Raw genomic sequence first — 60,860 nt, 5'->3', positions numbered from 1 at the left:
GCAAGCTATTCAATAGTGGTGGTGACATCTCATAATCATCTAGGTCATAAATTGAAATATTATGAGTTCAAATGTTGCTACCCAGGAAGATTGAATTAACGCTTCAGCGCAACGAACGATACTGTATTACGTTAAATGAAAGTGGATGTACATACTCGAATCAATGTCCACTCTGCCACTCGAGAAAGCTAAATAAACAATCACACTTGTTAAAGAGAAAATATGATGAGAGTAAACAAAAAACTAAACGTAAATACAGTTGCATGCATTATAGAAAGAAGAAGACTTAATGGTCTACGAATAGAATACTGAATATCGTTTGACCTTAAAGACGGCGTAGTAGTGACATTTTCCAGAGCATTGATGTGAATCACTGTGTATGCAATTGTATATCAATATTCCTTCAGTAAAATCTAAGCCATTAATTGCAAACACTTAATTGTTAGTACCATTGACTTGGATGACTCTACACAGTAGAAAAGAATTTCCGAGATATCAAACATTGGATATCATCTCTGCCTCTTTGAGTGTTACCTTTGAAACGTCGTATGAATTTTGGACTCAACGTTGTCAAACATCGAAGTTTTTTTAAAAAGAAAATGATACGCAAAAGATACAGTTCTAATGCAAGTGCCAGTGGTTGGTAAATGACTTTTTTTAGAGACGTGTTATCGATTGGAAGAGAGTGATATGGTTATTTCGTGTTAACATCCATGCAACATGATGCCATTTGAATGGCTGGATATAAAAGAAAATACTGCTTATACAGCTTCAAATAAGTGTACAATGCGTCATGATTTTGTTTTGAATTTTTCTTTAGCGACCCGCTTCTAACTAGTTCACCAAGCAAACCAAACAATTTTGGAACCTAACTCTTAGTAAATGCTGGCTTTGATTTCTTTACGAGCTTATGAACACAACGTTAATATTTAGTAGGCTTATATGGTACCTGGGCAGTGGATGGGTATATAGGTCTCAAATTATGAACAAGTAGATTTTTCTATTGATGCATCATGCAATTGTGTGATTGAGGAAATATTAGTTTATGTTGAACTACTGCATTGTCTATTTTTTAAAGATTTGGAAGATAATTTTTAATACCATCAGAGGGATGTGTTACTGCTGACACACTCATCTTGATTGCATATGAGATTACGTAGTTCGTTAACTAAATGGATCCGTGGTAATCATACAAAGTTGCATGTGCAGTATGTATCCAATAAAGTTATTGTTTTAATATAAAGTAATTCAGATGCTTATTCATACAAGTGACATATTTCAGGCTGTGACAATGCTAAACCATACAGTTTGAAGGATGCAATAAATTGGATGATTGGATATGATGTTCTGTAAGCCACTTGCAATGTGTGCACTATTTAAAACAAGTTTTTAAAATGTATTACGTATTGGTGAATATATGTCTTTCTTAAATCATATTCAGATTTTTCAAAATTGTATTTCGTATGCTATTATAATTGCCACTATAAAGTGCAGCTAGTCACATTTGTATAATGTTGAATGCTTATTGTGTGAGAAAAACCAGAATTGTATTGAGTTTTATTTTGTGATGGTTACGTAATCGGTTATTAATCCAAACTTGTATTTAATTAAAATAACAGGACTCTCAAAATCAGATTGTTGAGGGTATGCTAAATAATTGTATGAAATGCCTGGCAAACTACTTTCACCAACCCGTTTTTAACAACCTGGATAGTGTATTGTTAGTGATATTCAGTGATTTTAGTTTGCTTTTATCGGGCGAATTAATTCATTAATTCATTTTAGTTGGTCAAGTGCATTATATTTCCATTGTGTATTTACTTGCTGCTTTCTCTCAATATCTCTATTGTGACTTTTGATGTATTTTTTAGTAACAATCATCTTCCGATTAATATTTCATATGCACGTACGTGATTTGTGTTGTATATGTATTCGTTCTGTTAAAGCTTTTACGTTAACCTTTTAATACAAAAATAAACTATTCAAGACAAAATATCAAGAACGTTATAATGATAACCACTTTTAAGTTTATTTGATAATGTTTAAAGTATCTGGGCAGGTTTAAATGATATTTGAGGCAAACCATATTTTCCCGTTTCGTTCGGGAGTAGAAGAGGATTCCAGATTGTCAGGGTTAATAAATACAGTTTTGCTCATGAAAAGTGTTTGCCGAAACGGTTAACTCTCTAACCAATTAAATAAGGCAGCCTTTGTAAACAAGTTCAAACACTGTTAGAGCTAAAGTAATTTTGACGTTTTCATTGTTAAACAAGTTAGGTTTCACATTTTGAAGTTGAAGAGCTACACTTGTTGTGGTTTATGGGCTTTGTTAGCGAACCCCAATATCTGTCTGTCAGGGGTGATATTAAGATGTGAAAAAGTAGCGACTGTCGCAAGTTTCCTGATTTGGAATTTGTTACGAGACCTAAGTCTAGTTCGGTCAAGTAAATGTTTTAAAGGATGTATGTATGTATGTATGTATGTATGTATGTATGTATGTATGCATGTATGTATCCATCCATCCATCCATCCATCCATCCATCCATCTATCTATCTATCTATCTGTCTGTCTGTCTGTCTGTCTATCTATCTATCTATCTAATTATCTATCTGTCTATCTATCTTCAAGCGAATCGTTTTTTCTCCGTCATAACACAGGCTGCATATCAATTGATGTAATTTATTTATTACCCTTTAAATTCGTAGATGTATGTTTGAAATATGCTTTAATAAGATTCAAACGAACTGAGCAGAGACATCATGCCAAATTATTCGATCCTCATTTCGTTCCTAATGAAAATAGCTTGTGCTGTGCTCCAATCATTGATTGATCTTTTCGGAGGAAATTACTACTCAGTTGAGAGAGAGAGAGAGAGAGAGAGAGAGATAGAGACAGAGATAATTTATTTTACCTCGCCTAAACTGAGAATATTTGTGAAATCCTATTATAAGTTATAATTATCAAGCATATTATGAATTTGCGTAGCAAAGACGATAAAATAGATCATGTGCTGCATAACACATACACTCAAGCACGGATAACTAAGAGTCTTGTATTGTTGATGATATAATTGTGATGCTCCTGTCTGTCCTGTACTGACAAATTTAGCTGGGTGGAAAACTCTTACTCCTGAGATTGTATTGATCCCCGTAATTCAATGGATAACGTATGTTAAACTGAAATAACGTTTGAGATACTTATGATGTGAAACGATACCCATATGCACTGTCCAAAATATGAACAATACGTCATTATTATATGCTCATCTGTTTCTCCGTTAACCTTACATTATCAGAATCATTCAATATTTTACGATATTGCTCATCTTCATAATGCACCCACGCGTCGGACGTGTGTGACCAACAGTTTATTGGGAACTACTTTGTAAACAAATCATGTACGTTCTCATAGTAGGCGCAATACGTTTTTGTTGATTATATTTGTTTCTGAATGAACTAAAGCAGACGTTTCGTTGACTGTAACATACCAACTGTTTTTTCTACATTCCACGTTAACTATTTGATACCATGTTTCAGATTTTGCGATAGGCACCATATTTCATAAAAGTGCTTGGTACCTACAAATAACATGCAAGCTATAAAGGCATAAACTGTCTCCTTTAGCTGGTAATGCGAATGGCATAAAATATTCTTACAGTTTAACATCCAGAATTTCTTCAAAATGTACTTTCCTATTTCTGCAAATCCGAAGTACATGATCCATTTCATGAGTTCTCAAGCTTGATAACACATTTCGAAATTGTACTGTAATTTCGACTATATTCCAAGTGCAATTACATCTTCCTTACTATACACAAAATGAAATGAAAATTAAATTCAAAAACGTTTCTTTTTTGATAATTGCAATTGAAAAACTTCATATTTTCCCCACATTATGATTTCAAAATAGTAAATTACAGAACAAACACACTTGCAGATGTAAACACGCCTCTCCCGCGCCGCTTCAATCAGATATATTTCATGTACAATTTGCACAGATGAATCCAGTCCAAAATCAAAAACTTTCGTCGAATCGAAACAAAATACCAAAATAGATTCATTCCATATCGAATGGAAAAGTTGTTGCAATGCTCATTCATTCACAATAAATTTTAACAAGACACGAAATTTTCTTTTGAAAGTTAGTTCGAGCGCGCGACTAAGCTTAAATTTGTCTGTGCGGAGTTATGTGCGTTTTAATAATTTTTTTGTTGTTTAATGATATATCTGAGCTTCTGTATTTTGTTTGGAATACGGCATACATTAATTTATGTTGATTCTTGTAGTGCATTTTGTGTATTTTGTTTATATAATTAAGCCTTAGGTAGAATAATAAGATAAGCAGATAATATAAAGGTTACTACATTTGCTTCCAAGGCCGTGCAGTATTCCATCCAAAAAACTCGTTCATATTTTCCCATTCAAATGCAGTAACCTATAATTATTGAATGTTTCCGTATCACTAAAGAAATGAAAATCATGGGATGTGTCAAGCTGCCAAAGTGATATGAAACAACCCTGCATATACAAAGCAAATATAGTCACAATAACGATAAGTTAGTGCTCATGCATTGAAATAAATCAAGGTAATGTATTTGTTTATATACATATATATAAGGTGAACAATATATTTGTTCCAATGATACCTATGACTGGTTACAATTTCCTATGTTTCTGTATTTTGCATGATACTTGATAGAAAACACTTTATAGTAGATAAACTCTATACACAATTAAAAATACTATGACTGTCACAAATGTCAAGGAAACCTTAACAATGTTAGAAATGTGATGTAATAAACATGTTCATGCTCTATGCAAATAAGTGATGTTTCTTGCGATTGTCTAAAAGAGCAATCAGACTAGCATATGTCTATATTGGACTGTATTTATCATATGGATAGAGGACATATTTCTCTATAATTTCGTCTTTCTCGTACCTCAGGTTATAAAGTTATGTAATATATAACACGTTACAGAAGCACTGTCCATTTTAACTCATTGAGTGAGCGTAATTCGTGAAGAGGTGGTACGCGCACTTTTGAATTTTTTTTTATCATGACCAGCATTATGTACTTTATGTAACACGCTTAAAGGTTTAAATATTTCGAAGAGTAATACTATTTCAAACCATGTTTATGACTTCATTTTCGGAATAATTCCCTGTGATTAGAAATGATCTTATCATAATTAGTATGGTTACTGACAATTGCATTTATCCTGCTTAATTTAAATGTGTTTGCATATTGAGATTGGGTATTCTTGGTTTTTTGCTGTGTTGCTTATTTGGGGTTTAACGCCATTTTTCAGCACACGATAGGCTATACATGGCGCCAGTATTAATGACGGAGGAAGAACCATGGAAAACCCCGGAAAGAACCACTGACCTACGAGAAGCTTCTGGCAAGCGTTCTCACATACTCACATTGGCTGAATCCGAGACTAGAACCGTCGCAGACAGAGGTGAGATGGCAGTGATCCGGAACGGAGAGCACTTTAGATCACTCGGCCACTCGGGGCTCCATTCTTGGCTTTCGTACTATTGTACGTGTATGACATTAAAGCTGTTGAGTTTGTATAGTAACACGAATACGATCCCATCGAGTAACAGAACGAGTAATCAAAGTCTCAATACAGATATTAAATAATGTAATCTGCACGCTCAATGTCTGAACATACACCTGTATCGTGAATCCATTACTGTTTTTTTTAGACTTTACAAAATCAACCCAAGTATTAAATGTGCGTCGGAAACCATGCGCACCAGAAACGCAAATTGCACACACATAAACTGGACCCGTTTCGATGCAAGTTTGGAGCGTGTTTTAAGTAATTACAGTCATCTTACAGTGATGATTATGAGGAAAGCATCCAGCGTTAACATAAATTATTTATTGTCACAAATAAGTCGTGACAGGTGGGGAAATGCCAGGGTTACAAAATGTCACCGAACGATTACAAAGACAAAGACGATTATAACAATGCTTCGAAGTGCCAACATATACTGGATGGATTATCTTAGCTTACCAGCATCAGCAATTATTACAAACAATTATTATCCCACCAGCCTCAGTAATTATTACAAACAATGTTAAACCGTCTTAGTTAAAGCAAAACCTGTTTGTATACAATCCCGGTAATGGCGTAAGTTGATGACCATGGACATGGCTCACACATATGGTAAACAAAAGTTCACGGTAACATAATGTCAGTGAATGTTTGTAATGACCTATGTATATATAATGGTACTTTGATTACCACGTAGTCTCATGCATGTTATTGGTTATAAGGGCATATTCAGAACTAGGGCTTGGCAACAATCAATCCAAATTACATCATCTTGCGTCACTGGAGGTAAAATGCTATTCGCTTCATGGACTATAACAAATTCATGTCGTCGTGGATATAGATTTTAAATAATATAAAACTAACCATTTCACATTAGGATAATGGAGGTAAATGTATATATGTGCTATATAGCTTCTGACACAAGCTGCTGGCTCTGCATACTGGTGACACACAACGGAAAAAAAAGCAATTGTGGACCCCTCAAAAACTTAGACCGTTCTCCAGTTGGACAACTGTAAACAAATTTAATATGGACGAGAGTCTAAAACGACACAAACGTTATGTGAAGTAAACGAAATTTAGCGTGCTAGACGATTACATAATTACATTTTCATATTTCAAAAACCAAACCTTCACATTTGTTGTAGGTCAAAGACTTTGTTTACCCAGTGGAATATTACAATATCATAACAGAGATAGACTGCTTGTGGCTTATTCACAAAGTTTGCAGATTTTTGTCGATGACCACACATTCCCTGGTAATTAATGAGTTCTCTGGGATTGTATCGATCGATCCTTACATACAATCGAAGTTTACATCTTGCGTCAATATATGTATAAAATATCTGTCTGCAATATCGGTTTTCATTTAGGCAGTGTACCATGGGTATAACGCACATTGGTCGCAAAATTAGATTTTTAACTGTTGATTTATCATAAGATTTTAAATTATAGGAGCTGGTTAGTCATATTAAGCTACTTTTCCTTGCAGTTTCCATGACCTGGAGCTCATCCGGTTCATTAGAACAATAATATTTAAAGGAACTTGAGGCTGCTTCTACGTATTCTTTATACATTTATGAGCGGTCCGAATATGTCTTTGCATAACGTTATGTGATATTAACATTTTCAGTGCTCTACGTTTGAAATATCGCTATGGTCCATTCATTTCGGTTACATTAAACACATAAGTGGTGACCCTTTAAATTCTCATATATTGAAACTGGTTAAAAGCGTCCTTTGTTGGTGCAGAACTGCTCGCATATCCATAGAGTAGTAGTCATGAAACTGAAAGCGCCAATTTTTTAATATCTGCAAGGCCTTATAAAACAATTCGTACTATTTGGAAAGAAAAACAAACGAATAAACATATAAAAAACTGGAATTGATAGCTCGTCACAATCAATTTCAACTACTACTGGATATGGTGAAAAGTCATTGTCAGATGGTTGACGGCATATATTTGGTAAGTTCAGGCTAGATGAAGTGATCAGGTTCGTACTTATTTCGTGACATATATAGTGGGGTCCACAATTACTTTTGTATTCAACATACATGTCAGTTGTACGCAACGCTCCAATTTGTTTTATATTCGTTACCTGTACAAAAGTAACTATTCGTCATACTACTGTACTAATACTTGTAGCATAGTCCCAATTATAAATATACACATGTCCTAAATTCCATAACCTCCTGAATACTTGTCTTAACTTCCAGCGTACTTGTCATCAGTTTGGTACTACGCTGTACATTGTATTGTTTATCGGGAAATGTTTTTCTGTTCGCAATGACATTATGTATTTCAAAATGGCAAGCCGTGCTTTATGTGCTGTTTTAGCAACGGAACTAACGTAAGTCCAGTTAGCATGTATAATAGCTAACATGTAATGCAGAACAGAATAGCATACCTTAAATATTCCTTTAAAACTACTCTATATTGGTCTTTAGAGTTAGACCAACTGACATGACTCGCATACTGAGATTATCATCCAACAAATGCTAAACGTACAAATGTGTTAGTCATGAGCAACATAGTTTCTAGTAGGATTGCTACAGTTTATGTGGTACCTGTACTATCTATTTTATTTTATTGAATATGGGATTATATGATCATGGATGGGTATTTGTCGACGTGTACGTTTTACCAAATCACTCACAAAGTACATAAAGGCAGAAGGACACTACAATATACTATATAATGCCTAAGATATATCTTGGCGGTAACAACGTACATTGTGTTACTGCTACTGTCTTGAATGCTCTCATAGCACGTTCAGTTTTTGCGAAACGGTAAACTTTGTCATGTGTCATAAAAGTATCATTTCGCAACGTTGTCGAGCTTATAATAATTAATACATGAGCAGCCGGACACGGAGGTCGGACACCGAGGCCACATTCAGTAACTAGATTTAAGCAGTTTGCAGTGCGTGTGTGCACTCTGTTCGATAGTATGTTCAGTTTGCTCATGCATATTGATTCACCTAACTCATCAATGATTTAATATCATTATTTTTCGTTTTTGTAATTTAGCCGGCATGTTTACCTTGAATTTCTCTTAAGTTGTTGCTGTTGTTGTTATTGTTGTTGTTGTAGGATTTAACGGCATTTTTCAGCACAAGATAGGCTATACATGGCGGCCAGTATAATGGTAGAGGAAGAACCCTGGAAAATCCCGGGAAGAAACACCGACCCACGAGAGGCTGCTGGCAAGCTTTCTCACGTACCCATGTTAACCGAGTCTGAGACTCGAACCCACGCAGACAGAGGTGAGATGGCAGTGATCCGGAACGGTGAGCTCTTTAGACCACTCGGCCACACAAAATAAATGTAAACAATAGTTGAGGCTAAAAATATTTCCTTTTAATTTATTATTTTGCTATTCTTCCATGATTCCAGGTTTAAGTGGTACAATCCGTTCCAGTCTTGTTTACAACTATCTTATTTACCAAGTCTGTGCTCGCTGTGTAATTTAAACAGGTACACACGCCATGTACGGAAAATTGACTTTATCGTCTTTAGCGAAGTTATGTGTCATATTTCCAAGCTGAAGAGGTACACGTTTTGCGGTTGAATTGCTTTGGTTGGCCACCCATGGATGACAAATAGCGCAGTATGCAGGTAAGTCGTGGACATTTTAGTACCAGAGCGAAGAGTGGAAATATTATTTGCCATTTGTACCATTGTTTTACCTTATTTGCCTAATTTAAAACGTAATGTCAAATGATTTTGCATGTTATCGTGAATAAGAAATGATTGAATGTATGCAGCATAGACAATGCAGTATATCAAGTGCCGTAGAAACAAATGCACTCATCCACGTAACACTCTTTGTATGTTCGTGTGAATGGTATAAGGTAGGTGATAACGTTGTTATGTACAATATAAACGTCTGCTGTTATGTTAGTATTGCTTGATCATCGTTTAATTTCCACTGAATAAACGGCACGTGATAGGTATGTACAAGTTTCTCTAAGTTACAAAAGTTTCAACATTTACACATACCATTTTATGGACCATATTCCACAAAGGATTAAGTAGTTCGCACTGACATTACGTTGATTTATTTCTCATTTAAGTTGATACACCAATGCAATGTACAAAACATGAAGTATCAGCCATTATTGTATGTTATGTATCATTGTGGTTAAATATCGGGACAAATGATAGAAACATATCATTATGTATCTATAGCGTTACTAAGTTTATTTGGATGAGAATGGTTGGTAACCTCAATGAAAAACATATATATGAAGAGCTGTTGAAACAAAATAAATGAAATATCAGTTATGAGTCATACGTTTCAATTGTGACATTGGAAAACACTTACATGGCTTATGTAGCAGGGTGCATGGTGCGTCCTAGAACAATGCTGTTTTTGATTTGGGAAGTAGACAATTTTTCGTTTTAATGCAAATATTGATAACATTACATCCAGCGAAAATCATCGCGTACAGTACATCAAAGTATCAAGTAAGCGAGTGTCGTGTTTTGCTTATGAACTACTGTATATAGATAGAAGCGCAAAATGAAGAGGTTGATGCACTCCTTTCCATTTACATGTATAAAAATTTGGTATATGTTTTATTAATTATATTATTCTTTAGTTTATACAGGACAGGGGAACATGTTATTATTCATCAAAAACACCAGGAGTCGACATTGTTAATTTGTATCATTAAGACTTGCTTTCTTGAACTTAATAAATCTGTTCCAGAAACTTATATTTGTAATTTAGTCATTTTATCTTAGCTATTATTATGTTAGTTGAGCAGATTGAAGTTATTTAAAAAATAATCAAAATAATGTTCGTTCATATTTAAAATAACACGGTGAATTAAATTGATATAATTAATCTTCATTAAAACTGATCATGAATGTTTTCTCTATTGCTGGACATTACGGGCGATAATAAGTATGTATTTACAGTAACAAATTAGTGCATGTTTACATGTGCATGTATATATATGTGATGGAGATAGGTAGAGCAATATAGAGGCGGAAAATAGTTAATTTAGCTTATCAAATCCATCGTGATTTCTTGAGTTATTAACCATCTACTGCAACTTAAAGGATAGTGAATGAGTATATTCTACGTTATTCGTACAGAAGCCAATAACCGTCATTCGGACCACTTCTCTTATGGATATAGTAAGGCTTAAACATGAAGTTACGAACACATTAAACTATTTTATGCAGTTGCAGCTTATGTGTTAATCGTATAGTGAATCCAATCGTTAACAAAATAAGTATGGACCGAACAGATTGCGGTTTCTATTTCGAGAAAATATTTAAGGCGAATACAATGCATTATTTTCTGTCTTCAAATTACTACAAAGACATTTATCTGAGGCATATTTTGGTTTCACAGACAAAGTCGAGACGACCCAAATAAAGGTATAATGTTTAGAATATTTATGTATTTCAGAAAAGAAATGTTTAGAAGAAAACCTAAATAAATGTAATATCATTTGTTCTCTACAAAGCGCTTAAACATTGTCCTAATAAACAAAACCTTAATGTTTCCTGAATATACCTTTAAAACATAGATAAATTACTTTTTCTCACCGTTGCTCATTTCTTAAGTTGCACAAGAGACTAACTGCTATTTCCTCATGTTTAATACCAATTTTCCAAGGGTATGCATTAACAGTTTTTTTTTTCAAATATATAATTTTTCATATATCTGCTGTGCACTGTAAAGGAGATGGTCAGATTGACTGGGATAACTGACAGAGAAACGAATAGACAAATGAACAAATATTTTGATAGAGAAATAGGTTGAACTATGGATAATTGGATTGCAGCAAAGGCAGTGTTTCAGATAATTATATAACAATGATAAACCAATTGTAAGATATATTTGGTTTTAAAAGCTCGAATAAACAAAACATGGTTTGACTAATTCTGCACCCATTCGTTCATTTAGGAATGAAGGAACCCTGAAATGGCAATCAAGTTATTTTTTTAGAGGTCACTTCATGAACATATCAAATCAGGAACACATTCCCAAGCATACTCTTTTGCAATATTACCACATTTACGAAGTTGTAATGGCTTCGTTCAATTAAATGTCTATTTGTTTCTTTCTCCGTATCTATCCCCCTTCCTGTGTGTGCCCCTTACTTGTACCGCCACCGTTTGGGAATTTTACTTTGAAACTGCACTAGTTTTTCAGCATTGACGCATTCGTTACCAAAACCTTTTTCTGTGGAGCACATGCTGGCCAAAAGTTTTGAAATTAAGCAGAAAATACTTAGTCGCATTACGTATTATCATTATCACGTATTATGTCCAATTAGTGGGACCCGGGTGTTCGTTTGGTCTACGGTTCTCGCAGCTATATATCAACGACATCTCACATCTATCAGAGTCTCTAGTTCGGCCAACGAAGATATGTGCGAAAGCTTGCCAGTGGCTTTCAGTGAGTCAATATTTCTATCCCGGATTCGTCCTCTCCGGATGCATTGATCGCCGTGTATATAGCATGTCCTCAAAAATGGAATTAAACTCAAAAGGAGAAGAAAACTGTCTAAATAATAATAGTAATAATACAAAAATTCAACGGTTATATGCAGATAGCTTTCGCGAAAACACGTACTGAAGAATAGGTACACACGAAACATTAACGTACACTGGAGTCAAATATATCTATGTTACATTGTCTCAATCTTTACATTATATTAAACACTGAATTCCTACTATACTAAGAGAGTATCATTCATAACACATTCTGTCAGTCACATATTTAAAATACAGACATAGGTTAACACTTTCAACAAAATATATATGTACGATGAATTTGATTATAAACATAATATATTCATTACAAATAGGAATTCCTAATTGTGGTATTTACGCGGATATGATATTGAACGGAAAAAGAGCTATACAGATCTGGAACTGCATGACATAACGAGATGAACAGTTTTAAAGTTATGAGTATATATTAATATTTGTGAGATCATTCTTACTTATATCTTACTTTCTTATTTCATCAAAATACTTTTATCTACTAAAATCGTGACAGTCATGAACTAAGTCTTGTGAAGCACATATTTCACATTTTCTTTCAGATATACACAAACGAAATCGCCTATCCGTTTAAAAGTGTTATCTGTGAGTCGTTTTTACGGATCTGTGTTACAATGTTTGTCTACTTTTGTGGCAGCACTACGGAATTATATTGTCATGGCCATAAAGATGTTTTACCTATATTGTTAGATATACTCAACATAATCCTTATTTGGCGAACTGATTATGTGATAATATTTTAAAATATTATATAGTCCACGCAATGTTCTTGTTACGGTCACAAACACATGTTGATAATATAATCAAGCAAAAAGAGTTAATGAAATAGTATTTAGATTGTAAGTCTGTATAATCTGTCACTTCAATGCATGAAAGGAATCAAGAGAAATCCGCGTGACTGGTTGGGACATCAAGCTACATGTCTGCGGAATGATGCCACAGTGCTAGACATCACTATAAACTCTACACTGCAGACATCGTAGCGATATGACTGAAAAAATGTTAAAGATACGTTAAAAGTCCAAATCACACACAAATTATTTGTCTGGAGAAATGTGGCAATGCAGCTGTACCTAATGTTCGTCGAAAAATATGTTTGAAATATGTTGGATCGTTGTAGAGATAAATGTACTCGTACGACGAAGATATAAATCTGTATTTGTCAGTATGCTTGAAACTAATTTCTTTGGAAGAATACTTGGACATTTGCTGTATTTCCACAAAACGTTTAACTTTATGTATATTTTTTTTCCTTTTATTGTTTTCATATATTGCATGGTTGTAACATATTTTCGGATACTTTGCACAGCTGGATAATTCACATTTCGTTTATCCATTTTCTACATTATTTGACCGTACTTCTGTAGGTTACTTTAAATTAGAACTGAGTGTCAGAATTCCGAAAAGAAACATTATCTTGAAAATTAGTATGCTCATATATTGCGACAGGTGTGTTGTTTTTTACTCCAGCAAGTAATGATGAATCTTTGTGTACTTCAACCTCAATTATATACGTTCTTCTTTTCCCTAACACTTCCCGACAGATTGAATAGTATCACGGTAATGTGTCAGTGGATGTTTGTAATAAAACTGCAAGATATTTCGTAAGCAGAGGTAAAATGTGTATGTGTATGAGATTAAGTTACCGATCTTATTTATAAATGACATACAAAGGAAACGAGAAACTTTCAATTTATGATTATCGTGTTTATAAACAATTTGTTATCCAGGGGATCAACATTAAATAAATTCAACTGGGAGATCAGTGTAAATAGGTACAAACGCACATGAGGTAAACTATATCTGAGTTGCTGGCCTTTGATCATAAGGATAGAATGACTCTGCATGAGTTCAAAAAATTTGATATTATTTTGTCTAGATAAAAATATTCCCTGGTGTTCATGGGTTCGCAGCAGTGTCTCAATCAAACCTCGTAAATAATTAAAATGTAAAAGTTGCCCCAATAGATTAAAATATTATATATCCGCTTATTCCAGTTTAATATAGGTTGCTGTCAATGCATATAGCTCACATTCATTGAAAAATTAGATTTTTGACTATTGATTAATCATGCAGTTGCTTGTTTTAGGAGGTAGTTATTCATATTAAGCTACCTCATTTACTAGTTTTTACAGTGTTGGAAGACGTTTGTGATACCATCAGCGTGATGCATTTTTGTTATTTCATCTGAAAATATCCAGTTTGTATAAATTTTGAATACTTGGTAATCATACACGGTCGCATATATCAATATGAATGATAGTGGGTTCTTTAAAAAGTAAATTAATTTATACGTTTGTGTATGCCGTTAGACAAATATTCAAGCCTCTAAGAATTCAGAAGCTCTGTAATTATAGGTAGTAAAAATGGTATTGCATTTTAAGGTCTGTAGGCCACATCAAAAGGTGAATTGTATTTAAAATAAAATTAAAAAATACGAATATCTGGTCCATCGCTCTCCATTTCAGCTACTGTTTGATATGATGAAAACATTGTCAGATGGTTGATGCAATAGTTTATACATTGTCACTCTAAATGGAGTGATCAGGTTGGCACTTACTGGATAACATATATATTGTTTCCGCATTCGCTTTCATATATAAATATAGTGACACTTTTATTTTATTCTCATTTTTTATTCTACCTGGGGCTTAATTATAAAATAATACAATACAGGAAACAAATTAACTGAATTTATGCTGTATTAAAAAACACTTCTGCAGATTCATCAATACACAATAACACTATTAAAGTTCATACGTCACCACCCAGCGACCTTTGAAGTTGGTCGCTATTAATTTAAATAAGAAATGTAATTTTACATAAACGTAAAATTTCGATTCATATTGTTAATGAATGCACTGTCCAACAACCTTTTCAGTTAGTGTGGAAAGGATGGAGGTTTTGTTTGTTGATTCTACTTACTTCCGCTGCTTATGGATTGAATGTGTTATCTGTGACAATTCCACACGAATTTCAAGTGTTTTCTTTAGCAGGGAGGTACGCGTCTTGACTCACCAGCATTGGTTGTACTGTTCTGCAAGTGAATATTTGAAATCATAAAATGTGAGAAATAGTCTTTCAATTGAAATTATAAAACTATATGGAATGTCACGTTCATTTCATTTTGAGTGCAGTAAGGATAATATGATTGCAGTTGGAAATTTAGTAAAACTGCAATAAAATTTCGCGATTTGTAATCAAGATGTCGAACCCATGACATCATATGTAATTAACTAAGAAATAAATAAGAAAGTACATTTTAAGGAACTCCAAGATTAAAAAAGTCAAGTTTATTTTTTGTCGGTCTTATTACCAGCTAAAGAAGACATGTTTTCCCCTTGTCACTTGGATGCTTTTTGTAGGGATACCAGCTATGTTATAACCTGTATGGCGTCTATCACTAGCCTAACTCGTAGACATTGTATCAAACAATTTGACATGGAAACTTGCAAAACATCTGTTGAGTGACAGTCCATTCAGCCAGCAGAAATATGAATCCTTCCTAGTCTTGGCATATTAGATCTGAGGCCCTTACGTTTCTACCAAAATCTTGAGTTGCTTTCTTTTTTGTCTCGAACCTTGTACTTTGACTTATAAAATAGTACGTCTTTGATTGATATGACACGGCGATTGCTCTCGGTATGTTTTCTATACTAGTTTTATATAACCCAGATGTGATAGCGTAATCAATTCAGTTATAAAAAAACTTGTTTCACTGATCAGAATGCGATTACCAAAACTGCATCTCTCACATTTGTTGTGGACATTGCGAATATTACATTCATTCGGTTGTTTCTCTGAAAGTTTAATTTGTGACTCAGTAGAAGAATCGTCCACATGCTTCACTTGATCATCTCTACTTTCATATAGACGAAACTGTTAATTTAGTTCCTCCACAATTATAATAAACTAGAACCTAAAGCGTCTACTACAGCAGTGTACATGTTAAGTTTAAAAAGTGGTTCCTAATACACTTTACTATTTCGTGCAGGATTAAGGTGTTCGGTATCACAAAAGAATGAACTTTTCTGACAGTCCGGTACTACGGACTATTAAATGTGCATTTATGTCATTATTAAATCAAAGTAAGGGTTTCTAACAACCTATATAAAGTAAAGCAAGTTACATCTGTATGATATATAATGGTTAACGTGTAATATAGATTAGAATGGTATACCTCAAAGTTTTATCTATTTTCAGTTGATATTGATCGCATAGGTGGTTATGAAGCTAAGTTTATATTTAAATCAACGGTCGTGACTCTAAAACTGAGATTATAAGAAAATAAAAATCTCTCAGATATGAACTACGCGATTATTATTTGGAATGTCTCATTTGACATAGTACTTGCAATATATTGTATTATTGTATTCAGTGTCATTCATACAACTGAGTAACCTCAATTATGTACGCTGTCTCGGAAGTATCAATAATCAACTTCAACTCTTTGTCTAGTACGACCATACAATACTTAAAAGTATGAAGCTAATCAGTGTTAGAGAATTCACCAGTCAAGTGAACATGGTTAAACAATAACATTCACGATGAGCACGGTTGTTTAAAAAGAGCCATGTGGAGCTAACATCCTAGATAATTAATTATTTAATTCCATTGGTGCTAATTTAAGCAGGCAAAATTATACGGTTGATACAAGGATATATATGAAATTGCTACATGTTTCTAGATTAATATACACACCAGAATATGGTACAACTACGATTGCAAAAGGTGTGTGCTGTATTTTCAAAATGCGAAACAGTTAATTGGACAGTCGACCAGCTGAGATAAATAAATGGACAGTCAAATTGCTCTCGTAGCTACTTAGACGTCACGTAGCTCATATAGCTAATTTGATAGCTCACATATCGAATGTGACGGTCATGTAGTTCAGACAGTAAACCAGACAGTCACATAGATCACTAGATGGCTAATTAGACAGTCACGTAGTTCACATGGCAAATTGGACAGTCATATAGTTCACCTAGCTAAGTAGACAGTTCCTTAGCTGTATAGCTCGTATAGCTATTTGACAGCCAAATAATTCACATAGGAAAGTGATACCTTTTGAAAACTTATTTAATGTAAGACTGTTATTTATGTGGAACACACGCACACACATATGTAAAAACACACACATACATATGTATATATATATATATATATATATATATATATATATATATATATATATATATATATATATATATATATATATATATATATATATATATATATATATATATATGTATAACTTTCGGTTGGGGCCCCGAGTGGCCGAGTGTTCTAAAGCGCTCTCCGTTACGGATCACTGCCATCTCATCTCTGTCTGCGTGGGTTCGAGTCTTGTAATTGGCCAACGTGGGTATGTGAGAAAGCTTGCCAGTAGTTTCTCAGGGGTAGGTGGTTCTTTCTGGGGATTTCCCGGGTTCTTCATTCCACCATTAATATTGGACGCCTTGCATAGCCTACTGTGTGCTGAAAAATGGCGTTAAACCCTACAAGAACAACAACAATAACTTTCAGTTGATTTGATGTTACTCATTTCGTCCTATATATACATCGCCTAAGTTAATATTTTGGCGGTAACAAAAGCATGGTGTGTAAATGCGCCGTTCTTGAATGCTCTCATACCGTTTGCCTTTGTTGCCAAATTGGTAAACTGAAACATTTGTCGTAGAAGTATCATTGAACTACGTCGTAGAGCATCTGATAATTCCTTACGTGAATAGCCAGACACACATGCAACTTTCGCTGACCAGATTTAAACAATTGTCTGGGTGTATTTGTAGTCCTGTTCGACTTGACTTTCCTTTTTCTCATTGAACTTCAATCACTTCACTCCGTATTGATTCTTTTCATCTCTTCCAATCCATTATTATACTTTTGTGTATTCGTTTCTTTTCCGTGAATTTTCCTTTTTCGTAATTTTGCTGTATCTTTTATGCAAAATCGTTTGACGATTAACATTGTATGTGAATTCATGCTTTATTTGGGATATGGAGTCAGTTCTTGCAAGCCCAAGATCGCAAAATCTCGATAACATTATCATGTTTGTCATTTTGTATGTGTCCTTGAAAAGGTCTTACCGATATCTTCTATTCCAGATGGGTTTCAGCTGACATTATTGAATATGATAATACAGAAATTTTTCTGCAAAACTAACATTGCTAATTTCATACGTATAATTATCTGTGTATCAGTGACATACCTACTGAAGATATATTAGTCATCCTACTAACTGCGATTACATTAGGGTCTCAACCTAGGCACCATAGCAAAATAAGTGGAAAGGATATTTGAGGCTAAACATATTTATCCTTTTCATTTATGATTGGGATCGGCTTCCAGGTTTTTACGTTTAAGCGGTACAGACCCTACCTGTCGTGCTTATACATAGCTTATGAACCAAGGCGGGTCACGACATAATAATAAAAACGAGACTTTAGGTGTAAATAGATGCTAACGCTGTATACGGTAACGTAAAGTTGACTAGTTTATCGCTACGCAAGTTAGGTTTCATGTTTCCAAGTTGAAGATATAAAACTGTACGGTTGATGGGCCTTGTTTGGCTACCCATATATTGGTCTATCAGCACTAATATTAAGATCTGAAAATTAGAGTGAATGACTGTGATTTTCGAGTAGTGATTGTGCTGATTAGAGAGAGGTCTACTCAGCCAAATAACAAATTAAAAAGATATACATATATATATATGTGTGTACACCAGAAAACCCCATATATATATATATATATATATATATATATATATATATATATATATATATATATATATATATATATATATATGTATGTATATGGCTCAATTAGATATTATCCTTTGAAAAAGGTACATGAAATATGTTTTTCAAGCCCTTAAGACAGCTTCTCAGAGAATGAGTAATTATGTATGCATTTGAGTGGATCATCTTTTTTACTCTAGTTAAAAACATCCAGTATGCAGATGAATCATTGACATTTTAGTGCCCGAGTTATCGGTGGAAAGTATTACTCGCCTAGGAGTATACGATTAGCAGTGTTGTTTTACGTTGATTGACTAAACTAAGACTAACTGTCGAATGTTGTTAGAAGTTTTTATTAATAAGAAACGCTGAAAAAGTTCATTATAGACAATGCAGTTTATCATGTGCTGATACACACTTTCACTCACACATTTAAAACTCTTTGTATGTTCATCTAAATTAGATAAGGGAGGTGATCCCGTTTGTCATGTACAATGTAAACCTATGATGTTTTGGTCGTACTATATAAGCATTTTCGCTTGATCCATTTAACCCACACTGAATAAACAGCACGTGAAAATTATGTACACATTTCTTAGTGAAGTTGGTGAAATTTTAACTGGGTGGAAAAATGTTTATAGTTACCATTTGGTTGACAGCCTTCTCGGATGTATGAAGTAGTTTGCATTAACATAACGTTTGATTTGTTGCTGATTTGACTTGATAATTCAATGCACTGTACATAGTAGGAAGTAGGCGCCATTATACTAGGTTCTGGTTAAGTACCACTAGGTTTACAAATCGAGATGAATCGTAGGGACATAGCAGAATGCATTCGAACGTGCAAATACGGTTATTTTGGTGAGAAGATGTGTTATTCACATCAATAAGCTTGTATACGAAAAACTACTGAAACAAAAGAAAAGGATTATTAGTCAGGTGTCGTAACCACTACATGATTAGTTTTGAAAACACTTTGACACTAGATTATTAGATTTATGAAGAATTTACTAGCTGTAGATATTACATATAAATTAGTGATATTTTCGTTTTAATGTAAATGGTGATAAGGGTATATACAGCGAAATACATCACATAACGTATACCAACTTACCAAGAATGCGAGTGACGCATTTTTGTATGTGCAATAATGTACTACAGAAGCACAACAGGAAAAATGAAATGCCCTATTTTCCCTTCATTTGTATATCTTTTTATATATATATATATATATATATATATATATATATATATATATATATATATATATATATATATATATATATACAAATCTGGAATAGTTTTAATAATTAAATTGTTCTTAAAGTTTATGGAAAATGGAGAACATTTCACTCGTAGTCACAAACGTTTTCAGTTGTATCGTTAAGACTTACACTCTTGAAATTAATGAATCATTAGCATCAAGTTTAGTATGATAACGTAATATATTTGTCTAATATTGTATGAGAATTGCAGATTGACGTTAGTTTAAAAGTTAAAATATCAATAGTGTTTCTTCACATTCAGCGAAAAATTTATCACTTTAATTAAATAATTCATCTACATAATAATTGGTGCTGTATGTTAACTGTATTGGTGGACATGATGGGTGATTATAAATTTACAGTCAACACGCAGTAGAAGTGTATATGTACATGCATGTACGTGTGATATAAAGAGATGCGGGTACTAGATTATTTAGCATATTTGTTTACTAAATCCATTGTCGCTTTTGAAGTAATTGCAATTTGCGGTGACTTTACTGCTAGAGTACTAGCATTTGTTGAGTCGGTCATACGCATGCCAATAAATGCCCTTCGGAACAGTTTTGTTATTTACTTAAAGAAGGCTTGAGCATGAAGTTGCAAATACATCAAACTATTTTTGTTCCAACGCAGCGACTCTGTTAAACATGTAATCAATAAATCGTACAAATACCGAGATGGAGCTAACAGATTGCGGTTTCTCTTCCTGCGAAGATATTTCGGGCGAATGAAAATTATATTTCTTCTTCAAATGACTACAACGACATTCATCTGAGAGATCTATTTGTCTCACTTAAATAGCCGAGACAATCCGAATGATAGTAGGGGTGTTGTGAATCTTTAAATATTTCATGGAAGAAAATATTTAGAAAAAAATATGCCAGAAGCAATGTAATATGATTCCTTTTCGTTTGAGCGCTAAAATATTGCTCTAAAAAACAAGCATATACAAACAATCGCAAATGTCCTGTTGTATGAAGGTAATTTTCAAGGCACGATAATTTAGCTTTTTCTGACCTTTGCCACATTTCTTACGTTGCTTACGTGACTTCCTGCTATTTATCATTTTGTATTATTACTTTTCGAAGTGTATGAATTAACATTTATTTCCAAATATGTTATATATATATATATATATATATATATATATATATATATATATATATATATATATATATATATATATATATATATATATATATATATATATATATATATATATATATATATATATATATGTATAAGTAGTGAATAAGGCCACCTTACGTACAATGCAAAATAACATTACAGAGACCCCTGGGCCACTTTACGTACAATGGAAATTTAACATGGAGAAAAATCGTATACCACTTTACGTACAAGGGGAATTAACATGGGAATAAATTGTGGGTCATTTTACGTACAAGGGGAATTTAACATGGGATTTTTTAAAAAAAATTTTTTTTAAAAAAAAGGGTAGGCAATTGAAAAGTCATTCTCTTTTCGAGAAATATGGGGGCCCTGAAAAGGGCCTTTGGTTTTTCTTCTTCTTCTTCTTCTGCTTCTAATTTCTTCTTTTTCTCAACCAACTTCTTATTTTATCTCCTACATTCTTTCTCTTCTTTTCTTCCTTTTCTCCTCCTCTTCTTTCTTCTCCTCCTCTTCTTTCTTCCTCTTCTCATTTTCTTCTTCTTTTTCAATTTTTTCGTTCCATGCTCTCATCCTTATCCTTTCCTCTTCATCCTCCTTCTCCTCCTTTATTTCTTTCAACAGATCACTATGATTACCTTCATTTTTCCATCTTCACTCGATGGGGACTATAAGAATAGTGATCCTCGTTTAGGTTAACCAACATTTGCTCCATCATTCCTAAATTGTCCAGGACGTTTTGCAATTTTTCCATTTTGTCAAGGTGGTTCGAAGCCATCTTCTTTTTTATTCTTTGCAGAATGGTTTGAGCGACGAATACTGTGGGTTCTTATACGAAAAGCGCGGACGTGATGGAAAACATCCCCTAAGACATAAAATTGAGTTAGTTAGTTAGTTGGATTATAGTGGTTTTCGTTCGTTTGAACATGTACCACTTTTTTATTCACGCACTGCGTGATTTTTAATTACTGCTGGGGGAAGGAAAAGGAGCCTCATCCCCCAGGCTTTTATGTACTCAAAGAGTACTTTTTAATTTAGCCACTCAGGTGTAGGACTAACTAGTCCTTAACAACCTGACTGAAAGGCTAATAGACATGAGTGGGAATAGTCACACCACACACTCGTGTTTCTTAGTTGGATTGAAATGCCCCAGGTGTCAAACCAAGCAGTATGTGACTCCCGCCACGATTGGTCGGCAGCGATGAAGTCACATTAGGACACCCGGTCTTGTGGCATTGACGAAGTGGCCCGCTTTTTTGATATCATCAATTGCCTTTCCCGGTCCGATATTCCGGTAGACAGAGCCTTCCTTTTTTCCACTCTGTTTAGTTGGTGCAGGTTCATCAGCTTCATCGCCGTTGGATGATGATACTTCCAGGGCCGCTGCCAGCGTGGAAGTTTCAAATTCTTCAGTGTCGTCTGCCAACATTGCCTGGATTTGGCTGAGTATGTTAGTAGAAATAGCTGTGGAAGCTTGATTTAAAAGTTCAGCCAGATGTTGTTTAAGAGACAAGGAGACGGTTAGGAGTATTTTTTTTTTTTTTCTTTTTCTTTTTTTTTTATTCATGAATTCCTTATTTATTTTGATTCCCTATCTTATTGGTTTGGAATGAAAACTTGTTTTATGGTTGTTTGTATGTTATTATGGAGTCCTGTTTTAATTAATTCCTATTTTCCTATTTTAATTTTTTGTGGCCTTAATTGGTTTTTATTATTCGGGGTATGAACGGCTGTGTCAGTTTGTGAACTTACGAGACCTAGCAGGCCGTCATAATTCCCAAACAGTGATTTTGTAATATTCGTCCTTAACTGGTTTTTATTATTCGGGCTATGAACGGCTGTGTCAGTCTGTGAACCCACGAGACCGAGCCGGCCGTCATAATTCCCAAACAGTGATTTGTTATATTTTTAACTGGTCTTTGATTTACTTTCTTAGATTTTTTTGAGTAGATTGGATTCGTGTATAAAACTTATGATATTTTTGAATGTTAGATTAATATTGGGGTTTGTGTTCATCAAGAATTCTGGGTATGTTGTAGGGGATCCAATTTTTTGCTGTTTAACTTTAAACTTAGCCCTTTCTTTTTCAAGTGTATGGCAGTTGTTAAAAATATGCTCTATGTCTTCTGGGACCCTGCAGTGGTAGCAGTTAGGGTTATGTGGTTGTGGTCCTATGTACTGTCCGAAGCTGTTAGCCAGCTTGGTTTTGCCCGTGAGTATTCTATTTATGAATTTTTGTTCACTGCCTTTTGTTTTGGGTGGTTTCCTATTTCTACATACTTCTTTAATGATGGTTTTTAGTTTCCTGCCTTGAGTGCTTGTGTTCCATAATTCCTGCCATTTATTATCAATGAGGGTTTTAGATATGCTATTGAGTTCGCATATGCTATAATCTAGGTTGATGTGAGTGGTTTCGTTTAGTTTTTGTTTAGCTGTTATATCTGCCATATCGTTACCTGGTATGTTAATATGGGACGGTATCCACATAAATTTTACTTGTAAGTTATTATTGTTCAGTATTTTTAACAATAAATTGGTTTGCCTAAGATAGTTTTCTCTTGATTTGGTGTTGCTATTAAGTATTGAGTTTATGACGCTTAGCGAGTCACTTATTATTACCGCTTGGGGTATTTTGTTCTCTTTGATCCATTTGAGTGCTTCAAGTATGGCCCAGAATTCAGCTGTGTATATAGAGCAGAGGTTATGTAGTCTTCGTCCTACTTTAATGTTATGTTCGGGGATTACGTAAGCTGCTGCTGTTCTGGGTGGTTCTGTAATTTTGGATCCATCAGTGTAAATCTTAATGTAGTTGCAATATTTTGAGTTGATTTCTTCTGTACAGATTGTGTTTAGTTTGAGTTCCTGTTCGTTTTTATTGCCATATTTCGTAATGAGGGTGTTAACTGTGGGGTTGATATTTATCCATGGTTCTTTGTCATAGTGATTTGCAATTTCTGCTTGGAGTTTGTCTATAGGAAGTTGTTCAACTAATTGATGGACTAATTTCCCTGCTGGTATGTTTTGTGATAATTTAGTTCTAAAAGGTATGTTGCATTTATTTATAGTTAGCCGGGTGGGGTGTGTGTCGGGGTGTATTGTTAGCCTGGCTGCATATCTGATGGTGAGTTCTTGTCTTCTAAGGTGGAGCGGCAGTTCTCCAGTTAAGATTTGAAGTTCCACTAGTGATGTGGATGGTAGTGCACCAGTGCAAATAATTAGGGCCTTTCTTTGTATGCTATCTAGCTTTTTGAGGTTATTTTGCGGTGCCGAGTTGTAAATTTGGCATCCGTAATCTAGTTTAGATCTAATTAACGATTTATATAATGCTAGTAAGGTTTCTTGATTGGATCCCCAGGTGGTTCCTTTAAGGGTTGTAAGGAGGTTAAGGTCTTTTAAAATTGATATTACCTAGATCACAACCAAACAACGCGCGAACGTGAAGGAAAACATCCCCCTACTTTCTCATTTCGTATAATAAAACCCGAACTATACTATTCACATACGCTAAGAAACAATAAACAAACCCATAATCTACTATTCACACAAACTTACGTAAGCAGTTACAAACACGAACACAAACACAAACACACATACACTCACACTATGAAAAAAGAGTTAGTGTTTATATTCACACTACTCTACCTACACACATTGGCAAATTAATAGTTATTTGTTTTCTAGAGTATTGGGTAGCCCTGAAAAGGGCTGTTGGTTTTTTTTGAACTCCAAATGCACCTATCTAATGGTGGCACCTTCCTGGCCTGGCGCCACACACGCATCTTCTTCCCCAGTCTCCTTTCACCTTTCTTCTTGGGAGTGCAGAGGCAGGATATGTGGCTTCAGAATCCCAATTTTCGGTTTCTGGGATTCTGAAATTTCTTCTTCTCTCCTTTTCCTCCTCCTCCTCCTCCTCTTCTTTGTTTCTTCTCTCCTCATATTCTTTTCTTCTTCTTTCCTCCTCCTCTTTCATTCTTGCTTCTTCGACAATGGCCTCCGCGGCCAGTTCATTTAGTATGCGCCTGGCATATTCCAGGTGCATCTGGAGTTCTAACAGTTTCACAATTCTGGTGTTCATTCTTCTGGTGGTGTTGATCAATCAACAAGGGTAGCTAGACTGCCGAGCGAGTTTCAATTTATACTGAAAGCGCGGACGTGATGGAAAACATCCCCCTAAAAAACATAAAATTGATCTTACCTAGATCATGACAAAAAAATAACAACGCGCGGACCTAAAAGAAACACTCACTCACTTTTTTATGCTACCCATCACTATTTTAAATTTTTTTATAAATCACTTCAATAGACTATCCACATACGCAAAGCAATCCAATCTAACCCCAAATATACACCTCAAACACCAAAAAGACATCATTTTAATCTACTATCCATACCAACGTACTTAAGCACTTACAAACACAAACACACAAACACATACCCTCACATTTTTTAAAAAAGAGTTAGTGTTTATATTCAGACTACTCTACCTACACACACACATTGGCAAATTAATAGTTATTTCTTTTCTAGAGTATTGGGGTAGCCCTGAAAAGGGCTGTTTTTTTGTTTGCTATGGCAATCTTTTTAGTTTCTAAGAATGCGATGTCCTCTGAGGATAGACTTTCTGGCGATAGGTCTGCTTCTTCGGAAAGAGAAGAAGAACTCTTTGGTGTCGATACGACAATCGACAAAGCCTCTATCAGGTTCAGGTTGTTGCTGCTGTTGTTGTTGCTGCTGTTGCTGCTGTTGTTGCTGTCTCTGAAGTCTGTACTTCTCTGTCCATTCTTCTTTCTCCCTGTTCATTTCTTCTCTGAAGAGTTCTTCTATCAGGTCTTCAGTGACTTTTAGCATTCTCACATTCTCTATTTCTTCTGGCTTCGGTATCAGACTGTCTGACCCTATGCAAATTCACGTAGGCTTCGTTGAGCTTAGCTAGTTTGGAGCACATCTTCTTAGGAGGATGAGTCGACAATGGATGGTTAGACTGGAAACAACCCCCGGTTCTTAAAGTCAAAGCACGGAGGTGAAGGAAAACATCCCCCACACGGTTTTCGAGCCGCAACGTTCAATGAGTGACATGAGAGAGATAGTAAGAAGTGAAAGAGCATCAATCCAACATTCTTCTAGCTAAACAAAAGACAAAGGCATTTTGTCAAAACACAACATTTTTTATTCAAAAATCACTTAACACTAAACAACAACTCTAACATTTTTAACAATAATCCAACAATATAACATCAAACAATTGTTTCAAATCACTAACATTTTTTTTCAATTTACAGTCTACTTTAAACAGGGCTGACAACGTTGTGATTTCCACTGTTGGAAGTCATTAGGCCATTGATGGACACTACGTTTCCTAGCTTGAGACAAAAGATAAGCATAATGGTCACAAAACCATCGATCTACTTTCACATCGTTTCTAGAAGAAGAACGAGGATCAAAATGAGTCACTAAATGTTCTAAGGAATAGTCCAGGCTGCGATGATGCAGAAAATACACACAGTACTGTCCACACACCAAGGAATCTGTGCCTTGTAATTTCACATTATTGAATCGGGTGGTTTGAGCATTTCTTCTCATAAAGTCAATGATATCGTCTTCCAAAGGGGGCAATCCGTACGAATCGAAATATTCCACACATCCTTCTTGAGGAAAGTAGACGGCTACCCAGTGGGTTCCTGGGAGATGACTGTCGTCCGTGTTGATCACGTAAGCTTGATGGTCTTTAGGTTTGCGATGAGGGAGTTCATCTTTAGCACAGACGACAGGATTCCAAGAAGCCGTATACGAACTGTGGTTCAAAAGGTAATAAAGTTCCCAGGTATCCATTGATTTGTGTGTGCTTTTTTTCTTCTTCACAGGTAATAATAAGTCGTCAATTCGATCCTGACTTTTTGCTTGAAAATGTCTGACGAATAAACGGTTATTCGTTCTGTTTCCTCACTCTGATTCAGGAGAGCTTCGACACGATGGATCTCTTGAGTGGTTAATGGTGGACAAGAATGTTCACGCAAGTCTTTATACCACTGATGCAACACGTCTTTGTTCGAGATGAGACTCCAAGCTTCGTCCAGATACTCGTCCAATTTTTCTTCTTGACTCAGCATCAGGCATTTATCGTGTTGAATTTGACTGGGATGATCGTTTTGACATCCATAGCAATTTTTCTTGATCAATTCCGTCATTTTTTCGACCAAGTGTTTGGCAAAACAGGAGACTAAATGGGCTTCTTGTTCTGGCCATCTCGACTTCATCATGACAACTTCTTCGTCTTTGTCTTGAGATTCTTCTCCTTCCACGGGCTCCTCACATTTCATGTCCAAAGTTTCTCTACTAGGTAAAGAGGGATAACAGTCTTCCATGGCTTCTAATAATCTAGAATGACTTCTCTCAAACTGTTGATTTCTATGGTATTATCGAATTCTGCATACAGGATGACGTTCACTGTCGCTGGTAGTTCTTTTGCAAACTGAAGTTCCACACGAATCTGGCCGGATTTTATAGGGTGGAAATGTCCCTCGTCGCTGCCTTGGTCTGGAGTGAAATCGAAAGCCCACAAAGCATAGCCTCCTGCATACTCGTCGTACGTAATGCCGTGACAGGTGTTGGTTCCTAACTGGCCGGTGGCTTCGTACAGGGACAAGTACGATCTCAAGTAATTCATCTTCTTGTCACTAAAGTCAGGTTCGAAAGGTCGGGTACACAAGGTCTTGCCATCGCGACTGACTTCGATTTTCTTTACGTTGAAGTGTTGAAAGTTGAAAGGATTTTCAGCGAAGGCTCCGTTGAAGGCTGAATTCGAGACCATACCAAGGATTAAACGCTTGGGTAACTGTCCTTGAAACAGATGATCTTCGATCATAGAATGCTGTCCCTTGGGAATGGTGAACGTTTTCACTTCCACACGTCGTATGGGATACTTGGCGGTCGTTCTGCTCAACGTTTGACTGATTTCGTTTCCCACTTTGGGTAACACTTCCACGCGTCGTAAGTAGAGTTTGGCCTCTTCGATTTTGCTTTTAGGAGCCTTAGCAGGATCAGCCAAGAAATGGAAAGCGGTACTGCTGCGATTCAGTCTCAAGCGGACATTCACCCCGTTCAGCAAATATTTCTCTTGCAACCACATGTCCAAATGCAAACGATCCATCAGTTCTAAACTCTTCTTTTCTATGATTTTGCTTTCTCTTTGCTCAAAGCCGGAATTGCTTCCATCCAATGCGTCGAACTTGGTCGCTTCGTCAGGTTCCCACAGCACACAGGCATTGAGATGAGTATCCTTGGCATTTATTCCGTACGTCAAGAGATTTTCCAGGTAGGCACGGTAAGGGTAAGTATCCATGCTGCTGCTGACTAGTTTGTTATTCAAGTACAAATCCACTGAGCTGAACAAGGAATGCATGAAATTGTTGACGGGAGCTATATTCTCAGCGTCATCTACTCCACCATCATCCTTATCTAGAACTTGGACTTTCAAGTACAAGTAACTGCTATTCAGATCGATGTAATCTTCGGGTTGTCCTTTGATTTCAAACTCGATGGGAGCGGAATCGGTCAATGAGGAGACGGGGTGAAATTTCACCCACTGGGATTCTTGCATCGTCATCATCGTGGGGGTCATGGCAAACAGATCCAGTTCCGTCTTGGAACAGGCGCAAGACTCTCGGTGCATCATTTTTTTCTCTTTCTCAATAATCGAAAGCGTCTAAGTCTCGAACGGTTCTTCTTTTCTTGGCCTTTCTCGCTTGAAGTCTGGTGAAAGGGTGTTTTCTTCGTCGTCTCTTTCTGCCTTGTCCTTGCTGAATGCCTGACTCGGTAGCGTGCAGGGCATTTATAGGTGTGTCTCGGCGACCCAAAATGTCTTTGCCCGTTTGCAGCAAGATATTTTTGCCAGCCCTCATGAAGGCTTCTTTAGGGTTTTGTTTGTCGATGATGACATTTTGGAGAAATTCTTTGCCTTGCGTCAGTGCCGCATCTTTCAAGTCGTGCAATCCGCGTGTCATCATCGGTTTCAACACTGGGGCCACCGAACCAAAGGCCGATTTCAGCATATCTCCTAAACCGTGTCCTCGCTGTCGATCAACCCCTCGGTACACTGGATACATGACTTACGAGTCGTGAGAGAACCGTTTTCGAAAATGGAGTTTCACCGTGACTTTTCCTTTGGTGAATGGAATATTTTGTCCCAAATCTCCTTTTATAGTAATGTTGACCGTATCCAAATACGACTTGCTGACCGGCAAATAGTGAGGATGGACAAATTCGCGGTGGACGTGGTAAGTGTTTCCACCTTCCTCGTCAGCGTTCGTGGCAGAATCCACTTTGAAAGTAACGGTACGGAGGTGTGTCCCACCACGTTGTACTCCACCACATCGGAATACACAAAGATCAAATTCAGTCCTTGATTCAGTTCTACTGGGGTACGAAAATACTTGGCAAAAGACTCGTTGTCGTAAATGATTACTTGCTCACCTTTTTGATCAAATTTCTTTCTCATCTCCATGTCTCCGCCCAACATGTCAAACAATTCAGGACAAAATAAAATGGACATGATTTTACTCCGGTCAAATTTCATCGAGAAGCGACGAGCTACTTTGTGGTACTCCATGGTGACACTTTTGTTGTTGACACTCTCAAAAGCTTTCCCAAACACTCCATTAAACCTGGAGGCTATGGTGCTGACCAAATGATGACCACTAAAATAATAGCCTGGGAGAATGGACAAGTGGTAGGTCCACGTTTTAGTTTTTTCATTATAGGTTTTAATGTCAGACATGGCTCTCTTATTCAATTCCTGTTGCAATTGCTCGTCATTAACTTCCACCTTAAAAAAAATTTTGATTGGGAAGGACATTGAGGACTTGGGTCGGGTGAATCATTTCTACTAAAGCCACTTCCCAATGGGCTTCGTGATCTAAGGGGATGGCCTGAGGTAATTTGGCCGTGTAATAGCACAACGTGTTGTTGGGAAACACCTCCATGGAACTGTCACTGGGTAAGGTTAAGTAAAATTGGTTTTCGTGACTCATAATTCCAGAGTTCTGTGGCTGTCCGAGGGGTTACTGGACGTCAGAGGCGTGTCTCTGTCTAAAATGAGGTTCTGATTGTGGTTGGAGTGGTGACTGACACTGGACACAAGGTTCCCGTTCGAGGAGAATTTCAGGGAGGGATTGGGAAGCAGGTAACCGATGCAACTGCTCAAAAAAATGGTCCACAATTGCTTGTCTCCTTGTTGCAAACTTAAATTGGCGATGGCTGCCCCGATGACACAATACACCACGAAGATTTGGCAGAAAAAGACGATTTGCGTTTTAGGCACACGTTCTCCACACCACACCCACAAGGGTTGTTTTTGTAAATCTTGCACAGAAGAACTAGGTGAAGAAGGAGTGGTCGACGTAGCTGCGTCTGCTGTGTGAAAGGGCATGATGGTCACTTCTTTTTATAGTCGATGACTTGCGAAGCGTCGATCCAAGAATCAAAACTGGGCGGATATCCTTTCCAACGTACTTTGACTTCTTTGACACGTCGTTTGCCCACTTTACGGGTTCTGCGTTCGAGAATGCTTTCGATGTCGTACACGTCGTCTTCTTTTTTGGTGACACGTTGTAACTCGGGCAAATAAAACGTTCCTTTGAGTACTTCTCCGTTCATGTCTTCCAATTTATAGACGGCAGGATGACGGCCATGCACTCGTCCAGTGACGCGAAACAATTCGGTCGTCCAGTTAGGTAAGTAACCTTTGTCGAAAGTGCGTTTGGTTTTGCCAATGCGCACCCAATCTCCTACGGTCAACTCTCCACTTTTTTTGGGGACAGCCCTCGTCGGGGACGTACCAAACAGGCGCTCAAACACCAGCACTTGTCGGGAGTCACGTCTTGCGGGGCACGTCCGATGCTTCGATGGTAAGATTGGTTGTACGCTTGCACCAGGTGCGGTAAGATGTCGATGTACTTCAGAGTGTGGTGATGCGTAAAATATTTCCACATGCGTTCTTTCAAAGTGCGCTGAAAACGTTCCACGATGCTGGCTTTGGTTTCGGGATTCTCGGTGGTAAAAAAATGAATGTCACGTTTCTTTAATTCTTTTTGGAAAGCTTGGTTCAGAAATTCGGTGCCTTTGTCCGTTTGCCATCGAAGAGGGTGACGAGCGCTTTGTTTCAACACCCGTTGCAGGGCTCGCACTAACTCGCTGCTGGATTTGGAAGTCAAGGGCACGACCCAGGCAAATTTGGAAAAGACGTCAATGACACAAAACAAATATTTGTAGCCGCGATTGTAGCTGGCCAAATGAGAGACATCGGCTAAATCGGCTTGCCATTGATGATCGATGCCTTCCACTCGGGTGCGACTTCTGGCAAACTTGCGTCGAATGGGTTTGTGTAAAGTGTAGGTAGCTTGTTCTTGTAACCATCGTTGCACTTGAGGTAAACGGAGACTTTTCAGTCGCGTTTTGGCAGCACGTTACAATTTTTGAACTCCTGCGTAACCTGCAGGATGCGAGGGATCGTAGTAAATGCTAGCTAAGACTTTTTCCATTTTTTTGTGTTTGTGTGTTAATAAGACACCCACTCTTGGAGGATGGTACTCTTTTTCTCTTGGGGTATTTTCTTGGATTGCAATGCTTTGCGTGTGCGACCGGCAATAGGTGTCGAAGAGGAGGATGTCTGAGCGGGGGATATCGGTTCTTGCTTCACTTCTGTCTTCACTTTCTTTTTCTCTTGTGATGAAGAAGGGGTGGCCATCATCTTTTTAATCCATCCAATTCTGGAGGTAGGTGGTGTTGTTAACTTGCGTACTTTATCTAGTGGAGTTTGATACCCTTCTTCTTCTTCTCCTTTTTCTGTCTTGGTCACTGGTACTGGTACTGGTACTGGTGATGGTGCTGGACTTTTCATCAAGGTCTTAAAATCTTTCAGAGTGGGTAAAGCTGTTTCGTCTAAAGCTTTCTGGTGAAAGAGTTGCAGTCGTTGCAAGAGTTGACCGTACTTTTGCGATTTTTCTGTTTCGGACAAATCTTGGCGATCCATTAAGGACTGCAATTCGTGTTGTAACTGGGACATCTCGCTCAAATTGGGATTGGGAGGTAAATGCGAAGTGCGTTTTTCTTGCCACCGATGGTATTCCATCCATCGTTTGTAAGGCACTAAAGCTAGTTTTCGTCCTTCCATGGGGTTGTCAGCGGTCGATTCTGAGATCTTAGGACTTCCGAGGGCCTTTTTATCTTGCTCCCACCAGTCCTCCCAACATGGTTCCCAAGACTCCTTTCAGTATGGGGCCTAACAAGAGAGGCAAAATACCTCCACGTTGCACTAACATCTTCTTTTTTTGACGAATGGGAATTTTCTTTTGAACAATTTGGCGAAGAACGTGACGATGTTTGCCTAAGCATTGTTTCTGGTGTTTGGACAAAGGGATCGTGCCTTTCAAAACGTTCAAACAACATTCGCACACGGTATCGATGACCTCTTTGGAGGCTGTTTGAATGAGTTTTTTTCGTAGGGGTGGAGAAGCTTTGGACAGGACAGATAACATGTCCCCATGTTTGGCTAAACGTGGTGGCAGTCCTTTCCTTTTCTTTCCTTGGGGTTTTCTGGAGGGTGACATCTTTGAGTCTTCAGGAGCACCAAAAAAACACTGATACCCTACTTGGTCACAGGCCTTTTTTATACTGGAACGCATCGCCACTGATTGTCTTTACGTCGTATTAGTTTGAGGACAGGCATGACACGTCGTGCAGGGGTACGTAACGGACTAAATCGAGCCAGTTCTTGCTTGGACAAATCCAGTAAACTTTGTAACATGCACTATCTTTCTTGGACGTTTATTTTGGGAGAAGGTACTTTGTGAGCAGCAGCCACTGCCACTAAACTGGAGGGTCCTGCCACTGGGGAAGTTCTTTTGGGGGTCATCAACGGAGAAGTTCTTGGTGTGATCAACGTCTCCAAGTACTCTTCAGTTCTGGGTCTCATTAACGGAGAAGTGGATAAACGTGAGGCTGCCGGAGACGCAGTCACCGCTGTGGCAGGTCGTGGTTTGCGAGTGTAAGGTTGCGTCCTGGCCGAAGTACCTCTCTTGCGACTAGTTTTCTTCTGTGGACTTTTCTTTTTCTGGGGACTTTTTTCTGTTTCTTTTTCTGGGGGCTTCTTTTCTTTTTCCGGGGTGGTGTCTGGTCAGAGGAGGGTCCTGCCACTGGAGAAGTTCTCCTTGGGGACCTGGTCTTTTTCTTTTTCTTCTTGGGGCTTCGTTGGACTTTTTTCTTGGGTATAACTTTTGGGGCATTAGGATCCCATCTTAAGAGAGAGCGAATGATGACCCCTCCTAGAGTACCGCTCCCTCCAGGTTTCAAAATGATTTGTTTTTTGGTTTGAGTGTCGATACGGGGATCGGCCAGTTGGACCAAAGCGACTTTGTTTCGATCGAAAAAGCGTTTGGTTTGATGAGGAATCTGAATGATTCCTTGGAGTATTTGACGTGCCGTCACCGTGAACCATCGTAAGACTTCTTTGAGACTAGCTTCTAAGACACGGGCTCGTGTTTGTGGATTTTTTTCTCGACTGATGCCATACAAGGCACGAATCAATTTGACGGGAAGATGCGACTGAAGGGACGTCATGTTCACACTGTGTGAGACAGACGAAAAAGGGTCTGAGGTTTTTATAGATTTTTTTTATGGGGAGTGAAATGAAGTCGAGGACGGAGACGTGTACAGGACAGGCCCTCCGTCTTGGCACCAGTGGTGAAACAAGTGGGTACGAAATCGCAAATCCTCGGGAGTCGTAGTTTCAAATCGACGAGTAAATAGGCGTGTGGCGTTTGAGTGGCATCGTCGTACGCCTGAGTCAGCCAAGGCGTTCCTAACTGTTTGGCTAAGACTTGCACTTGCGATTTATCTCGAGGGCTTTGAAACAAGACCACGTAATGCGCATTGAGACTGATGGTGCGATGGGCTTTACTTTGTTAAAACAAATTTTGGGTGATGTAAACGACACTGGCATTACGGTGATGCCCTTTGCGCGTGAACCACAGTTTAATTTCTTCTTCGTCTTCTCCTAACATGTCGTCGAAAATGACCAAATGGGTTTGACGGGAGTCATAGACGATGCTGTCGTCTTCTTTAGGAATGCCTTCCACAAACACGATGGAATCGCCTTGACTTTCTCGCAAGAGGTTGTACGCCGATTGCCACTCTTTGTAACACCACACGATCCGTTGAGGTGGCCGATCGATCAAATGATGTTTATGTTCGATCAAACGTTTGACGAATTCGGTTTTACCTGAACCGCTAGGTCCAGCAATGAGCATGTTAAAGGGATGGCGAAGATACAAAGCCTCCCAACTGGCACGATCTAAGTGTTCGTCGATGACTTTGACAGTAGAGGAAGAGAGAGCAGAGACAGCAGAGGTAGCCATTGTGTGAGAAATGTGACTTGTGACACGAAAAACAAACAAGACAAGAGTTTATATACTTTTTCAGAACACGTTTATTGAATGTTTTTTTCAAACATGAATACGAAAGACAAAAATACATAAAAGCCAAAGGCTTAAGTACAAGAATAAAAGGCACATGATAACCATTAACGTGGAATAAAAACAAGTGTCTGTACAACAACATGTTTTGGGTAATGTTCTAACCAGTTCTATAGTAGGGGGTAAGGTCACACAAGTGTCCTCCCGAAAGGGTCTTTCAGGCCTGTCCACGACAGTCCTGTCCTGGGTGACGGGTTCTTCTGGCACCGTCACTAACACGGGTTGAAAAGTAACTTTTTTCCTTGAACAACTCTCGTGCATACTGGGCCACTTCTTGGGTCCAAGCCTCAAAATCCCATTCTTTCCAGGCATTGACATATGTCCAATGGGGATGTAAGTCACAAGCTACACACACATCGTCATACACGTCTTGGGTAGTAAAAGTTGACGAATCTTTTTTTCCTGTTGAGGTCGAGAAGTATCCAGATGAAAACGCAAGGCTTTGAGCAAAAGGAGTGTTTCGTGACCATTTAAGGCCATTGAGGTGGTAAGTACTGATCGTAAAGAGTCCACAAAGAATCGACTGGTAAACGAAATCCCAGAAAACAAGTCACTAAGACACACACCACTTGTCGTCCCAAATTGAATGGATACAGTTCTTGTAATAATCGATGGTAATGATCCACGGTTTGAATATGGTCATTGAGTTCCTTCCACGGAATCTGTTCAATAATATGTGACATAATCCGTGGCATGGCAACTTGATTTTATAGTGTCTTTGTTTCGGAAGCAATAAAGGTAATTTCTAACCAAACATGTTCGTTCTCCAGTAGGGAATTTAAATGTTACATACTGTAACTGAAACGTCAGAGTTTGTCTAGATGTTTCGTCTTTTTCTAAGCAGATTCCATGTAACAAATGTTGGTAATCCTTTCACTCGTCTTCCTCAATACGTTGCAGCAAGTGAATCTCGAAGTAACCAAAATTACGAACGTCTAGTCCATCATCATCCCCAAACTGAAAGTGTTCAACAAGGTCTGACCACTGAAAAAATTTCTGACGAATCAGTCCTCTTATACCATTCAGGTACCAGTGGTTAAAGATCTGGTGACGTAACGGATGCAATTGTTCTTTACGTTTCACTTGTATTTTCACCAGCTCTCGGTAAATCCTTTCTCTCACCTCCTCAGGCAAGCCCAAAATGTTCTCTTGTAAAGTATCCATAAGTATATACACTGTTTTTGGAATCGTTGGGTGGTGGCCAATAGCCTCGTTTAACTTTGTGCCTAATGTAATATCCACTCATAATCAGTCTTCTTGTACTTTGGAACAGAGCATAATTTAAAAACGGATGAATCACTTTGAGTTTGCGTTTCACTTGTATTTTGATCAGTTCTCGGTAAATGCGTTCTCTCAACTCCACAGGCAAAGCACGAATGTTCTCTAGCAAAGTATCCATGAATAGGTCATACTAAATCCTCTTTGGTCTGACACAAGACATGTACTGTTTGCACAAACATGGTTTTACTTCAGTGTCGAATTTAAATCCTTTAGTTACTAATTTGCACATTACAATTCGTTCAGAAGATTCCTCTTTCACTAAGTTGACATTGTGTTCAAGATGTTGGTAATTCGTTAACTCTTCCTCTGGAATTCGATGCAGAAAGTTTACAATGATGTAGGTAGAATCGTCCATAACAAACCAATCCTTTTTAAAACTAGAGGATCGTTCATCAATGTCTGTCCGATGGAACAATTTCAATTGAATCAATCCTTGTATAGCCTTCAGGTACCAGTGGTTCAAACACCGGTGACGTAACGGATGCAATTGTTCTTTACGTTTCACTTGTATTTTGACCAGCTCTCGGTAAATGCGTTATCTCAACTCCACAGGCAAAGCACGAATGTTCTCTTGTAAAGTATCCATGAACAGATTATGGTAAGTTGCTTCAATGTCTCGGTCCCACTAAGGGTAAGTAATGACAATTCGGTGATCATCGAGCATGTTCAACGTAGGCCGAATCTTGCGGTTCCCAGTGGTGAAGTGACACACCGCAACTGAAGCACTTGACTTTATCTCCTTCGCCCAAGTAGAAAAATCCGGCTCTGGCTAATTCTTCGGGGGTCGGTCCTCCCAGATACTTAGGCCATTTTCCTTTGAACGATTGAAGACGATTTTCAAAGTCGCAGTATTTAGACAAACGCACAGGGAACGATTATTCGTCTTTCACAGGTTCGTTTCGATGAGGGTTGAGTGACATTGGCAGGAGTTTGCTCAGGGCTGGATGACATCCGTAGGGGGGTAGACGTGAAGGTGAACATTCCCCTTTAAACCCAGTAAAGTGTCCAAGAGGACGAGCGGCATCACTTTCGCATCCCACAGGTTTGACAAGCACAGCATCCCTTTCCATGATAGGGGTAGACACTAAAGTTCCCATGATGCTTTACGGCATCGCTAAGGTCACAGCGTACAGCATCGTACCCATCGCAAGGCTCACAATCGCATTCCACTTCCGAAGCCTCACACTTGAATTGTGCCTTTCTAAACAACTTGTTCTGTGTTTCTCTGAAAGTATTCATCTTGTTCGCTCGGTCTTGGTAGTCACAATGAACTATCGATCTTGACCATAGCCCCTTTTTATACTAGTCGCAATGCAGTCTCCAGCTTGTACATCTTTCCTTTTTTATGTTTTTTATGTCTTGTTCTGGAAGGTACCGTCTCTAAGGTACCGTCAACATTGTACCGTAGTGTGATGGGCGGAAAGGCCATATAAAGGTAAGGGCAGTGCGGAGACCATCGAGTATGTTCCAGAATAGCTGAATCTTTATAGATACATAGATCCATTCGTAACTTCAGTCCGCAAGCGAAACACTGTACCTCGTATCCCAATCCTGACTCAGGTCCCAAGTAGACAAATCCTGTTCTAGCTAAAACATGCGAAGAAGGTATAATCCTTCCCTATCCGTAGGCCATTTCTGAAACGTGTCCAATCGACGGGCACAATCACAATAGTCAGGTAAGAAGACTGGAAAATGGTAGGGTTTGAACTTGGAGTTCTCATCGGGTTTCTCACTAGATTCTTGCTGTGGCGAAGTCATCTTTCGGTGGGTGACTATCCTCTTACAACCAATGTTTTATACCAACGTGTCCATACGGTAAGGTGAAATGATTGGGAAGTCGAACTCGCTTCTGGTACACGATTTGATAGACTTTTTCCAAGGGTCGACTGACGATGTGGTGAGTGGGTAAACGTACAATCTTGTTCGGTTGATAGGTGGTCACTTTAAAGTTTCCATCCTCTCCCGATTGCAAGGCTTCTTTCAATACCCCAAAGTTGACCACTCGACTGGTACGATAATTCAGAGTCAGTCCTTTCACTTTGCACGTCGTGTGCACTTCTCCTTGTTTGTCCCGGTATTCGTAGCCATAATTTTTGGGGCCGCCACTGACGAAACTTAGAATCTTGTCGTCGGGATGCTCGTCTGTCCAGGCTCCTAAACGGTCTCCTTCGATGTTAGGGTGCTGTTGACTCGGGTGATGGATGTAAATGCAACTGTCCGTGTCAAAGTACAGGACGCGTTCTTCTAACAGTTCTAAAGCTTCGTACAATTTTAAGCGAGCATGAGCTGTCACGTAAGCCGCAATGATGACATTTCCAAAAGGATCGTCTTGTACAAAGTCCAGATCTTCTTCGTAATTGACCAAGATCAAATTCTCTCGAACGACGTCCACGTGTTTCATGTATTTGGTTTTGTCGTGAATCATCTGGAAGTAGCGGGAAGGTTCTGTCAAATATTCCGTCTTGGGTAAACACTGTCGTTGTGCCATTTTACCCCACAAGCAATTTAACATCACTTTGGCAAACGATCGCCTGCCTTCGTTTTTCTCGATGTGGTCTAAAGTGATGCCTTCTTGTTCGCAGTATTTCTCTTTGAATTGTATTTGGTCTTCGGGAGAGTGACACCAGGAAGGATAGCCGCTGACTTCTTGCTTCAGTTTCAAAAAGGCATCCACGTAGTCAGCGAAAATGCCTTTCTGACTGGGGTCACCCTTGTGGTATTGTTGTGTCTTGGGAAAGTGGTAAATTTCGTACACTTCTAACAGTTGGTATCCCATGTCCAGAGCTTTGAACAATTCTACGCTGACCCAGGTTCCCGTCAAGACACGTTCTTCCTGGGTGTGCTGGCAAGGCTGGTCCTGGTTGCACGTTTCGGCACAAGTACGGCACAAGGGAAACATCAGTTTGCGTTGACAATGGTGAGGTAAGACGGGATGGTATAGGTTCGTGGGAGGCAAAACTTTACACTTGATCAAGCCTTCGTATTGTCGAATGTTTTTCAGGTCGATGTGTTCCGTCAGCAATTGCGATTGCCCTACAGGAAAGCGACAATATTTGCACACGTAGGGATACAACGAACACACGTCCAAGTATTTGATTTTTTCTCCTTTCTCTTCGTCGGCTTGGTACAGCAAACAGGTGGCATTGGTCCTTCCTCCGTACAAACTATCCCTCGGGTCCAGCGGGTCCATGAACTGGTAACTTTCCACGAGGCGTTTAAACTCGGGATCGGTTTTCATACGGTGATCGTACTCGTGTTCCCACATTTCCACCACTTGGTATCCTTCCTGTTCTAACTTTAGGCGTCGCTGACAAGTGTCCTGGTACAAGTCTTCCATGGTTCGTTGCAAAAACTGATTTCTAGTGCTACGGTCACGGTATCAGACGGGACATCCGTGAAATAAGCAGCCGTTAAACTCGTACACGATCTTAGGGTTTTCTAAGTCCCAGCCATCGACCGAATACGTTCCGATGGTCTTTTCACCCCCTCCGTTGCGGGCATGCTGAATCCATTTGTCTTCCTTGTCGCACAAGTAATGTAACCAGCGTAGGGCTTTGACCGAGTATTGACGCTTGACATAGTGGGTCGTTTGTGGGCTGATGACAGCTACGGTGTTTTCAGGCATGAATCGTTGTCGGTACACTAAGGAACACGCTTTGGCAATGGTGCAAGCTTCTTTCAAAGGATCGACCCCTCCGTGTTCCATGAACAGTTCTCGAAATTTTCCACAGCAACGTCGTAAAATGTCCACGTCGGAACGACAATACTTTAGCATTTCTTCCTGAAAGTCGAAAGGGTCCGAGGCGTGAGCCTGGTACCAAGCGTAGAAAGGTTCTCGTTGTTCGGTACGCATGTTGTCGGGGTCGTAATAGTGAGCCTCAGGTAAATGGGGTAGAACGGCGTGTTGATTGGCTTCCGTATTGAAAAAGTGTGGAAAGTACCCTTTAGCCATTTCTGTCATTCCAAACGTTTTAGGCATTCGACCATTCGACTCAAAGGCATGGCCAAATAGCTCATCGAATCTTTAAACTGTACTTGTCCCATTTGCATGAAAATGATTTTGGCTCCGTTCAAAGTCACTTTAGGACGTTCGGTGCCATGTTCCGTATAGTATCTGAGAAGAAACTGTCCATCGTATCCGGAAAAATTGTGAGCCATCACCGTGGCATGACGATGACAATCTCCGTAACGTTCGATGTCCTCTTGGCTCCACGTCTTGTCGATGGGGTCTAAGACCCATTGGGCAAAATCGGCTAACGTGTTCGGTCCCCGAAAGATTTTTTCATGTCCTCCAGGAATCTTGCTGCAGTGAGGGCAATGACTGAAGATAGGTTCTTGAATGCACTTCTCGCACGCTCGATGAGCCACGCAGAAATTAGGGATGTGAATGCCGGTCTCTTGCATGCATTCGAAATCGAAAAAGATGAAATTGCCTTTCTTCTTGTGACCGTCCTCTTTCTCTGGTGGGGGTTGGTATTTTTGCACGTAGCATTGGTGTTCCAAGTCCACGATGTGGTGACAAATGTGACATTTTTTCTTTCCTCGACATACGTGTGCCTTGGCAGTATTGGTACATATGCTTTGTCCACAGGTAGGGTACAATCTCAGGAGTTGACAAGCACATTTCTTCTGTGAACCTTGCGTTTTCAAATGTTGTTGGTAACAGGTAGGGCTGACAAACGTGCGCAGACAAGTTGAACAAGGCACTGGTTCTTCGCTCAGACAGGGTGGAGAGGCCAAACATCCTGGACATTTCATTCCACAATGCTTGTGTTGCTCTCGATTGTTATAACCATAATCACATTTCTCACAGTAATATCTGTATCCCAGGAATCCAGTGATGGTGGTAATGGTATCGAAATGGTCATCGTGATAATAAACATGAATGTATTTTCCGTCCTTAAAATCTTGGCCTCCAAACAACAGAGGCCCGCGCATTTCTTGAGGGTGCACTTTCAAGGTGTAGCGTGGAGCTAGGACATCTTGCAATTTTTGCATCTCAGGAATGCCACAGGGTGTGTCTTTGGACAGGCCAGCTTGTTGCAACAGGAGTTCTGCTTCGTTTCGTTGTTTGGCTCGATAGGAACGTTGAATAGTGTTCCAGGTTCTTTTCCATTCTATCGTGTCGTTCTTGTTGGCATAGGTTCATCCCATTCCGATGGCACGAGCTAAACACATCTGGTCATGAGTGTTGTTAATTCGGACGAGACTCTTTTTGGTGTTGCGAAGGTCGTCCACCAATAACATCTTTTCGCGTCCAGTTCCTTGAGGAGGAGAGACGTGGGTCATGTCCAGTGTGGCTTTTCCATCGGTGATGTCAAACTGATCATTAGATTGTTGTACGTGTTGAATCTTGTCCATGACTTTGGAAGCAGTCAATTCTGCAGGGGTGCTAATCTCGATCCAAACAGGGGATTTCAAACCGTCGTGTTGTATGGAAAGTCTCAAGCGATCGTCTTCTTTGGGTTGACATTGTCGCTTGAGTGCAGTGAGCAAAGAATCCCACACCCCAGTGATGAACACTTCTGCTTTCTCTAACGGCACTTCAGCCTTGAAATCTTTAAACTTCACCGTGTATTTGTAAGCCGTGGTTCTAAATTTTCTAGAGGAGAGCTTTTCCGTCTCTCGAATGGAATAGTACTTTTCATGGTTGACTAAGGGTGGTGAACTTGGTTTAGAGGTTTCAAATTCTGGTTCACTCATGTCCTCTTCAAAATCACTGGCATGAATTTGTGCCAAGATTTCAGCCCTGGTACGAGGCGATAGATCACGTTTCTGCCTCTTACTTTCTTCTTCTTCTTTCTTCTCGAATGAATAGGATCGTTTCATCTTGAGTGCAAAACGTCAAATGACTCAAGTTTAAACACCACAGACTAATTTATAGTCATGGCAGACCAGCGTATATAAAAGGGTGTGTGTCTTGTCCTTTCACTATTCATTTCACTCTCAAGCCGAGTACAACGATGGAAGAAACTAACCAAATCGAACGTTTCGTCAGAGCTTTGCGAGGGGTCATTAGAAAATTCTCTTCAGACCAGCCCACGGACTACTCTCCTTCCTTTCGAGATAAAAGTCAAGATACTTGCTATATCTGTCAGAAGAAAGGGCATTGGTCTTCAGAGTGTCCAGACCGTCAAAAAAGAACAAAAACAGGGGCTAAAAAAGACAAAAGTCAAGATACCTGTTATTATTGTAAAGAAAAAGGACATTGGTCTCCAGATTGCCCAAAAAAGAAACAAGAGGAATCAGAAGAAAAGAGGAATTCTTCAGAAGAAGAGAGGGATTCTTCAGAGGAAGAGAGGGATTATTCAGAGGAAGAGAGGGATTCTTCTGAGGAAGAAAGATTACAGGTGAAGAAAAAGAAACAGGAGAAGAAAAGAAGAAGGGAAGAAAGCGAGGAGGAAGAAGAGGAAAAGAGTGTGAAGGTGAAGAATTTCAAAAAACAGAGAGACTAAACAAGGAGAAAGAAGAAGTCAATGAACTTTTAATTAAAGTGTTCTGTTGTGAATTGTGAATTGGATTGTAAAAAAATGGAGAAAAGAATAAATTAATGATACAAGGTAAGTGTCTTTGAGTTTTGATTTTAAAATAAGAAGCTACACTCACGCACTCATAGACAGACACGTACTATAAGGGTAAAATGGGTGGGTTTTTTGAGTTATTGGCAAATTGAAATTGTATTTCTTTTCGATAAATGTGGGTGGCCCTGAAAAGGGCCTTTTTATTTTGGTGTAGGGGTGAGTTTAACCAATCAACTTTAACTGCCTTAAGCCTTTGCCACGACCAAGGCCTACTTCTGGACTGCGTAATGTTGATGATGATGATGATTGGGTTGAAATCACTAAGGGTGGTACGGTAGGCTTAGTCACAGGGTTAACGTGTTTAGCTCGGGAAGGTCGTATTCTCTTCGGTCGTGATAAAGAAGTCTGATACATTTGTTTCAGACTTCATAACTCCGCTAAAATGTCCAACAGTACCGTGGCGGTTTGATTTTCACCCTCTTGTTTCTTTGCTGCTACTTCTTCTTGCTGTTGTTGGTGTTGTTTTTTTCTTACCTCTTCTTCTTGCTGCTGTTGCTGTGGGAGAAAAGCTTGTTCCGATTCCTTTTGTCGTTGTATAAATTTCTCCAATTCTTCTTTCTGTCTCTGTCTAAAATTCTCCACTTGCTGTAATGAAGAAGGTAACGAAGGTTCCGGAACAAATTCTTGCGAGGTAAGAAAATCCACAAAATCCCAATTCACCTCTTCTGAAAGTAAGTCCGGGTTCCTTTGGGCAGTCTCCCCTGCTGGTGCACCCCAATGGATCGTTTTCTGAGTTTCCGTCATGTTGAATCACTGTCGCATAGATTGACTGCACACAAGCGCTAACGAATCTATATAGACCACGTGACGTCACAGACTGTTCTCTTCGGATTGGATGCGAGCTGACTGAATTTTGTAACGCGTGTTTGGATTGGTGAATGAACTCAATCCGTTTCAATCCTACCTCTACCTATAAATAAGCGCAGTTCACTGCATTGATTGACCTGTTCTCGTCGCTTCAAGATGTGGACCACAGTTGAGTCATCCACCCTTGTGTCTTCCATGATGTTTAGGACGGACATGCTCATGTATGTCCGATCCAAGTGGACCGTTGTCCACAGGACAAACACCAGTCTGTGGATACGTAGGATCTACGTTGAAAGACAAGGATGCCTGTAAAGAGTGCTGATTTACGGGCCAACAGTGAGACGCAGCCTAAGAACAAGAAGAAGACCAATGCGGTACCATTTATGTTAATGAATACATTAACATAAACCCAAAGGCCCTTTTCAGGGCCCCCATATTTCTCGAAAAGAGAATGACTTTTCAATTGCCTACCCTTTTTTAAAACTTTTTTTTTAAAAAAAAATCCCATGTTAAATTCACCTTGTACGTAAAATGACCCACAATTTATTCCCATGTTAATTCCCCTTGTACGTAAAGTGGTATACGATTTTTCTCCATGTTAAATTTCCATTGTACGTAAAGAGGCCCAGGGGTCTCTGTAATGTTATTTTGCATTGTACGTAAGGTGGCCCTATTCACTACTTATATATATATATATATATATATATATATATATATATATATATATATATATATATATATATATATATATATATATATATATATATATATATATATATATATATATATATATATATATATATATATATATATATGGATCTAATGAAGTTGGCCAACGAATAATTTGATTGAAGCACGGGCGGGTTTTTCCAATATATGTGTGACATTAATTAACAAATTGACACATCAGTCAGACAACAACCACACGAATAAATGAAATATGTTGTGACTAATTATGTTCCTTTTCGTTCATTTTGCAATAGGACAGCTTGAAATGCCCATCAAATGATTGTTTGGAAGTCGTTTCATGAAGATATTACATCAGAAATACATATCCAAGGTACATTGAACGTAATTATGCCAGTTTTAGGAAGCTGTAATGGCTTCATTTATATCAATGCCTGTTTTTTTTTTTTTCTCCATATCGATCCCACCTTGTTTGTGCCCCTTTACCCCTACTTCCCCTTTATATATATATATATATATATATATATATATATATATATATATATATATATATATATATAATAATAAAATCGTGAAAGTCATCACCTATGTATTGTAAGGCACATATTTGACATTTTCTTTCACATGCACACAACTGCAGTTATATCTCCGTTCTACTGTGAAATATATGAGTCCCTTTTACGAACTTCGTAAACATTTTTTTCTCCTTATGTGGTAGCACTGCGAAACAATATAACCACGACGAGAACTATGTTTACATACATTGTTAGATATATTCAAGAAATACATTCAATGCGAACTCATTATGTCATGATATCCGAAAATATATCCCATGTAATGTTCTTCTTATGGTAAAAAACATGCAAATAATATAATCAGGCAAGACGAACAGATGCAGTAGTAATTAGATTGTAAGTCTGTATACTTTGTCAGTGAAGTGCAAGAAGGGAATTATGATAGATCGGAATAGATATTTGGTCAAAAAGCGTAAACATATCAATCTAAATCGTTAAGTGGTAATTGAATGATTACACATAATTTTGGTATAGACGGAATGTTTTCATTTCTTTCCCTTTCAAATAAATGCTATTGTTAATTTATTTTTTGAACATAGAAAACTTGATATATCTCTCAACAGGTCAGTCGTTGATATATACATATGTCTATACTTGTATAGTTTGGTCGAACGTGCAGATCTGATCAAAGGTTGAGTTTTGTATATGCTTCGATTTCATGGCATATTATTTGATTATTAAATGGTAGACACTTGGCATCTTTTGTACACTTTGCTGCATTATTATTTTAAATATATCTAATATTTCTCTATAAACAAAAAATTGCCTTTCTCAATTTTTACACACGCCAATAGTTGGTTAGGATGCAAAGGTAATCACATATAGCTGTAGACAGGTTTGGATGCATGATCTTCCTTGATATGAGCTTATATTGCCTTGTCATGGGAAATTAATTAATTTTCTCATATTGTGATTTTTATAGATATACTAAAATGGACCTTTCAACCTCACCATTTTATAATATTCCTTTATTCATTATTATATTAGGCATGCCTCAGATTTGTGCAAAACATCTATACTTTCAACCCTTAAGGAAAACTGCTATTTTGTATTGCTGCTGTCACGTATACTGCAGTCGATTGGTATTGTAACCCATAGTTAACAGAGTTACTCTATCAAACGTTTAACAAAAGGAAAGACATTTTCACTATCATTGACATTCCACTTATTTCACTTTGCTGGCATGAGGAAGTTAATGGTTTGGTAATCTCAATTCCCATGGTATAATATATGGATTTGTTAATCTGTCATACTGATTAAGCTTCCAACTTGGACCTAATCTAGATGGTTATTATGTTGCACAAGAACACGGTATTGGCTTTCAGGGGTCAGATTTAACTTTCCGAATGAGTTGTTATTTCTGGTATGTACTGCTTATAATAGAAGAAGTTGGAATGTTCACTTTCTTCAACATATTTCCTTATTTATATTTGTTTTTAATAGTTTTATTATTTATTAAAATGCATGTAAATTCTAACTTTCATTCAAGTCAGTTGTTAGCGAATTGGTGTCTGAGAAGTTATTGTCTGTTTATGAATATATATATATATATATATATATATATATATATATATATATATATATATATTTCTTTCTCTCTCTCTCTATATATATATATATATGTGTGTGTGGGTGTGGGGGTGGGTGGGTGGGTGTATGTGCTTGTTTATATAAATTATGTTTTGATCTATATTTCATAACTAGATTTCGTTGATGATCCCATGCTATTGTAAGTTGCAGTACAATAATAATCGTGAAATTCTAGGAGCTTGTTTCAGTTATGTTGGGCTAAAATATTACTTTTTAAGAATAATATAGACAACCGTGTAATGGCTGTTTGCTAATAAGTTTGTATACTACACATTTTCTCAAAAAGCATTGACTTCAGAACTGAACACCTTGATAATTTCTGAACTAACGCAATGTGGAGGATTTCTTCAACGTTTATAACTCAAACGTCCTTTATTTGTCATTGTAATGGCCTTGAAAACACGTTTTTGGTAAGTTCACGATACTGATTATTCAATGATTAGACTCTATAGTCATAAACTAAGTAACAGAAAAAGCAACACCATCACGTATAGTACAATGCAACAAATGACGTATTTCCCTTGACTATACAGTAAACTTTTAAAAGAAACTTACATCCATGTGATTTAAATCCCAAATAATCCTCAAAGGTTACGTGTCCAACATCAGAGCATCATCTAATTTCACAGCATGTCTTTAAAGTATTCATGCACCAAAAAAGGTTATGTGCTGATGTTCCCAAACGTCTTGATGAATCAAAATTGTTTGATGCAACCTATCATAGCATACATTCACTATAACCTTAAATATTGTTTTAGGCATAACAGTAAATCAGTACTTTGTAATTCCAACCATAAATGTAAAGTAAATGGTTCTTATCAAATTAAATCCAAACATTTCAGCAAACAATACCGGATTGAAATCAAAAGGAAGGATTAATACTCTTGCTGATCGCAAACTTAATACATATCCCCACTTGACCTCTGGAGATATTATGTATGGAACAAACTCAGTCATGTTAATGGGACATTACCATATACCGTAGAAAGGAATCCTTTTCGAGAACCTTGTATCGTCATAATCAAAGCTGGACGTTGAAGTCAAGGACATTTAAACGACCTATTTATAACTTGCAATAAAGAAAAAGGGTACACACGCACCAAACGTGTATTTTTATTCCTGGACAGAGGTCAAGTCGAACACAGTATAATTATACATAAAAAGAAAATGGCAAGTAACATCTTAGTCTACACATAATTTTAAATCCTTGAAATAAAACAGGTTTCTAATATACAAACTTCTATGTATCTGTTACATAAGGTAGTCAATTTTCTAAAAGGGTATAACATTATCAGATTTTTATGCAAAACAGTAAGAAGTTCCATTCTAACTCATAACGACAAATACTGAATAAGTAACAAAACAGAAATGGAAAAAACACGCTTTTGATAGAAACTTATCGTAATAAAATATTTAAAGTTGCGTTGTATAGTTTCCTCGATTGTATCGTATAGAGTTGCGTATATATATATATATATATATATATATATATATATATATATATATATATATATATATATATATATATATATATATATATATATAAATATATATATATATATTGAATTTTATATAGTTGTATATAGTTAGGTTATATAGTTTCCTCGATTGATACATGTCAAATGTATTACCTTAAGGTTATTAATGTCTAATAATTAAATAAATTTATATATTTGTGAATGAAGATTTTCTAGTTTCTCTCGTTCTCGAAAGTTGTGTGATACATGTGCAACTCCCATATTTGCCTCACTGTACCTCGACAGCAAAGTACTGATAGTTGCCTAGGAAGAAGTACTAGTCACCTATAGCAGTAGATATGTTGGGTTTAAAGCATGTACATTTTAAAACGCATGGATTGCTACTAATTTGAATCACTTCAAGATGACTGACGCACACTGCCTTTCAAAATTATCACATATTTGTTGCATTTCTCTGTCAGCATCTATTTTGTGCATAACAAGCATCCCTTGTTTACTCCTATAGCATTATGAAAATGCAAGAGTTGTCTTCCTTCGACCTTAATATAATCAATCAGTTAAATTGTTGATTTTGACTGCCCTTTTAACAGATCATCTAATACATTGAATCTTTCATTACATAAACCATTTTATCACGTGATCAGTATTATTTAATAGATTTGATGCTGACTTGTTTTGCAAACATCAGCTTGTATTTCCTTTTCTTAATTAACTCATGTAAGCATGACTGGGAAAGTATCTCGGGCAATTGATTTGTTATTTAAACCCATCTTTCACGTTTTCTATGCATCATGCATATCTAAATTGACGTTTCGCATGATGTAAATTTGAACAATATCATAGGGTGACCCTATTAAGGATGGGCCATTGTTTGTTCGTGGTATTAGAGTTTGTATGTCTGTGCGGGTAGGGGCTGAATTCATAGTCAGTGGTTTTTCTTCTTATACAACGACTAGATTAATAGGTTCTGTTGATCCATTCCCTGTGGTAATGATTGGATTTTGTGGCCAAAGAGGTGATGAGTTCCAGCTAGCTGATGGCAATGATGTTACGAGGTTAAATTTTGAAATAGCTGTCTGCCCATTCAACTCATGTACGTGTCAGGCTAAACTGATAGAGAAAGAAACAAAAAAATGAAGGTGATTGTATAGCAAGTTCCATCATATATTTCCTTTAAGATAAATAAATCAGTCTTATCATGGAATGTTAACATTTTGTTTCTGTGCGTTCCTTTTTGGGGCTTCTATTCTAAGAAAACTCAAGGAATAAGAATAAAGATAAATAAATCAGTCTTATCATGGAATGTTAACATTTTGTTTCTGTGCGTTCCTTTTTGGGGCTTCTATTCTAAGAAAACTCAAGGAATAAGAATAAAGCTCATGCCTATCATCCGTTGATAATGAAATAACTTGAGTATCTGGCATTAGTAAGGTAAATCAAATACAGTAATTGTGTATATTCGGGAAGTCAATGTATTAGTTTTGACACTATGTTCATCCAGTAATATGAACTCATAATCTTCATTTTATGTTAGATACACCACATTTAGTTCGATTTGAAAGGTTTCTACACAATGTAATATCATTCTTAAATCCGTCATTTGTAATGATGTTTTACAGATATGTCTTGCATTGTATCCACTTTTAGGACATCGTTCTTGGGTTAAGCTCACCGAAACTTTTTTGATAAGTTATATGTTGTTGAAGGCATCTGAATGTGACGGCGTTTCCAATATGACGGTGGGGATATTTTCCTTGTTTACGCAAGACATCATACCCCTTTTCATTTTGAAATTGAAAAACGATAGGAAAGAAATGCACAAATCAATTGAACTGTGATATATTGAGTGCCAAACTTACAGCATTTTCCTAAAGCAAAATTCATCACTGTATGTCAAAACTAGATTTAAGTAAAATCAAACACCTTTAGATGAGATATCTATTTTTTGTCTTTATGTATTTTATTAAATTCAGCAAGTTTAAAGTAGCAACCCATTTGCTTTTCATTACACTGATATTGTAATCGTATTATTAACTTATTGCATGTTGATGAGTATATTTATATCTTGCAAAAGGCAAATTAACTTCAGCAGCTTACTTGATTTAAAAAGGGTATCATAGATTCTCTAGGGTATCCTACCTTTATATTTCTTTTCAGTTTTTTACATTCCTCTTCTTGGAGACACTGCGATAATTCATTCTTTAAAAGTATTCAATTTGTATATTTTCTTACAATATTACCTGGTAAAGGACGAGATCATCAAGTATCTCTTGCATAAGTTAAATAAATACTAAGTAAAACTGGGCTGTTACAGGTTGTTAGTGATGTTTGTTATTGTTGTCTGTCTGTGGTAAGACCCTAATGCAGTTTATTAAGTGCTATCAGTTATGGGGAAACCAAATAAGTGCATCCATACATTTGACCTATTGTGTTAGTGACAAGATCTTGCTGGACGCAAATATGTGGTGCTAGACGTTGACGTATCAATCGTTCAATGTTTGCAAACTATCTATATTTTCAGTTTGACTTGTATACAGTATTCCATTGCTTTTATCTCTAAAGCCTCTATGCTGCCATTATTACATTGACCCCCTCCCATTTTTCATGCTTTCTTCATTTTACCAATCTACAAAACATCCTTTCCATTTGTTTCAGATATCACAATTCAGCCCTTGCATATTTGGAAAATAAATTACTGCCCGAATACGTATGCATTTTCCGCTATAAGCATATTATTCCAGTCAAAGTCAAAACCAAATGCATATATCTTTTGGTACCAAATGACCCGTTTTGTTAAATTTCATGAACGGAATATTCCTGTTTTATATTTATAAAACCATTCCGTCTTACTACTTGCACATAATATAAGATAATGTAATTAATGTGACATTGATAGCATTGTTTTGTTTATTTGTAGACACAAATCTGGAACCAGTAACCACCATTGCACGAAAATTTGAATATGAAAGAATTCTTATGATATGCGAGCAATATATTATGCAAATGTTCAAAGAGGTGAGGACCACTAGAGACAGAATGTACCCAAAGTTTTTCTTCCATCTCAGAGTTGCAGACAAATGTGGACTACAAAAGGCAGTTGAGTTTGGAATAACATCCAAACAAGTTGAGCTGGCGTATTTTAGCGAAAAATTAAGAGACCCGAATGCTCAAAATTCAAAATTGAACCCGTCAAATGTTATTGGGACTGGGTATGAAAATGATATTGACTTCTCACAAATATCATTGGAAACAAAATTCAAAATTATTAGCAGACGTCTGAAGGTAGCAGAGAAGATGATTCCCGTGAATAATCCGTATTAGTTTTTCGTTTAGTTTGATCACATATTTCCAAAAACCATTTTACCATGACAAGAACTGTTGATGTTTTTTAAACGTGATACAATATATAACCAATAAGTGAGTTTGTTAGGCTGCATACATTTGATCGAATCAAGTGCATAAGTCTGTCCTCGCTGTAGACATAACAACGATAAATGTTATTTAGCTCTGGTGAGCATTTACATTATAAAATAAATTAGCTCAAAATAGCTTCCATTTGCAGTTGTCTATTTCCATATCGTCCTGGTTAATAAATAGCTCCTTAAATAGTCTTATAGTGCCATAATACACCCCAGGTTGTTAATTAATAGTACACATACATTTTGATTTTCAGGAACTTTACTATTTTATTACATATACCGCATCATATTGTTATACAACCATTGACTTTATAAAAGAAAAGGGCAAACATACCCTGAAGAAGAATAATAAAAAATCCCGCCTCCAGAGTTCTGCCATCAGTAAGATGAATATAAAACAAATACCGCACATTCCCTTTTTAACATAATTCTGCTATCAGGCAAACACAGATATATATATTATCACATAATTCCTATTTAAAATAAATTTGCTACCAGGCAGACCAAAATAGCATGTCATAAAGTTCCTCCGTAAATTAATTACGATTACAGGCAAAACCAGAGAAAATATTATTATAACATCCCTCTTTAACATAACTATGTTATCCGGCTAAGCCAGATAAATAATATCACACGTTCGCTATTAGTATTACATTGTTGGACACACCAAGGGAAAAGGATTATCATAGGACATAATCTTTACATACTTTTGCATAATACTGTACAAACGAAAATGATAGTATTTGGTATCATTAGTTACAACATTCTTACTAATAATTTTTAAAAATATACAAATCATCTTCCTGTATTAAGCAGAAAGGTTTATTATAGCATTACTTCCTTACATATGTACGCAATTCAACAAAACAAAAATTAAAGTAAATTGTTTATTTCTCGTATATTTTAAATACATCTTTCTACGGAACGCAATCACGTAATCAGATGCATTAAACGAGCTAATAAATATACAAAATGAAACATATATAAATAAATAGAGACAGAAATATACACATGTACATTTTGCTGCCACTAGCTAAGGAGCTGCACTTTAGAAATGTGAACAACTACAAAGGATCTGCTGACCTATATGTAGTACGTGCATTTGATCATGATAATGAAATAGGTTGAAATGAACACACCAAATGTGTGTAATTGAAATAAAGTCTTATAATTAATTGTACAGAATGCTTATAATATAAGCTGTGCATAAGTCTGTTAATAACATTTCTAAAGGAATATAATGTTGGGGCAACGGTGGTACCAAGAGAGATACAGAATAAAGATAAAGAAGGTGAGCGAGTACATAAAAGACTTCCTAGGGCTCGGCGTGATCATCCGATTTGTCGAGACCGGGGTCATCCCGACTACCCGTCAAAGAGAAGTAGAGGCCAAATTATTGTATTGCATCGGAAATCCTCTGCTCAGCTATCAGGATCCTTTCCTCCTCCTACACGTGAAGCTACCGAAGACAAAATGTTTGCCTCTACTTAGTCGCCTTCCCCTTACACGTAGTGAGGCACGTTGGGCCAATTCTACAACCCCGGACCCGCTCAGTACGGTCGGGTTGGCCGAAGAGGGTCTTACTTATTGTGGAGCGCAATTCTCGTTAGATCTCATGGCACAAATTAGTTGGTTGTTTTCCCTTAAACAGTTGCGCTCAACATCCTATCACCCTATGTGCGATGGTTTGGTAGAGAAACTCAAAGGGAACGTTGAAGCGAATGTTGCGATGGATGTATGCGGAAAGACCCACGAATTGAGATATATACCTCATCGCAAATCTGTTCTCGTACCATGATTTTTCTCACCAAAGCTTAGCCTTTTCCCCGTGTAAACTATTGTACAGTAGGACAGTTCGTGGCCCAGTGCGTATTCTACGCGAACTATGGTCATACGAGGTCGCGAACTAAGAAGAAAAGACCACTTACCAATACGTGGTAGATTTGCGCGAAAGGATAGAGAGTACATGTCGAATGGCGCAAGACGAACTCGCGAAGTCTAGTCGTAAGTACTTGAGGTACTACAACCGAGGAAAGCGGAGCAAGAAGTTTGATGTAGGCGATCAAGTGTTGGTGCTTCTCCCTTCGAATAAATACAAGCTGCTAGTCCAATTGAAGGGGCCATTCAAAGTCAAACAGACGAAAGTCGAAATGATTTACATCATTGACATGGAAGTCCAAGATATTTCACGCTAATATGCCGAGAATCTACTTAGAAAGACCTAGTCTAACAATTGATAAAGGAGTCTTGAATGTAGCAGTTGTAGCGGTGATAACGGATAGGTCGAGTGACGAATCGGAATTCGTCTCCATTACATAAATGACCCTTGAAAACCCCACTGATGTAGGGAAAGAAGGTATAGACCAGATCAATATATGCCCGGATTTATCTGAGCATCAGCGTGCGCATTTCTTGGAGATTCCGTCCCTATAGCCAGGCGTGTTTACGAACAAACCAAGCTGTACTGGATTGATTCAACACGATATCAAGTTAAATACCTGGGAGCCTATCAGGATTAACCGATATCCAATACTCTTTAATCCGCGGGAGACAATCAACAAAGAAGAGAGGAAAATGCTAGCCCAGGAAGTTGTGGAACCTTCCACTTCCCCGTGCACGTCTCCCGTTATGTTAGTCAGAAAGAAAGACGGGACGAACCGTTTATCGATTGCTTTACGGCAACTAAACAAAATCACCGTGTTCGACGCAAAACCAATGCCAGACACAGAAAGTTTATTTTTAAAGTTTGTAGGTCACAAATACATTTCCAAATTAGACCTTACTAAGGGATATTGGCAGATACCAATCGCTTATAATGCTCGCGAGTTATCGTCAATAGCGATTCCAATAGGTCTTTTCAATGTAAGGTCATGTCTTAGGGTTTAAGGTCAGTGCGTCATGCGTTCGTCTCATGCGCAAAATGTTAAACGGTATGGGAAACTTTGATAATTGTTTAGATGTTATCTTTGTTTATACACATATCTGGGATAAACATGTTAAAAAATTAAGGGATATGTTCGAGATACTTCACACTGCCAATCTTACAGCTAGGTACATCAAATGTAGTATAGGGTATTTTAACCTAGAATGTGTGGGGCATCTTGTCAGTGGACTAGGGCAGTTGAAACTTAACCCATACAAAATAGGAACACCTAGGTCAGAAACAAATAAAGTAAGATGTTTCCTATGTTTGATTTATGTATATTTACAAAGCTTTTGAAATTATGAGTTCTTTTCATCGTATGCTGCACGTGTGAAATGATTTCGAAGAGAAGAACAGAATACTTCCAGCGCACATACAAATTTTGCGACAATGTCTGTGTATACATGCTTCAACGCAAGACAGACTATTTACATTACGGAACGTCTTGTTAGTGAGCGATGTACTTAAGGACCTGCACATCTTCAGCTGTAGAGGTATGCGGATTATTAATTTATTGTGTATAAGTTTTAACTATTGTAGTACCTCGTTTTATTTTTGTATATGATCTAAGTAGCTTTGGCTTACGTAGTATCATGCCCATATTTTATATTCTTTTGTGTGTCTTAGCAAGAGTTTGATATTAGCACTATGTAAAGTTGCATTTTTAAGAAACGTTTAGTACTGTATGATTCTTGTCAGGCACGTTTGGATTAATTTCTGAGCTTGTGTGTTATTTTTAAATTATTGTGAAGATAATGTAATCTGTATATTTTGTCGTATACAACGTTTAATCGTATATTCCCGTGTCATTTACAGTAGACGGTATTAGATGTTTTTTTAGCTGACCAGAGTGATCTTAGTGGTCGGAATGGTCGGAGTGACCAGAGTGACCAGGGTGATGAGAGTAATCATAATTATCGGAGTGATCGGAGTCGTCGTGGTACAAGCTGTAGAGCTAACCATAAGAATCGACCTTAGCAGACGTGAAGCTGAACCACATTTCTTTAAGTGATGAAACCTTGAAACGCTAGCTTTGGACCGTTCAGAGTGCAAACACTCCTGGTCGAATAGCTATTGTTGGAGAGTTGGACCGTTTAGGGTGGAGGGTCTACGTTTGTTTATGATTCTCATTGTTACAGTGTCACAATTTATTTGATGGCGATATCCTATTTTGTTGCTGACTTTCGCTGCTGCAGTGCTCATGTTTTTTTTCTTTCTCACGAGTCTCATCTTTACAGCGCTAATATTCTTATTCTACAGCGCACACTGTCTATGAGATGCCACATAGTTAACTGTTCTTTCTTACTCTCATCGTTGCAGTGCTACAGTTTTCCTTATGACCCTGATTTGTACATTACTACTATTATTTTGTTTTTTTACAGCAGCGCATACTATGTGTATAAGATGCCATATAGCTAACTTTACTTACTTACTCTCGTCGTTGCAGTGCTACTGTTTTCTTCATGACCCTCTTCTTTGCAGACATACTGTTCTTATTCAACAGTGCTACTGTTCTCTTTACGACCCACTATGATTTTTTACAGCTCTACTGTTCTTATACAACAGCGCATACTATGTGTATAAGATGCTTATTTACTATGTTGCTGTTTATATGAGAGGTGATGCCATTTTTATTTGATGACCCTCATCTTTACAGCGCTATGGTTCTCTTACAACACCGCATACTGTGTATATGAGATGCATTTTATTTATCTAACAGTGATACAGCTTCTATGAGTGATGATATGTCATTTAAGAGTGATTACTGTTTTTTCAAGACTGAAAAGTATTCTTATCAATATCGAGATTCGAACACACACACACACACACACACACACACACACACACACACACACACACACACACACACATATATATATATATATATATATATATATATATATATATATATATATATATATATATATATATATATAACTATAAAAGGAGGCGTGGATGATAAATCAGTAACACAACTCGTTATTCTGATTGATAAAATCATTTTAAACCCGAAGACACACAAAGCTGTGCATGCGCAAATGTTTTTATTTTCCCTAGAATTTAACTTCCTTATAGATCTCAAAAAGCGAACGAATCTTATTGGATTATAATGTAGACAGTGAACTGCCCAACCCCCTTTTATTTTGGTTTGTTGAAACTACAAGGACACACACACATACACACACACAGACACACACACAAACGAAATCAGTCTCCCACTGAATATTTTCCTCCGCGCGAATACACATCATAATAAATTAAACGGGAAATCTACACCGCCATACGGTTAAAAGAACAATGGAAACTCGGTTTCCCAAGTAGCTTATCGGGAGTTGTGGTTATTTTCCGTTATGTTCAGTAACAAAGGAGTTATCTCCCTATGACTGCAAAATACACCTGTCCATATGTGATAATGATCGTACACTTGGCTACCCCTGATTATGATCCCGCTGTGACACTAGTGTCCAATTACTGGTGTCCAGATATTAAGGTCTCAGATATTGAAATCTCATTCGCTGATTAATTTCTCGATCGTTTAGACACAATTATGCTCTTTACGACACGTCGTACTGAAGCTCCGCAATTACCAACATATATTTCAGCTGCATATATCATCTGAAAGTTCAAATGGTCATTGGTGTTTCATTTTAACGAAATAAATCAAGAGATAAATCTCATGGACTACTGAGCGAAGAACAAACGTGGTTAAGTCGCCAATAGTGCTACAGATGTATATGCTTGAAGCCAAAATATTGCTGTCAAATGGTGAAGCAATAATTTCGTATAGACATAAAAAGGCTCGAATGCCAGAACCGGATTGTAATAAACAGCATTGTACACGATTAATAATCGATGACGCAGGACTCAATTTCATAATTGACGATACGACAAACAATATATATTTGTGGATATAAAACTTGTACATCTAGCAGATGGAACGTGGCTGGGTGCCATCATCAGCTAATATGATGGTTATTCGCAGCAGTTCAATCATTTGAGATCTTCAGTGCTGGCTTATGTGTCAATAATACTGCCAGCAATAATCAACCGATTTCCAAAGGACGTTGTCAGAATCTCCTCTGATTCATTTTACATCAAAAATCGATCGCTACAACAGTGATAAACGAGTTACCTGTTGGCGCTGTTCCAGATGCGCTAGTGCCCTGGGTTCACGGGCGGCTAAATAAAACGAGATGATACTTCATTATTCAAGATATGCAGATTATAACCATTTTCACGTGCATTGCAAAAACTCATAGCTGTCGAAGGCATCGGCGGCACTATCGGTGCATGATCCTTTATCCCGACATAAAACTGTATATCTTAATGGCCCTTGTGATTATGGTAAAACCACATGCGCGTTGTAATTGTTTACAGATTCAGCTATGATAGTACTAACTCCAATTCATCAAATTGCCAGAGAAATAAACCAGTGAGGTGTTACGTCTCATAATTATCACAGTTCCGTCCGATGGCGAGGTGATGCGCAGACATCCGACCGTATGGGTGAGAAATATATCATTTTGAATGAGATATGCATGGTACCCAAGAACACCTGAAAATGTTTCTTGATTGGTTATCGACTAGAACCGCCAAGGGACCATCCAAGGCGACTGTCATGTGCCGTGATCTTGGTCAAACACCATCGTTTGTTGGATAATCACCACAAAGTGCTAATATGACCACAACCTGACAAGACAATGTGAGTGATATTGCGTGCTGTAACTCCATAAACAACGATTGATGATCTCTAGAATTCATGGCAGCCTAGAGATCTAACAGTTTTATGAAGGAAAATAGTGCGTGATTCACTTCAACGCGAATTATTCTCACTTGAAAGAGACATATTGCAAGATCTACCCATGCCATTGAGTTTTCGCCCGACAGATAACCGTCGCCAGAATGTTGATGTTGAGATTCATGGGTCCAACGAAAATCAAAAGCTCGTTCTTGCCGTCTATGTGGATTTTGTTGAGAAAGATCTAGCGGAGCCATCCATTGAAAACAAACATCAGCCGGTTATCCGCGAGATTGATTTTGATGTTATGTTTATTCTGAAGTTGAAACAACAACAAAACAGTCATTTTGTGCTCTATAATACAGTAATGTTGTGGCAGTATTCGTCAAATGATCAACGACAAGTTACTGTGGACATAATCGATAGTAGTCCAGCCAACACATGGGTGAATGTGATGCTGATATGGCTTGAATGTAACCAACGTTGGGACGGAAGTCTCCTCCGTTGAGCTGGTGCAATGATCAGCTAGCGATTCGATGCTCATGGTAATTGTGTATGTTCAGGAATTTCATGTAATTGTTGAAGAACGATGCCTCGCTGAGCGGTCGTTTAATCTAGTCTGTAGTTTACAGGCCTGCAAGTAGATTTTGCAGTGTCGTAATTAGACAAGGGGTCATTTAATACGGGGTAGTGTAATGGGGAAAGTATATATCAGTAAAAGAAAGAAAGAAACGAAAATTCATATCCTTCTATTAAGTAATACTTTGTAGAGGTAAATACCGGCATACATTAAAATGTTCTAATCAAAGTTCGTGTGCCACGCGTGACATTAAATCCTCACTTAAACTGAAGGTAATATATATAATCTAACGACACAAAAATCAATATAAACACAATATGTGTAAAAAGTGTGAAATATAATTTGTCAAAGATGGAATTTTAACAATTTTGGTGTAATCTCTCTTCATCTCTTTCAAATCTCCATAAGATTAAAACCTGTGATGTTGTTGTTTGTTAGCAAGTTCCGTTGCACAATGGAAAATTGGCTTAACGCGGTAAATATGGCAAATCACATGCTTATGTTCAATTGAACGTTTTAAGTACCTACCCCAGCTTATGTTTGTGATGTGTGATGTGGTTTGGATTTTTAACATCGCTTTAACACTTTTTCAGTCATATCGCTACGATGTCTGCAATGTGGCAGTTTATAGTGATGTCTAGCACTGGGGCATCATGCCGCAGACATGTAGCATGATGTCCCACCCAGTCACAGTATCCTGACACCTGGCCGACCAGTCCTAACACTACCTCTTAATGCTGAACGCCAAGCGAGGCAGCTGTTAGTACCATTTTTGTAAGTCTTTGGTATGGCTCGGCCGGGGATCGAACCCACGACCTCCCGCATCCGAGGCGGACGCTCTAACCACTAGGCCACCTGAGCGGTAGTTTATATTTGAATGAAAAAAAAAGAGATGATAGAGCGAAAGCATGGATTGTTAGGTTTGTCCGATATTTGCATTATACAATCAATAATTATATAGGAATATCATGCGCCTCTCGGGCAAACCTATGCCTTTCATTCTTGGCTCGATTTTAAAGCTCGGCTGGATAACTCTGCTTATAATTAACGCACACTTGTTTTAACATATCATGAAACGTAATGGTTTTATAGGAATAGGAGATCGGTTGAACACTTTGAATCCTAGTATTTTTTACATCTTTTTGTTTGCACCTTTTCACCAAATACATTTGTATATTAGAATTGTATTTGTATGAACTGATATTAATATTAAAAGTGCAATTTGAATTGTCTCCCTTTTCTCACTCTAGGCAAACAAGTCTTGAACTAAAATACATGAGTCAGACGTTTTATTTATAAAGTGCAATGAAATCACTGACAACAAGAACTAGCCTTATCGGTACTATAAACTAAGAAAATGAGTGCAAACGTGACCCCAGCCCTCCACTCCATTGGACCTATGGCACGCGTTAGAATTGCCAAAAAGACTAAAAAACAAAATACAGTAACGTAAAACGCATAACTCTACGACAGCCATTGCATAAATCTAATCGTGCGAGTTAACTTTTATTTTCACCATTACGGTCACGCAGCTTCTCTTCATGACACTATCAGGAGGAAGTAGACCATTTTTCCAGATTCTACCTCTGCAGTAAATAAGCGTTAGGTTTTAATACTCGTACGGGCACGAAACAGAACCTGTGTTATCTTTTAAAATGCCACTAAATTCAGTATCCGTCTCGGAAGTGTGATGATGTTATCAACCGTGATTTCTACTAACGAAACTTAAACTAGATATTTATATTCAGGAAATTTATATTAGATTCGCATATGATACAAACTGAAACAAAAGGCAAGTTAAACATTTTAGTTCTGAAATTGCGTTCAAAGTGTTACTCCTCCCGTGGTAGAATCGGCCACTACTACCTGATGGAGTTCTGAAGAAAGATTTTCGACCGTAATGGTGAGCGTAAATTACTTAACTCCATAAACGTTTCTTAACTGCGTGAATTAAATGAAATATTTATTTCGCCTTTATTTGTAATGGTGACAGTTTATTCTCGTATTACTAGCTTTGTTTGTTCTGGCATTTATATAGTGTTACATCTTTTAGGAATTATTATTTTAACTTCACTTGATGTGTGATTATTATTTTCGAGTTTATTTCAATATGAATGCACCTTTAACTGAGTTAATTTGTCTATACATTTGACTGCTTGTAGCATTTAAGTGCATTTGAAAAGCTCATACATGGCATTATTTTGTTGGTTGGATCCGGATGACACCTTCGCAGAGAGTGCAGCAAATACAAATCTCCTCAACTTTACTTTATTGAACAGGTTGAGCAAATCTGATAGTTTGACCTCTAATTTCTTTTCATGTCGCTGTGATTCGAAGATGAAATGACATTCATGTAAGTGTTGAGTATATCCATTTATATTCCCCAATTTAGACCGATATATATTTGCTTAAATATGGCTTTGATTCGTATTATGTTCA

General features: G+C 37.4%; 1 protein-coding gene across 2 annotated transcripts; it reads left to right on the top strand.

The window, feature by feature from the left end:
• The first annotated feature begins 9,080 nt into the window (after window positions 1-9,080).
• LOC149783993 (uncharacterized) lies at window positions 9,081-51,309 on the top strand. 2 transcript variants are annotated; one of them, XM_089933189.1, is made up of 3 exons: window positions 9,081-9,186; window positions 44,414-44,490; window positions 50,678-51,309. In XM_089933189.1, exons 2-3 carry the CDS (start codon window positions 44,436-44,438, stop codon window positions 51,079-51,081), a joined length of 459 nt encoding a protein of 152 aa, XP_089789315.1. In that variant the 5' UTR covers window positions 9,081-9,186; window positions 44,414-44,435; the 3' UTR covers window positions 51,082-51,309. The 2 variants fall into 2 exon arrangements, with proteins under 2 accessions (XP_089789315.1, XP_089789314.1); XM_089933188.1 differs by lacking the exon at window positions 9,081-9,186 and adding an exon at window positions 9,430-9,521.
• The last annotated feature ends 9,551 nt before the right edge of the window (window positions 51,310-60,860 follow it).

Source organism: Sinohyriopsis cumingii, chromosome 14 (genome assembly GCF_028554795.1).
Source record: "Sinohyriopsis cumingii isolate HCF-2022 chromosome 14, ASM2855479v2, whole genome shotgun sequence".
Taxonomy (NCBI): Eukaryota; Metazoa; Mollusca; class Bivalvia; order Unionida; family Unionidae; genus Sinohyriopsis; species Sinohyriopsis cumingii.
The sequence above is the reverse complement of the archived record's forward strand: the minus strand, read 5'-3'. Positions and strand labels throughout refer to the sequence as shown.

What these genes read in the sequence shown, in the direction of transcription:
- LOC149783993 (XM_089933189.1), top strand. Translation starts at nt 44,436, where the DNA reads ATGATTGTTTGGAAGTCGTTTCATGAAGATATTACATCAGAAATACAT. An exon ending in ATCAGAAATACATATCCAAG is followed by an intron (nt 44,491 to 50,677) that starts GTACATTGAACG and finishes GTTTATTTGTAG; the next exon opens with ACACAAATCTGGAACCAGTA.